This window comes from Silene latifolia, chromosome 9 (genome assembly GCF_048544455.1).
Source record: "Silene latifolia isolate original U9 population chromosome 9, ASM4854445v1, whole genome shotgun sequence".
Lineage (NCBI taxonomy): Eukaryota > Viridiplantae > Streptophyta > Magnoliopsida > Caryophyllales > Caryophyllaceae > Silene > Silene latifolia.
The window spans coordinates 70,176,824-70,248,912 of record NC_133534.1 but is presented as its reverse complement, the minus strand read 5'-3'; the positions used below and the strand labels follow the sequence as shown (position 1 = coordinate 70,248,912).

Below are 72,089 nucleotides of genomic sequence, written 5' to 3'. Positions count from 1 at the left end.
GTGTGTGTGTGTGTGTGTGTGTGTGTGTGTGTGTGTGTGTGTGTGTGTGTGTGTGTGTGTGTGTGTGTGTGTGTGTGTGTGTGTGTGTGTGTGTGTGATCTGAAACAATTTGAGCCACGATGAACAAATGTAATTGGTGTCGTTCAATGAAATAACTGACATAGTGTATAGAATAACTAGTGTCGTATAATAGAATAACTGGCGTAGTATAATAGAATAACTGGTGTTGTATAATAGAATAACTGGTGTTGTATAATAGAATAACGATTGTAATATAATAGAATAATTGACGTAATATAGTTATTTTACAATCCAGTTATTGTAATATATTGATTGAGTTATTCTATATGATGTTCTTACAAAATACAATTGTTGTAACATTAAATCTCGATTATTGTATTACTTTAACCCAGTTATTGTATTATTAAAACTTAGTTATTGTATCTTGTAGTTTCTTCTTGGGTGTTCGTTAAAATATATTCTTCTTTTTGGTGATTTGCAGGTTGAATCAAGATAGACGTGGATAATTGACGTTCAGGAAAAATTGATGTATATACTTGGTTATTTTAATGAAGACATGTAGTTTATAATTAATTCGGTTGTTTATTGAGAATAATGTTTTCGATATTTACGCTATTGTAATATAGAAACACGATTATTGTAATATATAAACTATTCTATTTGTAGTTATTGTAATGTAGAAACTCAATTATTGTAATGTAGAAACTCGATCTTGTAGTTCTTGTAATGTAGAATAAACTCTGATCTTTGTAGTTATTGTAATGTAGAAATTCAGTTATTGTAATGAATAAAACGTGTTATTGTATTGATATGAAACTCAAATGTATTCAGTTTTCTATCTTTTGTTTGTTTTCATCTTCTTTAATGGAATAACTAGTCATTTCCATTCAATCAATCATTCAGATTGGTTAACGCAATAGCAAAATCCGAAAAATGAAATGATTATATACAACAAGGTTAAGAAAATCACTTACTTTCATTATATGACTATTTGTTTACAACCCATTACACTTAAACACCTCTAACAAATGATATCTAAGCATCATCATCATTACATATAAGCATTTCAAATAATACATCTAACAGCAGTAACATCACAAATATTACATATATTTATCTCCAATACTACGTCTAAGAGTAATTTTCCATCGAGAACTCGTCTTGTCGTTGTTTTCACCCTTCTTCCACCAAATTCCATCCCGACGAGAACCATGCTTTGCATATTGATGAGGGTTGAAGTAGTAGAAAACAAAAGCTCACCGAAAAAATAAAAGCAAAAAAGGGGGTAAGTTATAAATAACTATGCAATTATAAGCAGATTATATAAGACCACAATAATAACTCTAAATTGAAATAAGTTAAAACAATACAATAATTGAGATATAATATTACTATAACCAACTTAAACAAATTATATAAGAAGAGTCATCTTACAGCAACTCTAATTTGAAATAATTAAGCTAAAACAATACAATAACTAAGTTTGAATAATACAATAACTCGGTTAAAGCAATACAATAATTATTATTAACAGAATATATTCTAACATAGCAAATAAGAAGTAATTACAAAATACAATAACTGAGTTTGAATAATATAATAACTCGGTCAAAGCAATACAATAACTGTTATTAACAGATTAACACAATAAAAAAGAAATAACTACAAAATACAATAACGAGTTTGAATAATACAATAATCGGGTCAAAGCAATACAATAACTAACACCAACAGACAAAAATTCGAATTTGAAAAGATGAAGTAGAACTAATAACTAATCTAAGATGGATGAAGATTGAGTATGAAGATTAAGTTTGTAGCCTGCAACTTGAACGAATTTGAATGAATTTGATGAAGACGAAATTTGATAATTGAACAAAATCAACGAAATTTATTACCTAATTAGACGAAATTGAAAAGATGAAGTAGAACTGAACACGAAAAACAAGAAAGGCGGATAAGATCGAAGAAACAAGCACGAAAATCTGGAATTGAAATCGCAGTAGACAAATTGATGAAGATTGATTTCATAATTTTTATCGATTCTTTTTTTTTTTTTTTTGTTACAGGGTGGAGGGAGGAGAGAGAATGATTTTTTCTAATAATAGGGGAGATTGAGGGAAAAGTGGGTATTTATGGGTTAAGTAAGATCTAATCTCAGCCATCCATCTTAGATTAGATTAGTGGTTCGATTCGGAGGGGTAACTCACCAAAAAAACCAAACTCATATGATCCTATTTCTATATATATATATATATATATATATATATATATATATATATATATATATATATATATATATATATATATATATATATATATATATAAGATGTTTGAAACTTGATTTTTTTAGTTGTTTAGTACTCCGTAGTTATCAGTGTTAAGAAGTATATGTAGGTAATGTCTGAGAAAAAAAAGTAAGGAGTATAATTCTTTTCTTATCAAAATAGTATAAAATTTTAATTAGGTATGAGTTAACACTCAATTAGGGCGTATTGTTATTTATTTTTTGGAACTATTCATGAAAGAAGATAATCTTTAAAATAATTTTTAATACATAACATAAAATATAGTCACGAGTCTTATTTGATTTGTGGTAATGAGTATAGAGTACATTTGGAATATCAATCGTTTTTTTATTTTTAAACTTATGTAATTAAAGATTTTTACAAAATGAAATAAATATCAATCTACATAGTATAAAAGCTAGGTTTTTTCGTGACTTCTCATTGGTTGCTGAATTTAGGGATATATATTGCATGTGGACCCCGCCATGATTTATATGACAATTAATTAGTCTCTCTCCTCAAATCAATCCTCCGCATTCTCTTTTAGTTATTTAATTTCTCCCATTCCCCTTTTCAGAATTTCACTATGCATATATTAAAATGTTTTAATTTATATCAAATCATAAACTAAAACATAGTACATGCATAAAAAAGGTAAATCTGGCATATTTTTACGTGCTAAACAACAAGATAAAAAATTAAATAGATCTATAAAATTACTAAATGAACATAACTAAAAATATATAAAAATTTTAAAAATCATTAAATCAATGAGATTTAGTACAAAAAACAGAATATGAAAATTTTGGGCTTCAATTACTATTGTGAACAAATTCAATTTCGTAATTTTATGTTTTTTTTTTTAAAAAAAGACAATTATCATCAGATCCAATTGATTAGATACAAAAAAAGAAATTAAAAATATTAGAATTTTAATTATTTATTATAAAAATAAATAAAAAAATTAAAAATAATAACGAGATTAAATCTATGAAATGCACTACAAACCCAAAAAATTGATAATTTATATCAAATATAGATATTATATGAAGTATCCAGATTTAGGTAAATCTACAATTTATGAAAATGCATCTTTATACTGTATTAGAGGTAGATACAGTATAATAGAAACAAATTTACAAAATAACCCAAAAAAAATATTTACAACCACTTCAAATTATAGAACGACAATAAAAATAAATAAATTTGAAATTACCGATATAAAGTTTATAAAAATTGAAAAAAATATATACACTTTAAAATACATGCAAGTGAATATAAAAAAAATTCAATATAAGTTTTGGAGCATGTATACAAGAATTTCTTCTAATTGTTTTCTTTAATAATTAACTTCAAACTTCAATTCTGATCCTATAGTTTTAAATAGAATTGTTAATTTGGTCTATCAAAAAGCTTTTTTATGCATTAAATGAGAAGAGATGAAAAAAGGTTGTTTAAGTTGAGTAATATGAGGGATGAAAGATTAAATGATCTGAGGATGTAGAGAGAGTTTTTATTGCAAAAACCAAAAAAATGATGTAGAGAGTTTAGGGGAAAAAAAAGAACAAGATGGGGAGATGAGGTGAGATGGAGTCATGAAGGAGTGAGGCGGCCTAAGTGTGAGCTTCTAGGTTAGGAATGTAACACCTCGTATTTTATTATGTTTGATAAAATTCTTTTAATTGCTACTTTGTATTTAATTACGCTGGTTAACGATTTATATATTATTTTCTCAGCTAATTAATTAATTTCATTATAATTCATTACGTTAAATTTAGTAATCGTTAATAAGTTCTTTTGAAAGTTAGCTCGAGTTTGTTTAGCTGACTTTTTATGGGTTCACGTAAATAGTTTTATTTATTTAATAATTTTTGCTTCTTTCCGAGTACCTTTTATCGAAGTCGAGCTAAGTGGGCTCCAGACGGATCTGAGGAGAATCGTCCAGTTAGCTATTTCGAGTTTGTTCCGCTAAATTAGCAAATATCTTTAAAATCCGTTAATTTAGTAAAAATCGCTACTAATTCTGATTCGAACTAGTTTCCGTATTAATTCCGCTAAATAGCTGAGTTTGTTTTTTTCACTCATTAAATTTATTTATTATTGATTGCATTTCATTTATGAGACACTCTCAAAATGGTTTAATTTAACTCGAGACGATTTTAGAAACTAGCGAAATTACTTAACGATGAAGAAACGTACGTATAATAAATAGCAGGCTGGCAGGCTGCTGTCTCATTTTTCACTCCCTAACGTTTCTCCTTTCTTCTCCTTCATTCTTTTTCCTTCTTTTATGTATTTTTCTTTTTTTTTGAAATTTAATCTGTTAATCGACGCCGGTGCTTCGTTTCTCATCCGTTTTCAACTATTTTTGTTCCATACCACTCCTTTCGTCGTTCTCGTCATTCCGTTGTAAGTAAAATTCAGTTTAGTTATATATTTTTACAACCCCATTTTATAGTTTCAGTTTTATTTATTGTAAGAAGGTTGTAGGGGCTGAGATATACGGTCCGTTACAAGACTTTTACGTCATGGAGGACTAGTTCGCTCGTAAAAAGGTAACGATGACAGGTTACTCAATATTACTTGTAAAATATGTGTATTTTTATTGCTGGTGAGGTTGTTGTATAGTTGAGACGGCGTATACTGATATATAGGGATCATTTTGGATGCTAATTAGCATGTTCTATAGTTGAGACGGTGTATACTGATATATAGGGATCATTTTGGATGCTAATTAGCGTGTTCTATAGTTGAGACGGTGTATACTGATATATAGGGATCATTTTGGATGCTAATTAGCATGTTCTATAGTTGAGACGGTGTATACTGATATGTGGAAATGATTGAGACGGTGTATACTGATCCGTGGGGATCATTTGGAATGCTAGTTAGCGTGTTGTATATTTAAGACGGTGTAAACTGACACTTAGAGATAGTTTGGATGCATTTACTTATCATGTAACACCCGCGAATTTCCCTTTTTGACAGTTAAAATTTATTAAACCGTTTAGTTATTTTGTTATATATTTTTAAATTATTCAATTTAATAAATTTTATGTCAAACACGATTTTTTTATAAACGTATTATATAAAAGCTCGTTTATATAAAAATACGTACGATTAAATTATATCTTTAAGGCATGATTTATATAATAATAAATGTATACATATTTTTGGTCAGATAATAATAGTGATAGTAATAATATTAGTTTCCGTCTCAAGTTAAAATAAACTCGAGAGGTTTTTCCATCTAGCTATAGACCGTCACATTTCACCTTGTACCTGCTTTAATCCGGATCAACCAGAAATCGACAACATGCTCACCTATCCTCTTATACTCTACCTTTATATAATCATTACTATTAGTATATACTCCCTCCGGCTTGCTGTTTTCTTCCCCTTTCATTATAATACTCCTCACATATATTAGAGAAACGGGAAGAAAATTAAAATCCAGAGGGAGTATTATTATTATTATATATATTATTATTGTTATTATTAATTATACATTTTTGTTGTGGGTGTCATACATTGCCCCCACCCGTCCCCCTTCTTTCCTCTTCTTCTTTTCTCTTTCCCTGCACAGACAACAACAACAATAAAACAAGCAGAGACCGTACACCATTTTCGACCTTTCAAATCAAGATCTCTCCCTTATTTCTCAACCAAACCCCATTATTTTTGTACCATTAGCTTCCTCGTTCTTTCCTTATTCTTTTAAGGTAAGAAATTTTCTGTTTTGACTTAATTTTCGAATGTGTCGTCTTATGACAACTCGGCTCCTTGACTCATACAACTCGTTTTTCTTCTTTTAGTCGATGACCCGAGAGCAGCTGGTACTTATGAACGTTTTTGGCTCTGAATTCGTGAGGTTATAAGGTAACGGTGATAGGTTACTCGACAATGAGTCGATATTTCGCCCTTTCTACTCTATTTCCACTTTTATTTGTCATAAAGTTTGGTCCTTTGGTCTTACTCATGTATGTGGTTAAATTTGGGGTGTTAATGGTTAACTTTCATGGTTGTTGTGTCTCACTGCGCACCTCTCATTTTATACGGTTGAGTTCGAAAATGGAGAGCTGCTTGCCTTCGTGCTGAGTAATTGTGCTTCGTACTGCTGGATTTTCCAGAGTTTATCTATGCTGTAAATGAGGGTATTATTCATGTCTCAAGCTCGCTCATCCTCGCCCCAACCCCGTTCTTAGTTGAGTCCTAAAAACTGAATCGAAAACAGGGTGGATGTGGGTTATACCGTGACTATAGGACTGTTTTTGGACGGACCAAATATGCCTTTCGAACTGTTTCCGTGTTTGTCCTCCTCGTGTCAATATCGTCACTTGTATATGGACTGACTGTTTGGTCGAGCCGACTGTTTGGTAGTCGTGGGCGGGTGCGTGGGTGGTCTGTTTACAGGCCGTTCATGGACTGGCTCGGGCTGGTTGTGGGTGGTTGTTGTGGCGTGGAAGGATTGCCTAAAAGGCCCCCCTTGGGTCGTGGTTATTGTTTGGTTATCGTTTGTCTCTGGCGCAATTTTGGTTCATTTGAATTAATTAAATTTCCGTCTCGTGTTTTTATATAACGTAATTCGTTACATATTGTTTCTTTACATATATTTTCTCTCATGATTTATAATTGTGGAAACCCGTTATTCAACTATTTTTCCGTCTTAAATTTTGGTCCCAAAATGGGTGCTTTAGACGGGTTCTTGAGATCCCAATAATTGGGCTCACTTGCCTGAAGTTGGGCTCAGTTGAATTTAAAAGTTGGGCTAATTGAATTAATTGTTGGGTTACCATGTCTCATTGTTGGACTTGTCACATGTTTTTAGTTTGGGCCATCTTATATTTTGTGGTGGACTCATGAATGGGTCCCTATACACATCACCGATCCATTTAATCCATAGCCTATCAGCTTTGCAATAGATCCAATTAACCAGCTTTCCAACTGTTGCAATATTCCAGACATGCATCAGCTTTCTTTATCCCTAACCCTCCCTCCCTTTTAGGCAAGGTAACTTTGTCCCAAGCTACAAGGGGGACTCTGTGGTAGTCAAGGAAGCCATCCCACAGGAAGTTCCTGCAAATGGCCATAATATGATTAATGATGCATTTAGGGATAATGAACATTTGAGCCCAATAGTTTTGAAGGGTATTGAGAACAGCATTGATGAGAGTCACCCTGCCAGCATAGGAAAGTTTTTTAGCTCCAAGGCCTCTGATCCTTGCCACCATGTTTTCAGTTAAGGCAGAGCATTCCTTCTTGGTGAGCCTACCTGCTTTAATAGGCACTCCCAGGTACCTGAAAGGCATGGTGCCCTCCCTAAAACCTGTCACCTGTTTAATACCCTCTCTAATGTCCTCAGAAACCCCATTAAAGAATATTTCAGACTTGGAGTTATTCATGGCCAAACCAGATGCCTTAGAAAAGGAAGAGAAGGCTCTCATGAGAAGCCAAATAGACTGTGGTTTACTGTAACATTCTGTTTGATATCTATGAGTGTCTTGATTTTAGATTTGATAGTTGATGATATTATGGAGCTAGCAGCATTAGAGGATGGTAATTGATTATGTATGGAGTTGGTGTCGTGAGAAATATATATATGTGGTAGATACGATATAGTGATCATGTTGTGGAAGTAAACATAGTTGGTAGAGTGGGGGTTAAGAGTTCATGTTCTATGTTCGGTCGAGTTCTTGAGTCCTTAGCTAAGTTGTTGTGTCTTGGTCGAGTCAGTATGGTTGTTTTTCATGTATGGGTTGAACTTCGGGGACGAAGTTCTTTTTAAGGAGGGAAGACTGTAATACTCCGTATTTATATGTCTTGGGGTACTCTATCGAGTAGCCCTTACTCTGTCGAGTAAGGGCAAGTTGCGAAATAAAATGGTTTCTGACCTGTTGGGTACTCGATCGAGTAGCTGGGGTACTCGATCGAGTAAGGGGGTACTCGATCGAGTACCTTGGGTACTCGATCGAGTGTCCGGTTTACGGGGTGTTTTTCGCGGGTTTTGTTAATTATGCGATTAAGGTATTTAAACATAATCGTCATTGTTTTAAAACACTTTTACCAAAACCTAAAACCTGTTTAAGAGAGAAAGCAGTCAGTCATCTTCCTAATCGCATCCTTAACAATTCCCGGAGTTCGACGGTCGGTTCTTCTTGTTTTTTTGTCGTTGGATTCCTTGCGTCGAGGGTAAGCTTTTAACATAGTTTTTATAATGTTTTGTTAAGTTTGGTGAAACCCTAATTTAGGAATTGGGGTTTTGGTGTGTAGTTTGTGATGTGTAGTCTTTATGTCTTTGTATGATAGGAGGAGAATTCGTAGAGGAGCCGCTTTGATACGTTGTAGATACCGTCTGCGTGTTGTGCTTTCCAGGTAGGATTTCCTACTCAGTATTAGTCCCATAATGGGATATTGGTGATGTGCTGTAGTTAGTTGTTTGGTATGATGATTGTGATTGTGATTGTGATTGTGATTGTGATTGGTTGTCTATGCTTCTCGAGATGCGTTCTCGGCTGAGTGGGGTCACTTGCGGGAGTGACTTCACGCCCTAGTTTCGCCCTTCGTGGAACCCGCCACGGAAGGGGATGTGCACATTAATGGACAGGGTTATCGCTCGTACGATGAGCGGGGCTTAGGTGGGAACGGCAGGCTGCGGTCCCCACTCGCGGTGGCGGGGGTCCAAAGTGGACGATCGATATTGAGATGATGGGAGTTGGTGTGTGTGTGTGTGTGTGTGTGACAGTTCAGCTGTCTGTGTATCTTGTTATTGTTATCTATATTGATTGTGTGATTAGTACTGACCCCGGTGTTGTTTTGTAAACCTGCGGTGATCCATTCGGGGATGGTGAGCAGATATTGAACAGGTATAGAGATGAGTACTGGGATAGCTGGGATGGCCACGACATGACGATAGAGTCTTCCGCTGTAGTTTAGCATTTATTTACATTTCAGTTGAGAACAGATAGTTTGGAATAATGTATTGTACTTTCAGTTTGGTTTCGAGGATTGTAGTTATTCATTAAACTACTTATAATAAATGTTGTTTCTGTTTTGTCTATTTGATTATCATACCTCGGGCGACCGAGATGGTGATGTCTTCATACCTGAGTGGTCCTGGTAAGGCACTTGGAGTATGGGGGTGTTACATTTACCCTTGCAGAAAAGGAGTAAATCATCAGCAAACATGAGGTGTGTGAGCTTCAAGTTCTTGCATAGGGGGTGATATTGGAATGGCCATCCTTCAGTTGCAAACTTAATCAGTCTTGTTAAGTACTCCATGCATATGGTGAATAGAAGAGGAGAAATTGGGTCTCCCTGCCTCAGACCCCTTTGTCCTTGAAAATAGCCAAAATTATTCCCATTCAAAGACAGAGTAAAAGAAGTAGACCTCACACATTGCATAACCAGCTGTATGAAATGAGATGGAAACTTGAGTCCATGTAGCATCTGCTCAACAAAATCCCACTCAACTGTATCATAAGCTTTTTGCAAATCAATTTTGAATAGACATCTTGGAGTTACAGCTTTTCTGGAATACATATGAATGATGTCCTGACATATGAGAACATTTTCAATGATGGACCTACCTTTGATGAAGGCACCTTGGTTCTCATGAATGATGTCAGGCAAGACTGTAGCCAACCTTATTACTGAGAGCGACTTAGATATCACCTTGTAAATCATGTTACAACAGGCTATAGGTCCGAAATGGCTAACAAAGAATTGGTCCATCACACTTAGGGATTAGGGTGATATTTGTTGCATTTATCTGGGTGAGCAGACAACCAGTAGTAAAGAAATCCATAACAGCATTGCAAACCTCATCCCCAACAATGTCCCATGAATCCTTGAAGAATCCACTGGTATATCCATCAGGCCCAGGAGCCTTATCCTTAGGAATAGAGAATACTGCACTCTTAATTTCTTCTTTAGTGACTGGAGATAATAAGGAAGTACAATGCTGCTCACTGCAAAAGGAACCAGTCTGCAGAACCTCCATTCTCACATGTAATGTTGTCTAAATTGCTTTTCATTTCATACAATTTCTAAATATTTCAATCTACCATTTTATTCGTTGTTAAAAGTTGGTGCTACTTTTGAAAAACCTTACCTATTTTAAAGATTTGAAAATGAAAATTTGGTTTAATACCGTATTTACAGAAATTGACTCCTTTTTTGAAAGTCAACAATGAATCTTTCGACTTCCATTTGTCTTTTGCAAAAGAAAATTTGAGTGAATCACCGTTTTCTTTTGATTTTGACGTTGACCGGATGTTAGAACTCGTTATTGGAGACGTTTGATAACTTGTTCTACGCTTGTCGGCGAATTGATTTTGTTTTAAATGTGTCTTTGACTTGGAAAGTTAGCGTTCTTGTGTGCACGACAAGAGCAATTTCTTTCCATGAATGAGACTTATACTTTTGAAAACCCTTCGTTATTGTTTTCGAAAGTATTTTGACTTTTGATTTATACAATGATTTACCTTTCGACCTGGTTCTGTCGGAAAATTTCATTTGAAACTTTTGAAAGAATTTTAATTCTTACGATAAGTAACCTTTTTTAACGTCTTGGTTACCGATTTTAAAAAGTCTAAGTTTTATTTTAATATAAACTTTGACTTCAACTTTCAAGTTTCGAGGACGAAACTTTTTAAAAGATGGGGTGATTGTAACACCCGCGAATTTCCCTTTTTGACAGTTAAAATTTATTAAACCGTTTAATTATTTTGTTATATATTTTTGAATTATTCAATTTAATTAATTTTATGTCAAACACGATTTTTTTTATAAACGTATTATATAAAAGCTCGTTTATATAAAAATACGTACGATTAAATTATATCTTAAAGGCATGATTTATATAATAATAAATGTATACATATTTTTGGTCAGATAATAATAGCGATAGTAATAATATTAGTTTCCGTCTCAAGTTAAAATAAACTCGAGACGTTTTTCCATCTAGCTATAGACCGTCACATTTCACCTTGTACCTGCTTTAATCCGGATCAACCAGAAATCGACAACATGCTCACCTACCCTCTTACACTTACCTTTATATAATCATTATTATTAGTATATATTATTATTATTGTTATTATTATTGTTATTATTAATTATACATTTTTTTGTGGGTGTCATACATTTCCCCCACCCGTCCCCCTTCTTTCCTCTTCTTCTTTTCTCTTTCCCTGCACAACAAACAACAAATAACAACAACAATGAAACAAGCAGAGACCGTACACCATTTTCGACCTTTCAAACCAAGATCTCTCCCTTATTTCTCAACCAAACTCCATTATTTTTGTACCATTAGCTTCCTCGTTCTTTCCTTATTCTTTTAAGGTAAGAAAGTTTCTGTTTTGACTTAATTTTCGAATGTGTCGTTGATACCCGTCGTTGTGAGTACCAAAAATAATATTTATAATTTCCAACTACAACTATAGATAGCGGCAATCGGGTCGAACCACAGAGAGGCAGATGTAATTTCTAGTTGTCTAATTTCGGTCTTAAGGTAACAATTATGTGGGGGTTTGAATTGATTTGGTCTATAGCTAAAGGCAAAGAAATATAAATTAAACTAAAGAAATGTATTAAATCAAATATAAAGAAGGGTACTAGGATGGTCGGTTCACTATAGTTTCGGCGGCAGCAAATTAAGTAAGTCTAAATCAATCACGTGAGACGGGAAAATAAGAGGTCCTCTCGGTCCACTCTCACAAGCAGCATCTTTCGATCTCGCTACAGGTCCCTAATATCACTAATACTGACTTTCGTCCTGAAAAGTGACTCAAAAGGCTAAACTAGCATATCTTTCGATCTCGCTAATCTAGTCGTCTTAATTAGGTAGGCTATCTCCCTTCCCTATCTTTCGATCTTTATTGGGTCGGTCAAATCCTAAACATTCAACTAGTCGTGTGCACTCGATTCGTCAAACATAACAATTAAAACAATTAAAACGAAATAAAACTCACGAGGTCAGTCGATCGACCGGGTATGTTGGTCGATCGACCAACACGCGATTCAGGTCACGTTAGTTTTATGCCGCCTACACTATAATTCCCCTACATCCTAGCACAAATAATTTAGCTACTCATATTGGGAATGATAACAACAATAAAATTAACTAATAAACTTCCAGAATTCATGATTAAAACGGCTAAATAAACGACTAACATAAGATGATAACTCGGCTTTGGGAAACTGATCTAGCAATTCTAAATCTATAAATGAAAGCAGAACAATTGAAATAAACAGGAGAGTACCGTGTGGAATTGCGAAGGAAAAGAACAAAGCCGAACGCGAAAGTGAATACCGAAACCCTAATTCTTAATGCTAAACTAAAACTGAATGATAAACTTGATAATGTTCTCAATCTTTAATCTGTAAACCTAGCTTACGTTATATAGAATACAACGTAGTTCTTATTCCAAAACCTAATGTATCATGGGCTTCAAGTTCCTCGATCTTTTAATTCACGTCTGAAGTACGGTCTGGTCGATCGACTACAATGACCGATCGATCGACTGATCGGCGATGCACAGTAGTTCCTGGAAGTCGTGAGTTGGTCGATCGACTAAGGGGGCCAGTCGATCGACTGCTTTAGCTGATTCTTAACTTCTAACTTCTCGTGGATTTGTCTTTCGGGCCTCGAAATGCGCACCAGGTTCATTTCTCGAGTAAACACTTCACGTCAATTGCAATGCAGGATACTCGGGGACGGATTTAGCCCAATATCTACTCATTTCCGCATAAATCTGCAATATTACATAAAAATACGAAAGTAGACGAAATGGGGCAAATAGTAGCCTTAAACCACATAAATGAGCTCTGAAATGCGTGTAAAATGAGGTGTAAAACATCATATAAAAGACACGCATCAGTCGTCTTATGACAACTCGGCTCCTTGACTCATACAACTCGTTTTTCTTCTTTTAGTCGATGACCCGAGAGCAGCTCGTACTTATGGACGTTTTTGGCTCTGAATTCGTGAGGTTATAAGGTAACGGTGATAGGTTACTCGACAATGAGTCGATATTTCGCCTTTTCTACTCTATTTCCACTTTTATTTGTCATAAAGTTTGGTCCTTTGGTCTTACTCATGTATGTGGTTAAATTTGGGGTGTTAATGGTTAACTTTCATGGTGTTGTTGTATCACTGCGTACCTCTCATTTTTATACGGTTGAGTTCAATGAAGAGCTGCTTGCCTTCGTGCTGAGTAATTCGTGCTTCGTACTGCTAGATTTTCCTGAGTTTATCTATGCTGTAAATGAGGGTATTATTCATGTCTCAAGCTCGCTCATCCTCGCCCCAACCCCGTTCTTAGTTGAGTCTTAAAAACTGAATCGAAAACAGGGTGGATGTGGGTTATACCGTGACTATATGACTGTTTTTGGACGGACCAAATATGCCTTTCGAACTGTTTCCGTATTTGTCCTCCTCGTGTCAATATCGTCACTTGTATATGGACTGACTGTTTGGTCGAGCCGACTGTTTGGTAGTCGTGGGCGGGTGCGTGGGTGGTCTGTTTACAGGCCGTTCATGGACTGGCTCGGGCTGGTTGTGGTTGGTTGTTGTGGCGTGGAAGGATTGCCTAAAAGGCTCCCCTTGGGTCGTGGTTATTGTTTGGTTATCGTTTGTCTCTGGCGCAATTTTGGTTCATTTGAATTAATTAAATTTCCGTCTCGTGTTTTTATATAACGTAATTCGTTACATATTGTTTCTTTACATATATTTTCTCTCATGATTTATAATTGTGGAAACCCGTTATTCAACTATATTTCCGTCTTAAATTTTGGTCCCAAAATGGGTGCTTTAGACGGGTTCTTGAGATCCCAATAATTGGGCTCACTTGCCTTAAGTTGGGCTCAGTTGAATTTAAAAGTTGGGCTCAGTTGAATTGAATTTAAAAGTTGGGCTCAGTTGAATTGAATTTAAAAGTTGGGCTCAGTTGAATTTAAAAGTTGGGCTAATTGAATTAATTGTTGGGTTACCATGTCTCATTGTTGGACTTGTCACATGTTTTTAGTTTGGGCCATCTTATGTTTTGTGGTGGACTCATGAATGGGTCCCTTGGGTCCGTTTACATTTTATCCCGTATATGTCATATAACGTAAATTATTCATTACCATTCATTATATTTTATTTAACTGGCATGATAAATTATAAAATGAAATATTTATTTGCATAAGACAAGTATGAGATATTTATTGTTAAATAATTACTTGTGAAGGGTCATATTCTTGATAATGCCTTGTATTGTTCTATTGTGAGAGTCTTGGTCCTATCGGATACTAGGGGTGAGCTATAAGCCCTCTAGTTGCGATATGATCGTCGGGATTGATGTTCTCATCCGTACTTATGGTGATGCAGGCCATAAGTATGAATGCGACATTAATAATCTCGTCCCTGAGTCTTGGTCCTATCGGATACTAGAGGTGAGCCATAGGCCCTCTAGTTGCGATATGATCGTCGTCCTACCAGGAGGTTGGAGTCTAGGATGTAGGCTTGTGTGTGGTATCTCGGACATGCTTTAAAGGTAGCCTCTGTGTCGGATACTCCGTCTACTCTTTGAGTTGGTCTTACACTTGAGAGTCGTATTCTTGTAGAAATGCCATATTACCATCGTATGTGCTTGACATGCATTTTCGCCTGCTTGTGCTGTTCTGGCAAGTAAGGTTTTGGCCTGCTTGTGCTGTTCTGGCAAGTACGGCTTTTGGCCACTTGTTCTGTTCTGGCAAGTGAGTCTTATCATAGTCTTTCCCCCACTTTCGTGTTGTTCTGGCGATTGGGGTACTCGGTCTCCTTAGTAGTCGAGTCTTGGGTGCGTGCTGTGCTGGCGCACGTCGAATCGGGATGTACACCCGAGAATCTGCAGATTTAGACTAGGACCGTATTATTATCGTAGTCCTATCCGGGGAAATTATAGTCTAAGAGTAATAAATGTCTTGCATTATTTGGATGGTTACTTTGGTCATATCTCCTTGAAATACATGCTCGTGGCTAAGTGGTCGTGTCTGTTTCCTTGTCTTCCTTCTCCGTTCATTTATTGTTGTTTATGCCTTACTTGTTTATTCCATCGTTTCTTTTATCCTTGTTGGTTTAAACACGTATGATCCCATGTTTAGTTATTATTCGATTCACTCATGTCTTATCTAATATGATTGTTTGTTTATGTTCTTTGTTATGTTCGTTTCGACATATTGTGGCTGGGAGAACCTTGAGTTACTCCCCACTGACTGTGGCGTTCATGTTTACATGAATGACAGGTGGTGAAGATGCTTACGTGGGGAAGACGTGTGGGCTAGCGAGAACTAAACCCTTGGACCTTAGTTGCTAGTTTAGAAACACTTTATATGTTTATTCGTGGGATATCTTTTCCCCGTTTTCTAGACTTGGGTTGTAATAACCTAAATTTGTCTATTGTTGTATTTGTTTCATTTCATTAGTGGCACCCGCGTGCTATTCTTTAACTAGTATTTTTAAAAGTTTTTAAAATATCACAAATTTCCGCTTCAAGTTATTAGTTATATTTTCCGCTTTATCGCGGGGTGTCACATATCAATTTTGGTAAATGGGAGTGATATATTGTTGTCTGGACTTGCCTTTCTATATTTGTATTTTGTTGCAGGTGAGACAGTAAACATTATAGGCCCTATATATATGTACTTTAATTATGTTGAAACAGGTACGGGATGCAAGATAGATTATTCGGCCAATATAAGGTGGTATTTTCATATTCATGTGTGTTTATTCCCATTCCCGTGTTGCGTGGTTGTTTCCACCTTTGGGTTGTATGGTTAGTCCATGCTGGATATGTAAGTATATTGAGCCTCAGTGTGTTTGTCATTCTATACTAGTAATAATCAATCTCATTTGTTACGATCGTTTCAATTCGGATCCTAGCTCATGTGTGGTGGACTAGGTGGCCGGATTGAAGTTACTCTGCCGTGGTTATGTGGTGTAGCCCGGTTACGAGTCTCGGGGTTACGGGAAGTTACCGTAGCCGTTGATTCGGATACGTGTTGTATTCCGAGAGTATAGTGTCGGGTTACCGAAAGGCTGGTACTTTACTTAAGCTAGGACTGCTTAAATCGGCTATGTGTTGTAGTCCGATGATTTTCGGGGTATGTGTTGTATCCCGAAAGCGTGATGCTAATTAGCTGTCCTGCCGGGAGATCGTGGTTTACTTTTTAAGGTTGATTTAGCATTTGTACATTGACAGTAGTCAAGTACGTCATTTTTGTCATGGGTTGTCCTCGTGCTTCTTTTACTACGAAGTTGTTTTTGGTCGTAGTAAAGTGGGACACGTTTTGGTTGTTTCAGTTCCGTTATTACATGATTTATTTTTCTTATTTATCTTTTCTATGTTGTATATGTTTTGTATTGTACTTATGTTATTACATTGTAATATGGCTGGAGGACACCTGAGTTACTCCCCACTGACTGTGGCATTCATTTTTATGAATGACAGGTCAGTGGTATATGCTAGGGGTTACAGGACGAGTGGCTAGTGAGCGTTGCCGAGGCAACGATATACCCTTTTGATTATCGTTCGTTATTGCATTTTTGAAAATTTGGAGGGCTCTGAGATCCTTTGTATATTTCTGTTTGTATTATGTATTATTTTGTAAATTTAGTAATTAGGCCATGCATTGAAGTTTTAATAACTTACGTATTTTCCGCTGCTAATTATATGTGTATGTTTTTGTATAACCGTGGGGGTTCACAGTTGGTATCAGAGCATAACGCTCCCGACGCACATTCCTGTAACCCCAATGAAATTGACTTAGAATAGGTGAGAGTGGGTAGAAATAAGGACCAAATTTGATAGTCTTTGTGTGTTTGCTACTTGTTAAGTGCTAATCTGTTTGTTGGTTTTGGTGAAAGGTTTATATACAACTTGGAATCGACTACCAGATTGTCGACGTGTGAAGAAAACGAGAGAAAGTGGTTGTTGTACTGTATAACGATTTGCTAGACTAAAAGAAGGGGCGCTTCTATTTCCTTGTATTTTCTACCCGTTCTTGGTACTGCTCGCTTTATTCGTTTAATTTTTATATCTTTATCATTCCAATCCTTTTCTTTGCTATGGATCGTACTCTTATTCCTTCTTGTCTAAAACATTTGAACTCTATGTTTAAGAATTCTTCTTTTGACTTCTATTTCGTGGTTTGTTCACATTTCTTCTACATCTTTTAAGTACCCTGCCTTACTTTACCTTTAGGTGGTTTGATTACTTCGGTTTTGGGGTGAGCCTGAAAAGTTTTGTGAGAAGTATTTTGGGAATACTCGAACTTAGATCTTTTCATAGGTTGTGTACTCGGTAGTTGGATTTGATCTTGGATGGATATAATCTTGTTTAGGATGAAACCATGTTAAATTTAGAGGAATAAATTTCATTATATTTGGCTTGGGGATTTGCTAGAATGAAAGGTATTATTCTTTGTTACTTTTCTAAAACACTCTTTGTTCATGGTTGGGAATCATCTTTCTGACTTATCCTTCGTGTCTTATTCTTTCCTCTGCCCTAACTTATAGAAACTTGCCTTGGACTTTTGAAATATTTCAATTGTTGGGTAAGCTTAGAGAATTCAGGTGAATGGTGTTTTGAAGATCTTGGAACTTAGATGCGCGATAAAGTTTGAGTGTATTTACCGCAAGGAACCGATTTTGCAAGGATGAGCTTGTGTTTAGGACTAAACTTTGATACTTGTTGTTGGTAGCCTTTCTGGTTTCAGGTTTGTGATTTGATAACCGGTGAACCATCTTGAGGAAATTTAAGTTCACTGAGATTATTAGTACGGATAATCTTTTAATATTTTTTTTGGTTTTAGATCCAGTGTATTGGCTAGTTAGGTAAGTAAGCATGTACCCTTTGAGAAAATATTAGTGGAATTATCCAGTGACATATTCCTTCATGATTAGTTCTCTTTCTTGTCCATATATCGTCTGCTTCTAGTGTCTTAAGACTAACCTAGTTTCGAGAACTTCCATTCAATAGTCATATGTAAACCTTTTATAATATTTCAAGTTATTCTTTCCATCATGCTCTGTTTCGTGCTTATGCTCATATATCGGTTCATCGATTGTTCCTGTCTTTGGGGGTTATCTTGGTTTAGATTTAATCTTTAAACTTGTAGGTTGATTTAGTCTTCCCTCATTCCGAACCTTTATCCGTTCCTAGTAATTTCCCGAACCTTTATCCGTTCCTAGTAATTTCTTGACCTGAGTTGTACTACCCTTGAGAATTCTTTATTGCCGCCTGGTTTATAGATACCTTACCTTTTCTTGATGGACTGTTATTAGAGGACCCTTGAGATGTGTCACTCTTTTTTTGGATTGAGCATGTTTTTGTTTGACTTGACCTTGAGAGATAGGGTTGAATTGGGATTCAACTATAAACTTGCGTGATCGAATGTCTAGGTAAGGTAAGGTTGTGAAACCAATGATTGTGAACTACTTTGGGAACCGTGGCAAGAGTGAGAGTAGTTTATTTGGGATGAGAGTTGTTGGATGTTTGCCATATAATGCTTAGTGAGAAGGAGAGAGTAGGACACTCTATTTGGGGAATGTTGATTGAGTTCATGTATGGTGTGTAAGCTAGCTTAGACAACTTAGGCAATGATCTTTTGGGATATTAGTAACCTTAAGGATCCGCTTTTATGGTTTGGCTAGTGAGTAGAATTTGATTTCGAGAGTTTTGAGGAAAATCCTTGAGAATAGGTGAAAAAGGGTTTATAAACTACAGACCATGCTAGGTTAGAAGTCGGGAAAGATTGTGTGGGCAATGATGTCTGAAATATTGTACTCTAATGCTTAATAGTGAGTTGAGTGGAAGAGGCTATGTTAGAAGTCGAGCGGGTATGATTAGTGTTATGATATTATGGAATGGTAGTAGAAGTGTATATTTTGGACAATATCAAAACTTACGAGATTAGACCTTTGATTGAGTGTTGAGGTTTATCGAGGATATGATATTGTTTCGATTGCGAATTTAGTGAGATTCTATTGGAGGTATATGGAGATGAACTGGACTAAAATATTTGGAGATTCCATATATGGAATGTGTTACAGTAGAGAAACTAAAAATTTCAATGGTGATTATTTGATGACTGATGTTTGAGTTTGAGTGCTCATAGTAATTTTGATATTGGAATGGGATTTGGTAGATGGTAGCGCGGTTTTGACCGTTTGCATAAACTGTGGATTAGTGAGTAACAGAAAACAGAAAACAGAGTGAATATCATTAAATTTGTGAGTACCATTTGTTTCTAGTTTATGGATTTTGGTATTGGATATCCTATATCATCTCTCGTGTGTGACACTTACCAGCTCCACTAATTTCTTTCATCCATGTTACATTGTTTTGATGCACTTTTCCCTGTGCCCCAAAATCATTGAGTTATCAGTAAGTTGTTGATTTCTGTTTTCTTTCATTTGGGTTATTCTTATACTAAAGTGAAACTTTGGATATTAGGCGATGATTGTCGGGGATTAAAGTCCTCATTTTCTTCATTAATTCTTCGCACTCCTCCGTTTCGAATTAGAAATTTCGCTTCCGTAGTTCTTTTGCAGTCCGTTAAACATCTTGTTTATAATTTTTTTTCAATATGTTTACCCATCGATTTATTCATTGTTTCTTTATTTTTCCTTTTCCCGGCGATTCAGTTTATACTGCTTTTCGTTAATCAACATTAGAATTTTGAGAAGTCGTTTCCTTTAAATTAAAATTTTTGCTTTATCTTTGGATTTTATTACACATCTTTCTCTGTCTTTGCAAACGTGTTTTACCAAATGTAAAGTTTCATATATAAAAATTTTGAGTTTTGTAACACTTGTCAACGCATTAATTTTGAGTTTTATTTCGGCTTGTCTTGGAATTAGACCGACAGAGTTGTTGTTTGTGACGGGCACTCGATCGATCAATCGAGCGAGAATAATGTTATAAATATTTCTTGAAAACTTGTTAAGTGATTGTTTTGATTTTAACTTTTATTTTTGTATCCTTTTTGTCAACCAACATCTTTGAAGACTAATTAACTTTTCTTTGAGTTTTGGTTTTCTACATTCAAGTTTCGAGGACGAAACTTTTTGAAGGTGATGTGATTGTAACACCTCGTATTTTATTATGTTTGATAAAATTCTTTTAATTGCTACTTTGTATTTAATTACGCTGGTTAACGATTTATATATTATTTTCTCAGCTAATTAATTAATTTCATTATAATTCATTACGTTAAATTTAGTAATCGTTAATAAGTTCTTTTGAAAGTTAGCTCGAGTTTGTTTAGCTGACTTTTTATGGGTTCACGTAAATAGTTTTATTTATTTAATAATTTTTGCTTCTTTCCGAGTACCTTTTATCGAAGTCGAGCTAAGTGGGCTCCAGACAGATCTGAGGAGAATCGTCCAGTTAGCTATTTCGAGTTTGTTCCGCTAAATTAGCAAATATCTTTAAAATCCGCTAATTTAGTAAAAATCGCTACTAATTCTGATTCGAACTGGTTTCGTATTAATTCCGCTAACTAGCTGAGTTTTTTTTTTCACTCATTAAATTTATTTATTATTGATTGCATTTCATTTATGGGACTCTCTCAAATTGGTTTAATTTAACTCGAGACGATTTTAGAAACTAGCGAAATTACTTAACGATGAAGAAACGTACGTATAATAAATAGCAGGCTGGCAGGCTGCTGTCTCATTTTTCACTCCCCAACGTCTCTCCTTTCTTCTCCTTCATTCTGTTTCCTTCTATTATTTATTTTTCTTTCTTTTTTTGAAATTTGATCTGTTAATCGACGCCGGTGCTTCGTTTCTCATCCGTTTTCAACTATTTTTGTTCCATACCACTCCTCTCGCCGTTCTCGTCATTCCGTTGTAAGTAAAATTCAGTTTAGTTATAGATTTTTACAACCCCATTTTATAGTTTCAGTTTTATTTATTGTAAGAATGTTGTAGGGGCTGAGATATACGGTCCGTTACAAGACTTTTACGTCATGGAGGACTAGTTCGCTCGCAAAAAGGTAACGATGACAGGTTACTCAATATTACTTGTAAAATATGTGTATTTTTATTGTTGGTGAGTTTGTTGTATAGTTGAGACGGCGTATACTGATATATAGGGATCATTTTGGATGCTAATTAGCATGTTCTATAGTTGAAACGGTGTATACTGATATATAGGATCATTTTGGAAGCGTGTTTTATAGTTGAGACGGTGTATACTGATATATAGGGATCATTTTGGATTCTAATTAGCATGTTCTATAGTTGAGACGGTGTATACTGATATGTGGAAATGATTGAGACGGTGTATACTGATCCGTGGGGATCATTTGGAATGCTAGTTAGTGTGTTGTATATTTAAGACGGTGTAAACTGACACTTAGAGATAGTTTGGATGCATTTACTTATCAATTTTGGTAAATGGGAGTGATATATTGTTGTCTGGACTTGCCTTTCTATATTTGTATTTTGTTGCAGGTGAGACAGTAAACATTATAGGCCCTATATATATGTACTTTAATTATGTTGAAACAGGTACGGGATGCAAGATAGATTGTTCGGCCAATATAAGGTGGTATTTTCATATTCATGTGTGTTTATTCCCATTCCCGTGTTGCGTGGTTGTTTCCACCTTTGGGTTGTATGGTTAGTCCATGCTGGATATATAAGTATTGAGCCTCAGTGTGTTTGTCATTCTATACTAGTAATAATCAATCTCATTTGTTACGATCGTTTCAATTCGGATCCTAGCTCATGTGTCGTGGACTAGGTGGCCGGATTGAAGTTACTCTGCCGTGGTTATGTGGTGTAGCCCGGTTACGAGTCTCGGGGTTACGGGAAGTTACCGTAGCCGTTGATTCGGATACGTGTTGTATTCCGAGAGTATAGTGTCGGGTTACCGAAAGGCTGGTACTGTACTTAAGCTAGGTGATAGGCTATCGCACACCTATGCAAAGATAATATTTATACCCTAGCAAAACAAATGAATGTAGTACGTAGGGGTCGAACCACAGAGAGACGGGAGTTGTTATATGGAGTGAATTTTACCTCGGTAGGTTAACGGTTGATTGATTGGTTTGGTTTGATGTGATGATAAAACAATAATAAAGAAAATGTCTAGGGAGGTCGGGTCACACATGCTAATTATGTAAATGCTCATGTCAAGTTAGGAAGTTGATTTTACGATAAATGTTTAGGCTTAAAGACACCCACCTTATGATATTAGTGTCAACCATAGACCGGGTCCTAGAGAAACTCTCGTCCATGACTAGGTCGTCCTACTACACATGCTTAGTCTAATTCAATTCCGTGCCTCTCGACTTTTAGAATGAATGAACAAACTTAATCAATGAATAAGGCCTTTAAACATAGATTAAACATTATGGTGCAAACATGTGATAGAAACAATTATACAATATTAACTTATTCTTATTTTGACATTTACATATTACTTAATCATGCATGGTTTCCCTTACTCCTTAGACAAATATAACTACTCAAACATGTTGAAAGTATAAACTAAACTAATACTACATGAAATGATAAATAACATAATGAAAATAGAATAAGAATTACCTTGAATGGAAATGGAAATGGAAATAGAAGAACAATGAAACTAGAACAAACTTGAAATGTAACTTGGAATTAAACTTGAAATGTAATTGTAATGTAATTGCTAAAAGGAAATGTAAACAAACTAAACTAAACTAAGCTAACCTAAACTAACTACTAAGATTTAGAGAGAATTTAGATGGAACAATATGTGTAAGAGGTGTCCAAGAAGTGTCGACCAAAGCTTCTATTTATAGGAGTGAAGGGAGTAACGGAAATAAGCTACAGGGGGCTAACCCCGATTGGGGCCACCCAACCCCGATCGGGGTCGTGGTATTTCTCAAATTTCTCTTAATTCCGTCTTAACTTTGCACTTAATGTTGATGCGGAATCCGATGCTTATGTCTTAATGCGTCCGTCTAAGGTATCTTAAGCATCCTTTGGCATCCAATGCAAACTCTTATCATGGGCTTTCATTTGGATTTCATTTCTTTACATATCCACCAACTAATATTGGTTTCCTCTTGCTCGAGTTTTCCAATTTCTTCCCAAAATGCCCCTATGCTTCCCGAAACTCCTTTGCATGATCAAGACTTGCTCTCATTAGCCTCGTGAACTCTTGTACATGCTACTTTGACGGGAAAAAGCTACTAAAAGCTTAATTTCCTACAAAACACAATAGAAAACAAGCAAGCACAACTAGAACACGGAATTAGCTCACAAACACTAACATTAGTGCAAATGACATGTAAAATAGAGGTAAAATAGGGAGTTAAAATGTATATAAAATGGACCTATCAAACTCCCCCAAGCTAAACCCTTGCTTGTCCTCAAGCAAGATCATCCCAACATTGCAAATCCCAAGTAGCTAACAAGCAATTGATTCAAATCCCGAAACAACATGGGCATAAGGATAAGCAAAATCATGGATGAGATTTACATGGCGGCGTAGCGTAAAAAACTTCAAGTAAACGTTTCAGCTCTTGCATGATCTTTTGACTTTCGGACTCTCACGATCCACTCATAACTCAATTTTGTGTAAAGGACATTTTTTTGTGAATAATCACTCAAGCTATCCTCGACTCATGAGAATGTGCCCGCAATCTAATATGGTAAACAATCAAATCATAAGCAAAGCCATCAAATGCAAGCAAATAATGAAGCCAAAGGGTTAGAAGAAGGCTTTATTGTGATATGGGACATAAGGGGGACAAATGATTATGGATATGTGGAGCTAATGTTAAGCTAGCAACAAAACCATGTGAAAATGTTCATTCCAACCCAAAATAGCCCAATTAGAAGACAAATGACTTATTACATTACAAACCTTAAGAATTTCTCCAAAATATATAATTAACCATATGAGAAATCTTAACTTCTTCTTCTTCTACCACTTATTATTAACATCAACTTCATCAAACAAATCTTTTCTTTTTCTTTTTTTCTTCATTTTTTCTCATTTTTTTCTTTTTTTCTTTTTTTTCTTTTTTTCGTCATTTTTTCCTTGCTCCAATTCTACCTTCACAATTACGGAAAAACAACAATCCAACAACCAATTCACAAGGATATAATCTTTAGAGAACATCCCAATTTGAGCATCCCAACACCAAAACATAGCTACTAGCTTAACAAGGGTAGGGAATTTATATTGTAGCTAGGGAAACAAGAACATGTGAAATGGGGCTAGAAAATTGGCAAATTTATCAATGTGAATTTGGCTTCAAAAATGCATAGCAAAATGAAAGTAATGCTTAAAGAGATGAATTAAAGACCATACTTGTGCGTTTTGATGTAACACACACCATAAGGAGACCTACCACTCACTTAAGTGAGACCAAATAAAGATAAAATGGCCTTTAAGGAGGTTCTACCTTACCAATTTTGTAGCTTGCCAAAAGTCAAGATCAAGCCTACTTGATTTAATTTCCATCTTCCACCTACTATGTCAAGACATCCCCATGCATGCTATATCCCTTCAAAAGTAGCGAATCAAGAGCTATCAAGCCAAAAATGGGACAAACAAGAGGGCATAAGTAGGACAAGCAAAAAATTAGAGCAAAAACAACACAAATTTTTTTCAAAAATTCTCAATAAATCTACACTAACTAAATGAAAACCAAAACAATTTTTCAATTTATTTGAAAGCAATAAAATAACTAGACACACTAAATCCCTCCCCCAAGCTAGAACATCACATTGTCCTCAATGTGAAAATGGGGTTAACCGCAAAAAAACACAAAGGAAGACAAGTAAAGCCAACAAAAGGAAATGGAAATGACACATGCGGAAAATAAAGAAAAATAAATGCATACTAAATTTTAAAAACTTCCCCCAAGCTAGCGTAAGAAGGGCCTTGCGAACAAAGGACTTTTGTTGCTTAAAAAGCTCGTCAAAGCCCTTAGAAGTCTATCATATATCTGCACATGAGCAACATGGAAGCATATATACGCAATTGACAAGATATTAGCATGAATGATCAAAGGTAAGAAATAGGATATCTTATCAATGGGCGCGTGAGAGACTTCAAATAATACCACCAAATCACTCCACTCGTCAGCAAGAAATGGAGTATCATTTTTAAGACCACAAAATAAATCGTTAGAGCACAAATTATAATCATAAATGGTCTCAAATGGGTGGTAAGTAGAATGAAAGAAGAGAGGATCATCAAAAATGGGAGGTTTATCCCACTTAATTTCTAAGTCGAAAGTGCTTAGACCTCTATCTTCCTCAAATGGATCAACAATATCTTCTACAAATAAATTGTCAATGGGGTCAAAAGACTCAGGAGAAACCTCATTAGAATTACAAAGAATCTCGACAAATTCATTTACAGAAGGTGACTCATCTACTATGGGGTTAATGTCATCAACATGAGTCTCTACATTTTCTATTTGAATGACACTAGGGGATATTTTAAAAGATAAAATCGGACCATCATCATCATCCAATAAATCAAAATCATTAGATTGAAAAGACTCACATTGGGGAGGTGAAAAAGCAAAATGAGAGAAGATAGGCTCACGTCGTCTCGGTTTCTCTTGAGAATTTTTTCCCAAACGAGCATGTAAAACTTTAAGCTCCTCTTCGATGCACCAATAATGGAATTGGCGTGCTAATTCCCGACATTCGGAAGCCATGAAATTTAAGAAATTCCAAAGTTCCGGCCCAATCATGTTGTAGAGATTCCCATTACTCAATTTTAGAGCCAATCCACGGGTCTCGGAATCCATGCCGCCAAGCACGAAATGACCTTAGTAATCCCCATCAAGGACATGTCCAAAGGAGATGAGACTATCGCAAAAGTAGTAGAATCGGTCAAGATAGTCAGGAAAAGGCTCATCTTGGAGTTGTGGGATGAATTCGTAACTCATTATGAAAGGCCAATAGCTTTATCACCTACAAGAATAGGCACTAAAACTACAAGAAAACGGTGAGATGAATCCTAGGAACAAGTGTTCCTCGAGACCAAATAAAAAGATAAAATTCAGCAACTAATTAGCAAACAAAACCGTCTCCCCGGCAACGGCGCCAAAATTTGATAGGCTATCGCACACCTATGCAAAGATAATATTTATACCCTAGCAAAACAAATGAATGTAGTACGTAGGGGTCGAACCACAGAGAGACGGGAGTTGTTAATTAGTTGTTATGGAGTGAATTTTACCTCGGTAGGTTAACGGTTGATTGATTGGTTTGGTTTGATGTGATGATAAAACAATAATAAAGAAAATGTCTAGGGAGGTCGGGTCACACATGCTAATTATGTAAATGCTCATGTCAAGTTAGGAAGTTGATTTTACGATAAATGTTTAGGCTTAAAGACACCCACCTTACGATATTAGTGCCAACCATAGACCGGGTCCTAGAGAAACTCTCGTCCATGACTAGGTCGTCCTACTACACATGCTTAGTCTAATTCAATTACGTGCCTCTCGACTTTTAGAATGAATGAATAAGGCCTTTAAACATAGATTAAACATTATGGTGCAAACATGTGATAGAAACACTTATACAATATTAACTTATTCTTATTTTGACATTTACATATTACTTAATCATGCATGGTTTCCCTTACTCCTTAGACAAATATAACTACTCAAACATGTTGAAAGTATAAACTAAACTAATACTACATGAAATGATAAATAACATAATGAAAATAGAATAAGAATTACCTTGAATGGAAATGGAAATGGAAATAGAAGAACAATGAAACTAGAACAAACTTGAAATGTAACTTGGAATTAAACTTGAAATGTAATTGTAATGTAATTGCTAAAAGGAAATGTAAACAAACTAAACTAAACTAAGCTAACCTAAACTAACTACTAAGATTTAGAGAGAATTTAGATGGAAAAATATGTGTAAGAGGTGTCCAAGAAGTGTCGACCAAAGCTTCTATTTATAGGAGTGAAGGAGTAACGGAAATAAGCTACATGGGGCTAACCCCGATCGGGGCCACCCAACCCCGATCGGGGTCGTGGTATTTCTCAATTTTCTCTTAATTCCGTCTTAACTTTGCACTTAATGTTGATGCGGAATCCGATGCTTATGTCTTAATCCGTCCGTCTAAAGTATCTTAAGCATCCTTTGGCATCCAATGCAAACTCTTATCATGGGCTTTCATTTGGATTTCATTTCTTTACATATCCACCAACTAAGATTGGTTTTCTCTTGCTCGGGTTTTCCAATTTCTTCCCAAAATGCCCCTATGCTTCCCGAAACTCCTTTGCATGATCAAGACTTGCTCTCATTAGCCTCGTGAACTCTTGTACTTGCTACTTTGACGGGAAAAAGCTACTAAAAGCTTAATTTCCTACAAAACACAATAGAAAACTAGCAAGCACAACTAGAACACGGAATTAGCTCACAAACACTAACATTAGTGCAAATGACATGTAAAATAGAGGTAAAATAGGGGGTTAAAATGTATATAAAATGGACCTATCACTAGGACTGCTTAAATCGGCTATGTGTTGTAGTCCGATGATTTTCGGGGTATGTGTTGTATCCCGAAAGCGTGATGCTAATTAGCTGTCCTACCGGGAGATCGTGGTTTACTTTTTATGGTTGATTTAGCATTTGTACATTGACAGTAGTCAAGTACGTCATTTTTGTCATGAGTTGTCCTCGTGCTTCCTTTACTACGATGTCGTTTTTGGTCGTAGTAAAGTGCGACACGTTTTGGTTGTTTCAGTTCCGTTATTACATGATTTATTTTTCTTATTTATCTTTTCTATGTTGTATATGTTTTGTATTGTACTTATGTTATTACATTGTAATATGGCTGGAGGACACTTGAGTTACTCCCCACTGACTGTGGCATTCATTTTTATGAATGACAGGTCAGTGGTATATGCTAGGGGTTACAGGACGAGTGGCTAGCGAGCGTTGCCGAGGCAACGATATACCCTTTTGATTATCGTTCGTTATTGCATTTTTGAAAATTTGGAGAGCTCTGAGATCCTTTGTATATTTCTGTTTGTATTATGTATTATTTTGTAAATTTAGTAATTAGGTCTAGTTTTCAAATGTTTTCAGTGAACTCCGCGGCCATGCATTGAAGTTTTAATAACTTACGTATTTTCCGCTGCTAATTATATGTGTATGTTTTTGTATAACCGCGGGGGTTTACAAGGAATCTCCTAGATAAGTAATATTTTTTGTCCATATTTTAATTAGGGCTTATTTGGTTTGCTTGTGTTTTATATCTTCTGCATTTTTTGTTTTACTGTAGTGGACAATATGTTGTGTATACCTGTCAAACGGGTCGGGTCTCGAGTCGGGCCTTACAAGTCGGGTTATAGGTGTCTTGGGTCGGATTAGGGTCAGAATACGGGTCAGATAAAAGTTTATGACGTCTTTTATTTTACCATTTTCCAGCCGAAAAACATTTTTTAAAATTAAATTATATTTAATATTAATAATATTATTATATTCATTATTTTAATAATTATTTTATTATTAATTGATATAAAATTGACGGTTAAATAAATTTTTTGATTAAAAATATAAAAATAATATACTATATTTTATATTTTATATTTATTATTTCGAATATAAAATAAAAATATTAATATTTTAATAATATTCTTCATTTATTTTTGAACCATCGGGTCGAACGGGTTGGGTCGATTTTCGACCTTAGAATAACAGGTCATTTCGGATTCAGGGTCATTTTGGGTCGCGGGTCAAGATTTACGGGTGTTTGACCCTAAAAAAATCGAGTCATATTTTTACAGGTCTAATATTGTCGTTTATTTTCATGTTCGTCCATGTTAAAATATATTCACCAAAATCGCATTTGTGGCTCCGGAGCTCACTGCCAATGACATTCCTCCCCTTCTTTGCATTTTCTGTGTTTACGGTATATATGTACATTATTTTCTTCATTTCATTAATTCTTCTAATATTTCTGATTTTAGTTTGAAAATAAAGTTCTTCTATATGTAAATGCAAGAGTTTCAAAACTATTTAAATTTTTCAAATGATAAATTTATTAGTACCTTATTTATTCAAGTTTTTAAATATTAAATCCTGTAAAATTCTATCCGCACGGGCATAATTATTATTATTATTATTATAAACATCATTTTGTGTTATTTTATTATTACATGAAATATACCCGTGCATAGTGTGACGATCCGCACACTTGAACTCTTAGATTTATTTTATGCTTATGTAATTTCATTTCTCTTGTACATTTGTAGTAAGTATTTTCTTAGTAGTTTTAGAATAGGTTTCCATAAATAAGTATATCGCTATTCTGAACTAAACTTGTAAATTCAATGTCTCCTGCTACCAGGATGTAATAATCAAATTTCCCTCTTTAGGGAGTACTAGTGAATGAAAATCTACTTCCTACCTTGTGCCTTCGTATTTGCTTGTTGTTGCTTTGTTGTGAACGACTCTTTGCCTTCACTTTACTAACAAGCCGTGTTTGTGGGATCGACACTAGGATCCCGACTCACACCCCGAGACCCGAGTATCGTGCTAGTGGGCGATCCCTCACTAGTACGAAGATCCTTGTCGCTTGCATCTTGCCTTGAGACGGGCAAGGGTGCGCGCCACGGTCCGGCAAAAGTAGCGGACCGTGACATTTGGTATCAGAGCCCGGTCTTCGGACGGGTTTCTGCACGCCGCATTTGTTCATCGATATCGAGAAAATGGGCGGAACAATCGAGGACCAAGTGGATGCCTTAGAGGACGCAATCGACGTCAAGCTTCCCAAACTCGAGGACATCGTTATGCGGATGGCTGCGAGCCTCGAGGAGTTGCAAAAGACGGATTGTGACCTTGAGACGAAGGTGGACGGGATGGACACCCGCATCCAAGCGATCAGTGATGCGATCCCCGACGATCGGGAGGAAGAGATCAATCATCTGCATCGAAAGGTCGAGATGTTAGAGAACACTTGCGCCACGCTCGTGAAAGCGGTGGCCAATGACGGGAAATCTGTGGGGAGCCATAAGGTGAAGGCACCTCCACCTCGTGCCTACGATGGGGCGAGGGACTCGAAAGCGGTGGATAACTTTATCTTCGATATGGAGCAATACTTCCGAGTAAGTGGGCTCGACGAAGACGCGGAAGTTGTCACGGCAAGCATGTATCTAGTCGACGATGCCAAGATGTGGTGGAGGGCTAGGTACAAGGAAATCGACGCGGGCACGATTACGGTGACATCGTGGGCCGACTTCAAGAGGATCTTGAAGGATCACTTCTACCCCGAGAACACGGAGTTTGTTGCTCGGAAGAAGTTGAAGGAAATCAAGCACACCAAAACAATCCGGGAATATGTGAGGGAATTCTCAACGTGCATGCTCGAGATTACCGAAATGTCCGAGACGGACCGGACATTCGAATTCATTGATGGGTTGAAGAGGTGGGCACAACAGAGGTCATGAGGCGAGAATCCCAAAACTCGTCTTCGGCCATATCAGTGCGGAGCGCCCGCTCGACTTTCACGGGGAGCGAGAGGCACCAAGAGTGGTGGCACCAACGGGGAATACGGTGCGTCACGAGTGGGTACAATGGACAAAGGCCACAAAACAGCGCCATTTCGGTTGGGAACAGTCGGTTCCGCTCGCAAGGAAGTCAAGCCCAATCGGCGAGCACTACAAACTCGCCCTCAAGCTCGTCTTCGAAGGTGGGAAACTCTCTTTGCTTCCACAACGAAGAGACCGTTCGCGTGTTTTGTGTGCAAGGGTCCTCACAAGATGGCCGATTGTCCGAACCAAGCGGAGTTCAATGCCATGTTCAAGAAGATGCCGAAAGGGGCTCAAGAACGTCTTGATGGGGCGTTGGCCGACTATCACCAAGAGTGTAACGAAGACTCGAGTGATGGTGAAGACCAACCACGGATGGGCTCACTCCAACGGATCAGCGCGATGGGGAAATACGAAGAGTCCTCCGCCAAGAAATCCAACGGGCTTATGTACGTGGACTTGATGGTGAATGGGAAGAAAGCACGAGCCTTGATCGACTCGGGCGCCTCCCATAACTTTGTTATGAAAGAGGAAGCGGATCGGTTGGGGCTAGTTCTCATGGATGCTAACAAATGCTGAAGCGGTCAATGGGAAAATGAGACGCGTCCAAGGAGTGGCTAAGAAGGTCGCGGTCCAAGTGGGTGAGTGGGCGGGGAGCTCGACTTCACCACCGTTCCCGGATGACTTCAAGTTAGTACTCGGGATGCGCTTCTTTCGAAAAGCATTGGTAGTATTGAAACCGAGCGACGGATCGATGCTACTAATGGGGTCTATCGTAGTGCAGACGGTAGACAACGACGAAGACAAGGGGCAGCATCGAATTTCGGCGATGAGGGTGATACCGACGCCGAAACAAGGGATGCGATCTTGGAGAACGCCTAAAGGTTCGGTGGAGCCGAGGGCAAACAAGACCCAGGCTAACTACGATGCTAAGTGGCCTGGAAGACGAAAGAAGAGTCTACCCCCTCACCGAGGAGTAGACAATGAGGGCCGGGATGCCCAAAGAAGTAGGCCTCGTACCATCAGGGGGCCGCGTCGATGTCTTGAATCGACGTCCTGGTTTGCGGGTCGGTCGACCCAAGAGAGAAGGCCTCGTACCATCGGGGGCCGCGCCGAAATGCGATTCGGCGTCCCGGAGATCTCACATTCCCTTGAATGCAGTCTTTGAAGTGACGAGAGACAAGGTGAAGGTCCGTTGGGGCCGCATTGAAGGAATCCCGAGAGAGGTCTTTTCAAGCAACGGCAAAGTGGACTTTCCCGAGAGACAAGGAGCACGTGGTGGACTTGGAGAACATGATGTTCGGCGGCTTCTATGTCAAAAGGAACTCCGGCCTATCCTTGAGGGGACGAAGAGGCCGGTCATTGTTTGGGACGAAGCGCACATTCAAGCCGAGTTGTACAAGCCAATCCCCAACACCGCATGGACAATCGAGCTCACCGAGGATGTCTTACCGAAGCACCATTCAAGATTTTTTGTGTTGCGAGGGCGGCAAAGATTAGGTGGGGGAGAGTGTGACGATCCGCACACTTGAACCCTTAGATTTATTTATGCTTATGTAATTTCATTTCCTTGTACATTTGTAGTAAGTATTTTCTTAGTAGTTTTAGAATAGGTTTCCATAAATAGGTATATCGCTATTCAACTAAACTCAGAATTCAATGTCTCCTAACTACCGGGATGTAATAATCAAATTTCCCTCTTTAGGGAGTACTAGTAAATGAAAATCTACTTCCTATCTTGTGCCTTCGTATTTGCTTGTTGTTGCTTTGTTGTGAACGACTCTTTGCCTTCACTTTACTAACAAGCCGTGTTTGTGGGATCGACACTAGGATCCCGACTCACACCCCGAGACCCGAGTATCGTGCTAGTGGGCGATCCCTCACTGGTACGAAGATCCTTGTCGCTTGCATCTTGCGCCTCGAGACGCAGGCGAGGTGTGCGCCACGGCCCCAAAAGTAAAAAGGACCGTGACACATAGGCCTAAAACTAGTAAACATGTAAAAGACAAACCATAACGATTGACGGAATAGTACGTAAGAGATCACCCATAACATAAATAAAACCACTAAGCCACCACGTGTCCACAAAAAACGTAGCATTGCTCAGTCATTTGTCCAATTCATTCATATATTTGTAGAATTGTCCTCCGTATAGTTCCTTTTGGTGTGTAGGGGGTTCAGCCCACAATATCTGTCAATGATGTCGTCGGAGAATAGCCGGTGTAGCTCCGAGTACCCTTCTACCAGAAGTCTCGCTACCAGTCAATTTTCACAACTTGACTATTCATCCTTTCCTATCTCCCTTAATCTCGTCTCCGCCGCTCGTCGCCACCTTCGTTTCCTTCGTGATGTCTCCGCTTCCGATTGGCTTCATCATCCCCTTACTCTTGTCGAGGCCATTCGCAGGTATCTCCTCTTTTTGCCTCTCATTACTCCATCTTTTTGAAGATTTCTTAGTCTAGTAGTTGATACTCAATATCGTACTGATCTTTCCATTTGATTTTTTAAAAATTCTTTTATAAGATGTAAGTGCAAGATATATTTTAATTAAACTATGAAATCTAATTGAACGCATGAAGTAGCTAAGTCAAGCTTACAACCATTGTAAGTTACAACAAAGGGGTGGAAAGCACCTCACCCCGGCCCCTTCAAAAAAAAAAATGTGCTTGTTTGAATGAATTTATACCTCCGTTGAAAAGTATTCTGGTTTACAACGGCTGTAAACAAGAATTTATAATAATTTATTAGTGAATTTTGTATTAAGATGTGCATGATTAATCTTTATGCAATTTTCAAATTATTATGTGGCTATTATGCTAATGGATTAGCAAACACACTTGAAGATGTCTTAGCCAAACGTTATTAAAAATTTTATGTAAATGATTTACTCAAGTTTAGTATTAAACGATAAGTGATACTCGTAGATGACACCAATATCATACATATACTTTAGATTGCAAAATACACTATTTTACACTCATTTTTTAACGCATCTAATTGGCTCATATTTAAATTTTAAGCTAGTTCGGGCTAGCCTTAAAACTAGCCACTTGTCTTGCCTGTGACTGTCAAGTTTATGATATTTTACACTCCCTTTTCCTTTTCAACATTATTTAAAAATTTTGAATGGGTGTGAGTCGTTATTGAGCTTGTGACCGTGGCAAGAAGAATTTGTGTGAAACTAGTAATTGGAATGAAAAGTCATAAGGATGAGTTTTGTTTTGGAAGCTATAGAAATACTATTATTATTATTATTATTATTATTATTATTATTATTATTATTATTATTATTATTATGTTGAGGAGAATACAAAAAAGAGTGAGTGGTAGAATTTGATAATCAAAAGATTGTGGATATTATTAGTGGGACGGACTTAGTTGTATCAGGTACGACTCATAAGTTGTCGGACTCTTTTGGAATGCAATGGGCAGCACGTTCCATGATTAATACTAGTCCTTTAAAAGCTGTCTCACTATTTTTTGCATTCTTCCACTTTGTCCACTATGCCACTATTCAATTTTGAATGATTGATTGTGTTCAACATTTTGTTTACCGAAAGCTACATTTGTGTATGTATATTTCAAGATTGTACTTTCTTCGTCATGTCACGATGATTTGTTTACTTTATTTTTGTCATTAAGAGTACCGAAAAAAGAGGTGACAATTTGTAGCTGTTATTATTGGATGACAAATGAATTAAAATACATTTGGATGATTGAATTACCCATTAATTTTTTTCAAAACTTAAAAGTTAAACAAAATATATAACACTCTAAATTTGAATAGGTAAATAAATGACCGAAACTGGTACTTTTATATCAGTTAGTCTTACTGAAAACGGGTCAGAGCAAGTGACAGGTAATGCCACTTACAAAACGGATAAGGGGGACAAGGTGGGGGCACCCCCATGTGCTTCCTTCTCTCCTCTATTTGGGTCATTTGTGGAAGAAAATGGTATCCGTCGCTCCAAAGTGACGGATACGTGCCGTCACAAATGAGATTTTGTGCTTTTATATATGGCCCTAGTGGTTCTTTGCTAGTTAGTTGAGCATAAAATCTCGTGTGTACATACTCCTATTTATCAAAATAAATAGTGATTAAAAGTAACTACATTGTACTTGAAAACTAACTTACAAATAATTTAGTTATTCATGAGTTTAAAAATTTAATTTATGTAGTAATTTTTTTTTAAGTATGACAGTTACTTTCAATAGTCTCATACAAAAACACAATCTTACCATAAATTTGTATTTTTTTTCATGAGCTCAAATATTGAAGAAGATAAGTGTTTTAGGTGAAATAGGAGCAACGAGGGCTGCTAATAATTAAGCATTTGTTTAAATAGGGGATTCAGTAGTTACTACTCCGTATATCAGTAATGGCCTTAGGCCTCAAACCTACAACTTCACGTGGATTGTCGAGTATTATTCGATGGGCATGGCATGTTCCATACAATGTGCAACCCTATCAACCAACTACCTTCTCTCTTGATAAAATTTTTCAGTTTATATAACCGTTTGGGCCAAAATCTGCATATTGACCTAATAGGGAACAAGCCCATCTGAACTCGTTTAGAGAATTGGGCCGAGGAAGCTTAGAAGTTACAGAAGGCCCATGAATAGAAGAAGCCCGCGTGTTATGGAGTCCTCAGGGAGAATTCAGGGAGATTTTATGGAGATCAGTGAGAATAGAACACAAGGACGTATTTATGGAAAGAAGCATGGCAGAACTAATATTGCTTACAATAAACGGACTAGGACACAACTAGGGTTCCTACCTATAAATAGCCAAGGAGACAGGGAAGAAGATTAATTCAAGAACTATCATACAAACATAACATATTGTGCTAGCTAGTTTATCGTGCCATCATCATTGTACTCGTCCTCCAACCAAAAGCTAGTGCAATCATTGGAAGGGTACCGTCCCTTCCCGCGGTCGTTTCCCACATTGGGTTTTCCGCGTGACCAAACCTCTCTTGTGTTAACCTTTATTACGTCTTTAATTCCTTTATTAAGCATTAACGTAAATAACTCAATCACCATACAATGAGTAAGACCACATTGACCTTACTTAACCTAATTCGGTAGAAAATTACCAAAACAATAACATTGTAAGATAAAATTATGAAAATGGGTCAAAAGTCCGTACTTTGTGATGACTGACTGGTGAGCGATGACACTGCCGAAATACTCCCTCCGTCCCGATCATTTGTTGTCCTTTTCCATTTTGGGGTGTCTCAGTTATTTTTTCTCCTTTCTATTTTAAGAATAAATTTGATAAGTAATTTGATCATTTGCACTCAATTTATTCCACTTGTCAATTAACAATTGGCTCCCTCCCCTTTCCTTGGTCTTTGTGCCAAAACCAAAGGACAACAAATGACCGGGACGGAGGGAGTATCAATTTGTGCAATCAAAACTTTATACATCTCTATGCAAAATTACAACAATGCCTTCATCGTGACATCTAACTTATGCACTTATGCTATAGTTTTTGATAGCTAGAGACTATCCTCCTTTAGGGGCGCTTTTCTCTTGTTACGAGAGTATCATACTATTGTTATAATTTGCGGTAGGTATGAAGAGCTATGGCTGCCATTGTTATCGGATCTGACGACGGATGGGCATAAAGAAGACTCGCCTATGGTCCTCCCTCCATTTGACATTGAATGGGTTTGGTACTGCCACACTCTTAGTCCGGTAACCTCTTTTTTCGCTTCCAAGTTGAATTTATGGGACATGTTTTCTCGTACTAAATTTTTCCCTAAGACAAAAATGCAAAACTCGGTCATATAACAGGTACATTATAGGAAATACTGTGAAAAAAGGTTCTCTAAGGTGATCGGCAAGGCTTTAATATTTGACGAGGAAAATGAGGATTATGCAGTTAATATATGCAGGGACATATGGAGAAAAAGGTACCCAAATGAGGCATTTGAAAATGATGTAGGTGATTCTGAAATATCTACGACCATAGAGAAAAAAGACGGTGATGACTTACAGGAGTTTTTGATGGGAGAAACTATGAAGTTTAAAGAATTGTATGAGAAGTTCTTTGTTGCGCCATATATGGGAGAAATGGTGTATTTAATTGCGGCAAAGAGGAGGTACATGAAAATGATGCAATTGCTATTGCAACAAAGCAGTGAGGACTTTGATGGTGGTGGGTGTTCTGTTTTTGTTCCAACAGTGGACATCTTAATCATGTGGATTACTCACCAGGTTAGTTGCACAGATCTTAGCAATTCAATACTTGTCTTAAGATACACGGAGTAACTTATATTTTGAAGTCGCATTTGCTCGTACTAATTAGTATAATTACCCTGAAATGGAGGAAATGGCTAAGACGAAGTAGTTGAGGTCACTCAGTCGCTCTATTTAGCTGATTACTAGTTTTCTTGTCCGTGCAACCGGATATTAAAATAATGTGATAAATTTCACAATAAATTAGAATATAGACATATAGTACATCGTTCATGTCTAAGATTTTATGTATGCCGCTTAACCAACAAGTAACTCCCGTTAACAAAATATTGACATAAGAATAAAAGAGTGTTTGATTAATAAAATACTTTATTTTTTAGGAAAATAAAACCAATATAAAGTTTATATATATATATGATACTTGAACTTATAGTTTTTAGAATTTGTTCATTAATACTTGTTTGTTTTTCAATTGGTCAAGGAAAACAATTGAAGAGTCACGGACGAGGGCACCTAAGAGGGGGAGGGGGTGAATTAGGTGTCTATTTAAAAATTTAAGCTTAATGAAAACTTCTTTTAAAACTCTTAAACACTTTAAATAATGCTTAGATGAAAGGAGAAGTCGATACTTAGAACTATAGAGTTAGAAGTATTCAACAACGATTCAGCAAGCATAAGTTACAGTGTACTCAACAGTTGATTCTGTAGATAAAAACGTGAGTAGAGTGTGCAACGGAAATAAAACGAAATAGACACGACTAACGATGTTTTTAAAAACTGGTTCGGTCACTACTCCGTCTCAGAAGTAAACTCATACAAACTAAGACCACCCCGAATAATAAAACAACTCCCCAACCTACTCTGGTTGCTAATGCTTAAAAGCTACTCCGCTTCCAAGACTTTTGATTTGGGCTATTCCGCCGAAAGACTCCTTGCTTAAAGCTACTCCGCAATAAGACTTTTGCTTTGGGCTACTCCGCCGAAAGACTTCATGCTCAAAAGCTACTCCGCTTCGAAGACTTCATGCTTAAGGATAACTCTATCCTAAGACTTTTGGTTCTACCCGTTTGTTACAAGACCACTTATCTCAATGTTGTTCACTCAATTGAACGGAGGAGATAAAGTTTAAGTACAAAACACGGGATCCTTGAACACGACTAAAACGACTAGGACCAACAACAAACTCAAGTAAAAGACTTAAAAGATAAATAAACAAACTTGCAAAAGATTCAAAGATTTTGAAATGATACGGTTTTGCAAAGTTAATTTACTCGATTGAAAGCTTAAGTCTTTTTCAGTTTAAAACTCGTTTGTTGCACACTTGTAAAAATGAATTAAGCAAGTTATTTATAATGTTCAAGTAGTATACTTTACATTAAAATATCTTACACTCATAAGCACAAGTGATTAAAATATTGTAAGTAGTTTGCTTGGGCAACATGCACAAGTCATCCGAATTCCTCTACAAGAAACCGAGTATTCTTGGTGCCTAAGATAGCAAGAAATCAGATTGTGCACACACACAAAAATAGGCTGGGTTTTTCAACAAGAAACAAGCATAAATGGTTGTGTTTATGGGAACCATAAACATTTCCATAAATGTAAAAGCAAACAACCCATTTATAGTAAGTGTCTTATTGTGCAAGCAAACTCCTTAGCAAGTCATTGAAAGCTCAATTTTCTTTAAAAGACTTCAAAATATTTCCAGAAAACATTTGTGAACATTGAAAGCTTTTTAATAAAAATTCAAATATTTTCGAAATATTTCTTTCAAAGACGAGCCTTAATTAACTGTTGACTCAACTGTTGTTTTTGCACCTAAACGTAAATTCGTGTTAAACGATCACCTTACAACACATGACATTAGCACTAATGACAATCTTCATCTTTGATCTTCATGATGACATTCTTGATAACCTTGAATTGACAATTGGAGCTTCATGCTACATGGTTAAACTTAAGAGGCACACAATTAAATAACAAATGAGATTAATTTGTCTTAAGGCATCATCAACACTAACTTAATCAAATTGGGTTTCTTCAACAATAATATCTAGTCTGCATAATCAACTCAATTATGCAACAAATCTCCTTCTTTCGAATAACAACCATAATTTAATCATTACTGGATCAAATTGTAATTATGTATAAATATTTAGAGGTAGTTAGAATGTTATATCTTTCGGTCAAACTATAGAAGTACGTTTGAATGTTAACCAAATTCCGACGCAATCCTACATGGCTAGAGCTGCTTATGACCCCCCTCCCCTCTTCTCTATAGCAATAGTCTTGGCCCCCATCTTCTCATTTGAAACAAAATCTTTCACGCAGACCCCTATTTTTCTTCCCTATTCACACACATGAGCTAAAACAATTTCATCCCTTGAAAGATCGATCCTTATCTCCGAAACTTATCTCAAATTTATTCAACCAAGTCAAAAACTAAACCCCTACTTCTAGAAAAATCCACAATCCAATGGAAACTAACCTTTGCTCTCGACAATGTTGTTTTTTTAAGAAAATAAAACCAATATAAAGTTTATATATATGATACTTGGGACTGAGAGTTTTAGATGTTGTTCATTAATACCTGTTTGTTTTTCAATTGGTCAAGGAAAACAAAAATATCTACTTTGCATAATCAACTCAATGATGCAACAAATCTCCTTCTTTAGAATAACCACCATAATTTTCTGGAAATATTTTGAAGTCTTTTAAAGAAAATTGAACATTTTATTTGATATAGGGGGTGTCATAAGCAGCCCCAGCCATGTAGTAGTATTGCACTGGAACTTGGTTCACATTCAAAGGTACGTCTATAGTTTGACCGGGAGATACAACATTTAACTACCTGTAAATGTTTTATTTGATAACGACAGATTGAACATTTTTTTTAGCATTTTGAGAGTTTTTACACTATTTAAATAACAAATGTGCTATTTTAAGTGTTGATCAACGACATATTGAAATAGTAGATTGTGGTGTAATTTCCTGTTTTACATTATGATATTTAATTAGTATATTATAAGAAAATAAAAATTGAGTTTTTTTTATCTTTCAGGAAATTAAAGATGAAACTTTATCTTTATCATATTTATAATTAATATTCTTCACTTAAAATATATAAATTTAAGCAAGTTCAAATAAGTTAGCTAAAAGTTATTAATCACAAATTGTACGAAGCAGTATAATCATTTTTTTTATTAATATGAAATAAATGTCATAAACTTCTTGAGAATATTAATGCGGTAGAGAACTATAAAAGAGTTGTCAAGTACGTGACTCCCTTTTAGGTTTAAATTTTTTCATTTATTTTTATATTTTTGCTTAAAGGTGATTAAAGCATCGTATTATGCATGACGAATGTCTCACCCTTCCCCAATTCGTATCTCTCCCTAAATTATAGTGATGATATGCTCAATTTACACATTGATAACTTATACCTATTATAACACCATTTTTCAAAACTTATACCTAAGATAATTTTTTTTTTAAACTTATACCAAAAATCTTATTTTCGTTCAGACTTAATACCAAATCTCAAAAAATGATATAAATTGACTGTTTTACCCTTGTTAAATAACCCACCCACCCTATCTTCACCGCCCCATTAACCCTTACCATCCCACCTCCCCCACACATCTACCTTTATAAAGCCCAGTAGCATTACCATTACCATCACCACAACCACCTTCTTCTCAATCGGCGTAATAAATGGCACCGCCGCCGTCCTATGTCAGCCATTATAGAAAATAAATGAATAACTGATATTATCCCATACCCGACTTCTTAACACCGTCGCCACTACCACCATTCCTCCATCTTTTGCCACCGCCGCTGCCACCGTTCCTCTATCCTCTGCCGTTGCTGCAACAATTTCTCCATCCTCCGCTGCCGCAATTGCCGGAGAACTCGAATTCGATTGATTGAAATGACATGATTATTGTAACTGAGATTGCGCAATCGAAGTTGGAGTTGGAGTCAACGTCAATTTTAATAGCGATGAGGATAGTGATGTGGATTGCGGTGGGTAAAATTAGAGTTTCGTTGATATTCACGCAATTAGAGTTAGTGATTTATGTGGACTTGCTTGAAAATGTGCTTCATTTTTTTATGTTTGTTTTGGGTGGGGATTTTCTTCATCCATGTTCCACTCTCTTTAGAATTTCTTGAAAATGCCTATATTGTTTGTTACTTATCTATGAAAACAATAAAGGAGAAAGCTGACAAATACATTTGTGGGTGTGTTCGTTGGTTGTGTTTCTGTTGTTGAGGTTAGGTACACGACAATTATCGAGCTGACAAATACATTTGTGGGTTTGTTTGACGAATTTTTGATAAAGCCTTTTACGGGTCACCGACATGATCATCATGATATGCCGGTGGTGGTATCGGTGGGGAAGGAGGGTGTTACATGGTGATAGTTATGGTAGAGGTGGGGGTTACCGTGTTAGGTGAAGAAGAAAGAATGGATAGATGAATTTTAAGGGTAAAATGGTCAATTTTTGTCTTTTTTTGAGATTTGGTATTAACTTTGAAAGAAAATAAGCTTTTTGGTACAAGTTTTGAAAAAAAATTATGTTAGGTATAAGTTTTGAAAAATAGTGTTATACAAGGTATATAAGTTATCAATTTACCCTATATATATATATATATATATATATATATATATATATATATATATATATATATATATATATATATATATATATATAACATCAACAATAATTAGTTTGCTCCATATAATTGAATAGTACCGTTTTTTATGCATGTAAATTTGTCAGAAGAAAAGTTTGAGAGAGACGGTCTTCACTATGTTAGGGAAAGACTAGTCTTACCTTTTTATGTGTTTTTCATGACTTTTTTTTTACTGTTGATCGTTGTTTGAATTGAATCTTAACCTTAAACATATTTATATAATAAGTGTATCTAATTTATCTTCAATCCTCATTCAAATCTATTTTATTACTCGTGGTACCATTTTTACTTTAAATTGTAAAACAATCGCACAATAAAGTTTTTCAAAACATTTACCCGTTTGTCATAATATGATATTTCGATTCGCAAATTAGCAGAAACTTTCTTTATCTTTTAATACTCCTTGAAAAATAGACATCAAACTTTGTACTTATCAATAATTTGTGAATATTTTATTTAAATTTTGAATTAATATACTTTTATATAATGACAAATGAATGTAAATAATATAATAATAAATTATCAATAGAAGTTGAAGTGTATTGTGAGGGAAATAACTTTAAAATTAGTAGGAGAAATACATATGACATTTGAAAAATAAACTTCATATTATGTATAATTAATTATGACATTAGTAATAACAAAAGACGTAGGGGCATATTTCAGCGTTCATTTTACTTTTTACATGAGTAAATTCCATGTAGTACATATTATGCATGCACATTTGTCACAACCCAGTTCGGCCTAGGCCCTTTTAGCCTCATAATACCTCATTATTTAATCGGAAGTTGTTATTAAATTTGATATTATAAATATATCAAAGTTTTTTTTCCTTCTAATTTAATAAAAAGTGAACAAATACTAATGAATAATTTTTTAATATTAATAAATTGTAAATAATTAATTTATTTCATATTTCTAATAATAAAATTGTAAAATAATTAATTAATTCTCATTTCTAATAGGTAAATCATATTCCTAATTATAATAGAAAAAATTTAAATGATTATTATCTTCTAATTCTAATTCTAATGCTAATATTATAATTAGAAAAAAAAGCCTCATTTAGTTATATACTAGATTTAATGCCCGTGCGATGCACGGGCCTATTGTAGTGTTCTATCGTGTAAAATATATAGTATTTATAAATTGTACAAAGTCTATAATCTAAAATTCTTAATATAAATTATTTTAGTAACTCTTTTCTTAGATAAATTGATACACTCTCCTATTCATCTAACTACATTTTTTCATTATTGTATTCCATATATTCTGAAAATTTTAACAATTTGAACGAATAACAATGGATTAATTAAAGGTGCAAAAATTTGTATAGTTTCTTCAATATTAACACATTAACCGCGCTACCTTAAATTTCGAATTTAGGCACATTGTAGTCCTAAAAAAAGTTGATTTTTAACGGGTTTCTTCAACTTGTTAGATTAGGGTTCATACATGTTAAATTAGAATAATAATAAGTACGTATAACATTATTTGTATTTATGTGAGCTTGATTGAGAGGTGATCAATTAAACTATGGGCAATAAAATCTTTTATTATACTCTCTAAGTCCAAATTATTTGTTTATCTATTTTATTTTAGGGTGGTCTTTCATTCATTTGTTTGTCTTTCTATATTGAAAATATGTTTAATGGTTAATTGAATCATTCAAAAACATATGTAAACAAATGATCGGGACGAAGGTTCTATAATTATAGAACATTTATACTATTTCCTTTGATTTTAAAATATAGTAGCCTAGATGACTAAAAGATGGGATTATTCCCATCAATTATTCCTATCTTAAAAGGAAGCGAGTAGTAATTTTTAAATAATCGTATCACTGTAAAGCTACAAAAAACGAAGTAAGAGGAGCAAGTAAATGTATGTTCATGCATCACTAACGTGGAAGTCAAAATCAAATTGATTTACTCATAATACATTAGTCTATGATAATTTACATCGTGTCGTTGCCTTACTCTTAAATATTCTCACATGCTTTGTTCCTGAAAAACTCATCGTCGAGAAAAAAAAGATCGATCATACTTCTTCCTACATACGAAATATGTCACACTAAGCTTCAAAAATATTAACATGAAATCATAAAATCAAAATCAAAATTCTTAATGTAGTTGCAAGTTGAATATCATCTCTTTTATATGCAATGCTAAACAAATGTCTGAAGTCATAAAAACTCCTTTCATTGGTATTATTAATAATTAATAATATGGAGTAGATAATACTAATATTGTTATTTGATAGACATGTACAACGTCAAATTCAATAGTAATAGAAACACAAACACTTATCAGTATTATACTTAATATAAAATAAGGAAAATGAAGGAAAGGGCAATAAAATAATACTCCCTATTACAATAGCTTATGTAGCAAACAATATTCGTTTATTGTTACTTTTGTAGTACGACGTAATCCATTTGACAATTAGTCACACTATTTATTTGGCAACAAGTCTCTCTTGTAACGGGCATATCCGTCAGAAACTTGCGACGGGTTAAGTAATACCTATGTGGGTAGATAAGACAAAATCTCTCTAGGCACTCTGTTTTTGTCTTATCTACCCACATGAGTAGTACTTGACCTGCTACGGATATGTCCGTCACAAATAAGAATTTGTCTTTATTTGGTCTCCAGCCTTTAAAATGTAAGGCTCACCAAATTTATCTACTCTTTTTAAGTCTCCACATCATGAACATTAACACAAGCTTCCATGAAAGCAAAACGTCCATTTTTTCACATATTAAACACAAATATAATTCACTAACGATCGCCACAAATGACCCCCTCCCCTTTTCTTGGTCTTTGTGTCAAAACCAAACGTATACAAATGTCCGGAACGAAGGGAGTAACATATAATAGAAAAGTTTATCACATATTAAACACAAATATACAATTTCTAATTTCATTAAATAAAATAATATGGGTAAAAAATTGATCTTTATTCTATATATTATGGAGTCTTTATATGCCTCTACAAAGTTAGTTGAATGAAGCCTAATAAAACTCTACTTTATATTATTGTTTAGTTAGATTTTGCAGCATAAAATACTAACTTTATAGATTCAAATCAAAGGTTTCTTCTCATCTTTCGTCATGACCATGCTCGGGTACTACCATATTCGGGTTTGGTTGAACGATGTTTGCCCGGTTGATATGACTTAGCTCCTATCAATTCGGGTTCATTTGATAAAATCGAACAAAAGTACAAAATAACAGCAGTACAAAATTGATCGCTAAATACAACAAATGGCTTTACCTACAGGAGGGAGCCCTAGGATAGGCTACACTCGTGCTTGCAATTGTTCAAAGCACTACATGTAACCTAACAAATGCGTAAATCGACCAAAAAATACGTACTCATACCATCTCATTAAGGTTCCTTCCCGCCTTTGGTAGTGACATTTAAATATTATGTAGACGCTTTATTATTTGCCATGACCACAAATTTGTATTTGTTGTGTCAAGCCTTACAACGGTAATATGCATGTATCCGTCTGATTGCCTAATCCAATGCTTCCACTTCCCGATGAAGATTATTGACCTAGAAATAAGCAAATTGAAAAATATTAATTACTATGAATTAATGGAATGGGTGATAAAACGTAAACAATGAGCAAACAGGGGTAAAAAGTAATGCCAACAATGCAATTAAAATAATCTAGAAACATATGAACAATCTAGAAACGTGTATACATGCATATTACTTGCTCCTTGCATAAAACGTGTATTTATATGTATGTTAGGTGTTTGAGGTCCAACAGAAGAACTCTTATATTTATGGCTTGTTTGGTTGACTATTAAAATCATGGGATTTTAAACTTCCTAGGAAGTGTAAAACCATGATGTTGTTTGGTTGCCAAAATCATGGGAAGTAGAACTTCCCACATGAATCTACTTCCTCCATTATGTGGGAAGTCACTCACCAAGCCCCCCCTTGGTCATTGGAACTTCCCACATGAATTAACTTCCCACATGCAAACCAAACACTTTTTGGGAATTCACATGAATTGGAAATTCATGTGAACTTGAAGTTCCCGGGAACTTTAGTTCCCTTATGTCAACCAAACAAGTCCTTAGTGTATGAGACAAACACAAATATGTTCCACCGTTACATATCTTTGAAGTCTTATCTTATATTCTCTGCCTATTGCAAAACTCATCTGATTAATTTTAAATATTTTTTAGTCTTTAAACAAAGTTGGAGTCTCTATATTCGCCCGAAAAAAACTTCCTTTAATAATATAGACTAGATTTAATGCCCGTGCGATGCACGGGCCTATTATTTGGAGCTTTTGTAACAAAGAAAATTAAAGGACTCGAACAAAGCATACCTGGAAAAATTTCCTTGTAAAGAAATACGTTTCACTTCGTTCTTGCATCCGCGGCTTCAGGTCACCGATTATGTTTGTAAATTAATTTATGTTACATCTAAAGCATTGATCTTTAATGCTATAATGTACATTATAACATTTTCAAAAGAGTATGTAAAATACTTCTACCTATGCGTAAGTTTGTTTAAAATGTACATTCTTTGCCTGAATATTTCTTATGCTTTTAGAGCTTCCTCTCTTTGGAGTCGCCTATCTTAATTTATCAACTTATCCCATAAAGAGACATATACGGAGTACACAACAATATGAACACAACTTTTATGAAACGAAAAATAAAAAAAAATCAACAATTAAATCTAAATGAACTTTTATGCCATTGTGATGAACCAAATGCTTGTGTTTCGTTTTCAAATATCATAAATAATGTATCAATATTTATACCCCAAGAGGCATAGGAAACCCATGTACGTAAATATGTAATGCCCATCTAACAGACAATTATTAAACGCATGGGTATTGAACACGTGAAATTAAAAAAAAAAAAATCACCCCACATGAAAAAGGATGGAGGGAACAATATTTCCGCATCTACAAACTACCAGACATTACATAATTTCCTTTATCGTAAATTCGCCTGTCGTATAATACGTTATTAGATCAGACCGTAAGTATAACTATAAATCCACTATTGATTATATAATTGTGATACCGTGAAACTGTAAAATACAAAACTTACTCTTGCTCTATCCAAACCCGGACCAGCAGGCCACAACAATACAACATACATGGCTATATGGATAGTAAAGGATGTTCCCCTCCACAAAAACGTAAAAATAAAATTGAAGGGGAAATACTTTATAAAACCAAATCAGAAAATACTTCAAGAAAGAAACACAATTTATTTATAATTGATATTGGTCAAAGCGACATCTAAACCACCTAGGCAAATACGCGAATGGTTTATGTAAATAGTGCATATGCATAATAAGTGTTTTTTGTGGTTGCTTATCTATCTTTAAGTTGTCCACGTAATCTCAAGAATCCCTCCAATACTAAAAAAAACAAAGAATTAGGACGTAAAAAGTAATGCATAGACAAATTTAACAATATACTATGATTCTATGAAGTAACATCTTGGAAGTAGTAGATCAAATATAAGAGGAAGAAAGAAGAACTTATTTGAGTTTGTACGTGTAGTTACCGACTTACCATTAATACAATTATAAAAAATAGTAATGTTATTATTGACATACATATACGTACTTCCAAAGTTGCAAAGTGCTGTTTTTGTCTTCCTCAAATCTTCCGACGTTAAAAAAAAATCAATTGAAATAGGATGAAGTAGAGAGTGAAGGGGATAAGCTAACGGAAGAGCACGGGCAGGAGTGTTAGAGCTGCCCAACTGCCCTACATCAATTGAAACGCCATGTTTGTTGCTTTCTACCTGGAAAGCCCCCGTTACTTCCTTTCTCCTGACCTTATTATTGATGTTGCAATTACCCAAATCCTTTCTTCCTCATTGTTAAATGCTACCTTCAATATTTCCTGAAAAAACACAAAAATTACCGTATATAATTAAATTTCATAATATAAAAATGTATTAAGTGTAACAAAATTAACTCATGCATCACGACAAAAAATTAAGTTCATGTTCAATTAATAGGTGGGGATGGGGATGTTAAAAGGTTAATGGCATATATTCATCATTTGGTTTATATACTAATATATTCTAATCGATTTGGCTTGCATAAAAGATACCAATAATAGAATTCTATTAGCTTTACAATTTCATCTATACGGGTTGTTTATGATCATGATGTGATAAAATTTGTTCTTCTCCAATTATTAATTATTAATTTAGCTCTTGATCAATCAATATCTCTAAACTAAAAAATAGTTTAGGTAGTTTCGAAAACTTGGGGTCTCTGTAATCGCTCGAAAAAAGCTTCCTTTAATAATATAGATAGATAGATTGATATTGATTGATTAGATACAAGTATAAACCCATGTCTGGTCGATATATTTTTGTTTGTTCAAAATTCTTCTCTCTAGACTTGTTCTTTAGATTGTTCTGGCAAGGCACTTGTGCTGAACAACTTTTGAATATCCTGACAAATTGTGGCTATTTTTTTCCCAGATTTTGGCATAAGTTCGCAACATGGAACGTTAAAGTTTAAACTCAGTTAAAACCAAGTCTGTTAGCTTGTGTACGATTTCTGCCTTCTCTGGTTATTAAGACTAATCAAAACTTTTTACATGGGAAGTACACATCTTGATAGACATAGTTACGAGTACATAAGATAGTAAAACCTTTTTGTTGCAGAAAAAAATTTCTTTGAAAGCTAGCATAAGCCGATTAGCAGTTTGATGCATGATGGATTTTTCTGACTGCTTGTAATAATTTAAACAATGTCTCATACATAGAAAATGCATAATTTACATGAAAGTAGAGCTACCCAACGGTGTATGCAGCTGACACCAAGCACATGGAAGGTGAGCTGCTGATGAAGGTGGTGGGCCCATGGCATCGCTCGATAAAAGAAGAAGATATACAGGAAACAAAGAAGCTTTGGGAGGCAACATTTGATCAGCCATATGAGAAAGCAGGGGGAATAGTAGCCGTTGGTTTGCCAGATGTTTTTGCTGTAAAAACCCCGGTTTACTGGGTGGCTTCAGATTCAGATGCAAATACTAAATACAAATCATTGCATCCTCGATTTTTATTAGAGGTTAGTTGAACCCCGTTCTCTGAAAGCTCAGTTCTTGACTAATGTGTTTCATCTGTTGACTATTATCACTAATTATTCACATTAGTTTAGTAGTCAGTAGCAGTCACGGGATACGTGGAATCATTTTCGATAATGAGTGCGGTTTTTTATATTGCAGATTGCTAAATAGAAGATTTTGGAGTTTGTTCTATTATTTAAGTAATGTAGCGCATTAGTACTTGTTGTGCGGAAGCGATACGGAGTAGATGCAAAAATAAAAGACACAAAGATTTAACGTGGTTCACTATCAATGCGATAGCTACATCCACTAGGGCGAGAGAGAATAATTCACTATGTCGAGAGAAGTACAGATTACAAAAGATGAGCACAGAGTTTTTCTAGATCTGCTTCTTAAAACTCTCAATATGTTTGCCTCACAAATCTCTCCTTAAAAGAATAACTAGATTAGAGTAGTGTTTATATATTAAACTACCCTAACAAAGATTATTCTAATTAAGAAAAAATAATTAATTAATACAAAACAATATTCCTAATAAACTAAGGAAACCAAAAGAATAAGTCAACTTTTGAATAGAAAAGTCAACGCTAGAGCTTGTTGTGCAACAATCAATAATCTCACGAAATTCACCAGAATTCCCCGCGACCCGCTGTGTGTCGCACGTATGTCAGCCCCCTTTTTTTTTCTTAGTCTAATTTATCTCACCGTAATCAAACTCCGACATACTCCGTAAGTGACATACGAGTCACATACTAACAATTCTCCACCTGGACTCGGACAGTCACATTTAGCAAACGACTTCCAAACCACTCGACCACTATACAAGTCACTCCCAAGTAAACTTGTATCTGCCATGTTCCAGCAAATGAGCGCTCACACTAGAACACAATAGACTCCACCTTAAGTCTATAACCATCCAATATACCCTGAACTGGGTCTGCCATCCAATTAATTAGCCCTGGACCGGGCCGCTCAAGGCTCCACCTCGAGCTCAGCACCCCGAAGGGTCTAGACATAAGTGTCTATATTCAACAAGTCCAAGCAATGTTTGAACTTGCTGAATGGAACCGGCTTAGTGAAGCAATCTGCAGGATTGTCAGCTGTTCCACTTTCTTCACTTTAATTCTTTTCTCGTTCCTCAGAAAATGATACCTGACATCTATGTGCTTGGTTTTATCATGATGCACCTGATCCTTCGCCAAACAAATAGCACTTAAGCTATCACAATACAACGAAGCGATCTCCTAATGTAGACCAAGCTTACTTACAAGACCCTTTAACCATATAGCCTCCTTAGCCGCTGCTGTTAAAGCCATATACTCCGCCTCCGTGGTTGACAAAGTCACAGAAGATTGTAAAGTTGACTTCCAACTAACAACAGAACCACCAAGTGTAAAAACATATCCGGTTACGGACCTCCTGCTATCTACATCTGCAACATAATCGGAATCCGAATATCCAACAACTAAACACTCCTCATCATTCCCATAAACGAGACCAACATCCGCCGTTCCTCTCATGTAGCGGAAAATTCTTTAAACCTGCTAACAACACTAACAACATGTGCAATATCAAGCCTAGTGCAAACCATGACATACATTAAACTGCCAACTGCACTAGCATAGGGAACCGTTGACATATAAGACTTCTCAGCTTCAGTTTGAGCTTCAGAGGTGCAGAAGATATAGTTAACTTACCGACAGCATAAGGAGTATTTAAAGGTCTAGCATTACCCATACTAAAAAGGCCAAGTATCTTCTCAATGTAGCTTTTCTGAGATAAGAAAAGCTTCCTTTTAGAACGATCCCTGTAAATCTCCATCCCTAATATCTTCTTCGCGGACCCAAGATCCTTCATATCGAACGAACTCTGAACTGAGTAGCTTCTTCAAATTATCAACATCAACCTTTTATTAGCAGCAACAAGCATATCATCAACATATAAGAGTAAATAAATCAAAGACCCATCTTCTAGCTTGTTATGATAAACACAACAATCATATAGGTTTCTCTCATACCCATGCTCTACCATAAAAGTGTCAAACCTCTTGTACCATTGCCTTGGAGATTGCTTAAGCCCATACACGGACTTCTTTAAATGACAGGCAAAGTGCTCTTTCCCTGGAATTTCGAACCCCTCTAGTTGCTTCATTAGAATATCTTCCTCCAACTCACCGTGGAGAAAAGCGGTCTTGACATCAAGTTGCTCAAGCTCATAATCATAATGTGCCACTATAGCTAGTAACACACGAATAGAAGTGTGTCTCACAACAGGAGAAAAAATCTCCACATAATCAACTCCCTCTATCTGACTAAACCCTTTAGCAACAAGTCTAGCCTTGTATCTAACCGACTCAGCCTCTGAAGTTCCTTCCTTTCTCTTGAACACCCATTTACACCCTATCAATTTTCTCCCTTCTGGTGGTGGCACAAGTTCCCAAGTATTATTCTTGTGAAGAGACTCCATCTCTTCACCCATAAAGCAGAAGCCATTGCAGACCGACTCACTACTAACAATTGCTTCTTTATAAGATGATGGTTCTTCGACTCAATTTCATCAATTACCCGTAATGCATAACCAACCATCTCCTCAACATAGCAATTATTGCCACGAACTTTGCGGCCCTCAAGCTCCTCAATAAACCTACTAGTTTTCTTGCTTACACGTTTAGGCAAGTCAATAGGATCAGTTGGTTGATTAGAAGATTCACCTAGCTCACTTTCCTCATTAACTGGAGTAGGAGTAGTCACAGGACTAACGAGTCACAGGACTAACTGGTTCGGCATCCTCCTCGATCACAACCCGTGGTAACATAGATAAAGTGGCAGGAGCCACCTCAAACTCCACCTCTTCCTTGGCACTATTATTCTTTTCAACACCCTTGGACACCCCTTTAGCAATAAACATGGAATTTTCATCAAAGGTAACATCCCTGCTAATAATAACACGACCCTCTGACGGAGACCAAATCTTGAACCCCTTAACTCCATCTCCATATCCTAGAAAGCACCCCTTCCTTGCCCTTGGATCTAACTTACTATCTTTTACATGATAATAAGCTACACATCCAAAAACTCTAAGTGTAGAATAATCCGGTACATTGCCGCTCCATAACTCATAAGGAATCTTGCAGTTTATTCCCATATGAGGACCACGATTGATCAAGTAACAAGCTGTAAGAACAACTTCACTCCAGTACCTTCTAGCAAGACTTGCATTAAAGAGCATGCATCGAACTCTCTCTAACGATTAATCCGGTTCATTCGTTCTCGCTACACCGTTCTGTCACGTGGTGTACCCCGATGGCATGATGCCTTCCTATACCTTCATTCTTACAGAACTCATTGAATTCTCCTAAACAGAATTCCAAACCATTGTCCGTTCGTAGCTTCTTGATCTTCTTACCTTTCTGATTTTCCACCAAAGTCTTCCATTGCACAAAGACTTTGAAAGCCTCACTCTTCTGCTTAAGCAACCTAAGCCATGTGTACCTGGAATAGTCATCAATAAATGTAACAAAATAATAATAACCTCCCATACCTTCAACTCAAGCAGGCCCCAGCAATCTGAATGGATATAATCAAGGATTTCTTTTGTTGTATGAACACCCTTGCTAAATTTAGATATGTGTTTCTTACCAAACACACAATGTTCACAAAACTCAAGGTTTCTCGCCTTGACACCATTAAGAAGATCCCTCTTGGACAACAGCTGCATCCCTCTCTCACCCATATGACCAAGCCTCTTATGCCAAAGGTTAGTCATCTCTCCGTGATTTATGGATGCACAAACCGCAGAACTAGTCAGTGTTTCACCTTGAAATACATACAAGGTATTTTGTTTGACACCTTTCAGAATCAAACGAGAACCCTTTGTGACAGACAAAATCTTTCCTTTACCCTGGAACGCATATCCTAAATCACTTAATGAACCAAGTGACATAAGATTCTTCCCCGAACATGCCTCACATTAGTCAAAGTACACTTCTTACCCTCAGCAGTCTTCACCTTGATCGACCCAATACCCACTACCTCACAAGTAGCATTGTTGCCAACAACAACGTGACCCCCATTAAAGGACTCATAAGTACTAAACCAATGCTTGTGTGGACACATATGATAAGAACACCCAGAATCTAGAATTCAACGATCTATAGGACGAACAGAATCAACCGCAAGAGCATAGTCCGCCTCAGAATCGTACTCCACATTCTTACTTTGAACTACAGCCGCATTAGACTTAGCTTTCAACTTAGGACAACTAGGTCTTTTATGCCCTGGTTCTTTACATAGGTAACGATAATGAATTACTAGCGATATTGGTGTCCTGGAGCCTTAGCCTTAGCCTTTTTCTTCCGACCTCCACCCTTTTTAGTGTTATTAACAACTAAACCTGCCCCTGATCCGTCTCCTAAGTCAATTGTTGCTTTTTGTCGCAACTCCCTAGTGGAAAGTGCTGACTTCACTTCCTCTACGGTCAATGTCTCTTTACCAAGAACAAAAGAATCTACAAAATTCTCATACGATGCAGGTAAAGAAACCAACAGAATTAAAGCAGCATCTTCATCCTCAATCTTAACATCTATATTACGCAGATCTAGTAATATAGTATTATATTTGTCTAAATGATCACGAAGTGACATACCTATCTGCATCTTGAAAGAGAACAGACGTTTCAACAACAACTTATTGGTTAGCGACTTTTTCATGTACAAACTCTCCAATTTCAGCCATAACCCCATTGCAGTCGACTCATCGGCTACCTCATTTAGGACATCGTCTGACAAACTCAACAAGATTGATGAATGAGCCCTCTCCTCCATTGTTAACAAAGCAGGATCTTCCGTCTCAATCACCCTAGATTCAGCACCCGCAGCCGAAGCTTCAGTCTTCGTCACCTTCGTAGAGAAACCCGGCGTGAAGGGTTTCCAGATGCACCGCTCCTTTAGCAAAGCCCTTATCTTCAACTGCCATAGTGCAAAACTATTCCTCCCATCAAACTTCTCAATCCTTATATTCTCACTCTACATCTTCTCCTCCCTGGATCCAAAAAACTCAAAGCTCTGGTGCCAATTGTTGTGCGGAAGCGATACGGAGTAGATGCAAAAATAAAAGACACAAAGATTTAACGTGGTTCACTATCAATGCGATAGCTACATCCACCCAGGCGAGGGAGAATAATTCACTATGTCGAGAGAATTACAGATTACAAAAGATGAGCACAGAGTTTTTCTAGATCTGCCTCTTAAAACTCTCAATATGTTTGCCTCACAAATCTGTCCTTAAAAGAATAACTAGGTTAGAGTAGTGTTTATATATTAAACTACCCTAACAAAGATTATTCTAATTAAGAAAAAATAATTAATTAATACAAAACAATATTCCTAATAAACTAAGGAAACCAAAAGAATAAGATGACGTCAACTTTTCAATAGAAAAGTCAACGCTAGAGCTTGTTGTGCAACAATCAATAATCTCACGAAATTCACCAGAATTCCCCGCGACCCGCTGTGTGTCGCACGTATGTCAGCCCCCCTTTTTTTTTCTTAGTCTAATTTATCTCTCCGTAATCAAACTCCGACATATTCCGTAAGTGACATACGAGTCACATACTAACAGTACTAATAGCTTTGATGTAATTTTAAATCGAAGCAAATGCAAGGAGTCTCCACTGGTTCTAACGGTGGACAATTATGGCGGACTTTTTAAACGAGTTTCTTATATCATTTTCAAAGTGAGGAGTTCAGATTGGACTGTTGCAAATTGGCAAACTGTAAGTAACCATTTTAATTTCGGAGTAAGATGTTCTCATGATAACTTTATGACGAGACCATTTTGTAGGAGACATACACAGTGAAGGAATTATGATTCCTCCATGATTAGAGAGATGAAGAAGATGAATGTTGTTGTATTTGTGTATGAATGTAACAGAATGTGTAGAGAGATAAAATGAAAGGATTGAATTGAAGAGAAGTAATCAATTGTATTATGATTTCAGTGAATATTACAAAGCAATCATATCTGTTTATATAGGAGTAGACAGTTCGGGTAAACCGACTTATTAACAAACTTCTAACTGCTTGTAACAACCTAACTATAGTTGTTATTTAACTAACTGACTATGGTTAACTCCAACATCCCCCCTCAAGTTGGAAGTTGGAGGATGGCTGAGACATTCCCAACTTGCTTTGTTGCTTCAAATACTGAGGACCATTCAATGATTTTGTGAAAAGATCTGCAGGTTGATGTGTTGTAGGAATATAAGACAGACTGATCAATCCTTCCATCAGCTTTTCTCTGACAAAGTGACAGTCGAGATCTATGTGCTTCGTTCTCTCATAAAAGACTGGGTTTTTAGCTATGTGGATAGCAGCCTGGCTGTCACTTTTGACAGGTATTGGGACAATGTTAGGTACACCAATCTCAGCTAGCAAGCGACTTAACCAAGCAAGTTCAGCAGTGATCCTTCTCAGGGATCTATATTCTCTGCCTCAGCTGAGGACAGTGAGACGGTCTGCTGCTTTTTAGATTTCCAGGAGATAAGGCTTCCTAGAAAGATGACAAAGCCACTGACTGATCTTCTGGTGTTTGGACAAGCTGCCCAGTCAGCGTCACAAAACCCTTCCAGAGTAAAAGTGGCATCATTATTTAATAAAACTCCGAAGGCAGGGTCTTTTGAGATGTATCTAAGGACGTGTAAGGCTGCATCCCAGTGTTGTGTCCGTGGGAATGCCATGTATTGATTGAGAAGCTGCACTGAAAACGCAATATCAGGTCTGGTGTTGGTTAAAAAATTCAATTTTCCCACCAGGTCTGGTGTTGGTTAAAAAATTCAATTTTCCCACCAGTTTCCTGTATGCAGCAGGATTATCCATCAAGTTTGTTGTTTCTGAATTAAGCTTTGTGGTATTGTCAAGAGGACATGTAACAGGCTTGATTCCTTCTTGTCCAAATTCGGTAATTAGCTCCTTAGCAAACTTCCTTTGTGTAATGACAATCCCATTCTCCACAGAAATGAACTCCAACCCTAAGAAGTAATTCAGATTTCCTAAATCTTTTATCTTGAATGTTGAATGCAAAAACTGTTTGATGGCTTGTATTTCTGTTGTGTTGTCCCTAATAAGTAAAATGTCGTCTACATAAACAGCCAGATATACCACTTTACCATTTGTCTTCTTAGTGAATAAGGAGTAGTCATTCAAGGATTGTCTATATCCTCTTGCTTTCAGTGCTGCACACAACTTAGCATTCCATTGTCGTGATGCTTGCTTTAATCCATAAAGGGATTTGTGTAGTTTGCAAACCATATTGTCTCCTTGTACATCCATTCCAGGTGGTATTCTCATATATACTTCTTCGTCAAGCTCTCCATGTAGGAAAGCATTATTAACATCCAGTTCGGTCATTTGCCAACCCTGTTTGACAGCAACAGCAACTAGACTCCTTATAGTTGTCATCTTCACAACAGGTGAGAAGGTCTCAGTGTAGTCAATCCCTTCTCTTTGCCTTTCACCACCAAACGAGCTTTATATCTTTCAATGCTCCCGTCTGATCTGTGCTTGATCTTAAAAACCCATTTACAAGAAATGGACTTCTTTCCAGGAGGTAAGGGAACCACATCCCATGTATTATTCAGATCAAGTCTTTGTGAACTCGGCTGATAGTCTTGCCACTCAGAAACTTGGAAGCCTCCTCATAACTGGAGGGCTCTTTTAATGGACCAGTGAAACTTATGCTAGAAATAGGATTAGTGGCAACAGAAACACATGCAAAAGCTTGACTTTCACACAAAGATGTGAGGGTATGACAGCAAACCTCAGGTAGAACAGCATTACAACGTTTAGCAGTTAATGGACTGTTGGGTTTGTGCCTTGATTCTGTTATTGGGCTAGGTCTGTCTTGGGCCTTTATTAGGTCATTCTGTATTAGGTTTAGAGAGTATTATATAAACTCTCTAATCCTCTACCTAGCAGTTATGCTTATCATACCGTCTGAATCAGAATCAAAAACTCCTCACATATCAATAAAACTCTCTCCCTTCTGCCCTGTGGACGTAGCTAACACACCGTTAGTGAACCACGTAAATCTGTGCGTTTGTCTCTTTATTGTTTTTATCAGTTCTTTCTTGCTTCTGCTATAACATGGACAATCATAATGTTGCAAATATGAAGGTGGTCTAGATGTTCTTACTGACTGTCTTGTAGGTGCTATGTTAGAGGGAATAGTGTGATTAGACACATTAGGCTGTGCTCTATTTGGAATAATGTCAGATTCATTAGTGACATGAGATCTTGTAGAAACATCAACAGTTGGCATATTATCAACATTATCACTAATAGCAATTGGAATAAAATGATGAACTTTATTATCAACATAAGGAAAAATTTCTTCATGAAAAACCACATCTCTTGATATCATAACAGCTTTTGTTTCCAAATTCAGAAGTTTATAAGCCTTTTTCCCAAATGGGTAGCCTAAAAATACACAAGCAGTGGCCCTAGGAGACAGCTTGTCTCTCCCAGGTTTAGGAGTGGATGCATAAACCAAACAACCATAAGCTTTCATGTGCATCAAGTCAGGTGCTTTACCAAACAATAATTGATATGGAGACAAATTATTAAGTATTTTAGATGGTATTCTGTTAATAATGTAGGTAGCTGTAAGTACACATTAACCCCAATATTTATCTGGCAATTTAGACTGAAATTTTAATGCTCTAGTAGTTTCCAAAAGATGCTTGTGTTTTCTTTCTACTATGCCATTTTGTTGAGGTGTGTGAAAGCAAGATGTCTGATGAACAATACCATTATCAGCAAGAAAAGCAGCAGTTAAATCACTAGTACCTAGCTCAAATGCATTATCTGACCGAATAATTTTGACCTTTCTATCAAACTGCCTAGTTACCATTTGCAAGAAAGTCTTAATGGAAAAGCATTACTTTTAGAGGATAAAAGATGAGTCCAGGTACACCTGGTGAAGTCATCAACTATGGTCAAAAAGTATTTATAACCATTGTAAGTTGGAACATGGTAAGGACCCCACAAATCAATGTGGATGAGTTCAAAAGGGTGAAAAGAGATGCTAGAACTCATAGGAAAAGAAAGCCTATCTTTGTCTAGCTTTGCACACAAATATAACAAGAATGCAAATCATTGTCTTTATTAGAATCAGAAGTACAAATGCCCATGGTTTTCAATTTATACAATGGTAAATGCCCTAACCTTTTATGCCAAATATGACTAGAAACAACTGTACTAGCAGAATTAGAAATGCATTTATCATCTATTACATCACTTGTTGTAGAATGTAGACTACAACTTTTATTAGATATAGTACTCATGTCTGTCTGCGTATCAGATTCTTGTTGCAGGAGATATAGATTATTAAAATTTTTACCAAGGACCAATGTCTTCTTGGAATAGTCCTGCATATAACAAATTGTAGGAGTAAAACTCACTACTGTCCCTAATTGTTTGGCAAGTTTACTGATAGACAAAAGATTAAACCTGAAAGAGGGTACATATAGCACATTTTGCAAACAAAAAGTAGCAGATAAATGCACAGTGCCTATGATTCCTATTTTGACAACATGACCATTTGGTAGAGAAACAGTATATGGCTTATCAATGTCATGAAACTCAGAAAATAAAGCCTTATTTGCACAAAAATGATCACTGGCACCTGTATCTAAAATCCAAGAATTGAAATAAGCATTAAATTTGGTTGTGAGTATTAACCATATCCAATCAAATCAAAAAGATCTCACCAATATTCCCAGCCAAGACAAGTATCAATTACTCTGTCAATCTGCTCCTCCAATCAAGGCAAAATAATATTGTTCACACTACAAATAGAGGAAGTGTATATTTGTACAATATCATATTTATAGAATATATTGTAGCTATCCCTATTCTTGTATCACTATAAATATGTAATCCTTCTGTCAATAATAATCATCAACACTATTACCTGTATATCATCTTATATGGTATCCAAGAGCTCTCAACGATCCACACCAAACAATCTCCGACCAAAACGCTTCATCTTTAAGCACTCCACCCCATCCGTGTTTCCACCCTCCTTCACCATGACTAACACCAATCACGAAACCCTCATCCCTAACCCACATGAGACGACCAAACCCCTCACCGCCCTCAACCTTAACCACGTTATCAAACTGACCTCGCTCAATTACATATCATGGCACTTCCAGTTGACCAATATTCTCTTTGGTCTTAGCCTCCTTGGTTTTTTGGATGGCACCGAGTCACCACCACCCCAAACAGTGGTTGACAATGACAAAAAAGAACAACCAAATCCGGCTTACTTGACTTGGCTGAAGCAAGACGGGTTAATCCTTGGTGCACTTATGGGCACCATCACCTCCGCCCTACAACCACTCATAGTAAGGGCTAAAACGGCAAAAGAGGCATGGGATATCCTTGCCCACACCTATGCCAACCCCTCTAGAGCGCATATTATGCAACTCAAAGAGAAATTCGAGTCCATTGTGAAAACAACGGATCAAAACATCTCCGAATACATGAACTCGATAAAAGTCTGTGTAGACCAATTAGCCCTTATGGGAAAAATTATTGATCCTGAGGATGTCATAGCCCAAGTATTAAAAGGCCTTGATTATGAATTATACAAACCCGTCATTCACGCCATTACAGCCCGTGACACCCCAATTACGTTTGAAGCTTTACATGAAAAATTGCTTCAACATGACCTAATTGCCAAACACCAAACAACCAACAACCAATTCCCACCATCTGCCAATCCTGCCTTCCGCCAGAATAACCACAACCACCACCGTGGTTATTATCGCAATCAACCCAACCCCAATTATCAACAACCAAACTACCAAAATCAACCCACAACCAATCCAAATCCTCGACCCTTCAAAGGGCGATGCCAGTGGTGCCGCCAAACTGGTCATGTCATCGCTAATTGCCCACTATTCCGGAAGTTGTTTCCGACAATCGTATTCCCTGACCCACCCTCCAACCGTCAGAATTCGAACCCTCCACAGGCTCACTCGGCAACCTATGGTACACCATCTCCAAACCCCAACTTCCTACTGGATAGTGGTGCCACCAATCATATCACTCATGACCTTGACACCTTGGCTTTTCACTCCCCTTACACTGGCCTGGACGATCTCATAATTGGCGACGGCTCGACTCTCCCCATTGCCAACATAGGTTCATTCACTCTTCAATCTCTTAAATTCAATAATGTATTGCATGTTCCGACAATCTCTCGTAATATTCTTTCAATTTCCCAACTGTGTAAAGACAACAATGCTTTTATCATTTTCTCACCTGATTCGTTTTTTCTAAAGGCAATACCGACGGGGAGAATTCTGCTCCAGGGCCGCGTTAACCAGGGGATTTACGAGTGGTGTCCTCAACCAATCGCTCATGCCGCTGTCAAAGGAACCGCTCCGTTATCATGGCATCATAAGTTAGGTCACCCGTCTTATGATGTAATCAAAATTATCAATAAAAGTTTATCTTTACCAATATTGGAGCAAAAAGCTTCCTTTTTCTATTTCCTCTTTACAGTCAAACGCACCTCTAGATTTATTATTCTCAGACCTATGGACTAGTCCGGTCCTATCCCGAGACCATTACAAATACTACGTTGTATTTGTAGACCATTTTAGCAAATACGTTTGGTTATATCCACTAAAACGCAAATCCGACACCACCCAAATATTTATTCAATTCAAGGCACTCGTTGAAATTTTTTTCCAAAAACCAATTCGACGTTTTTTCTCCGATAATGGAGGTGAATATACTAAGTTAAATAAAACGCTTCTTGACAATGGCATCTCTCACTCTACTTCACCTCCTCACACTCCGGAACATAATGGATATGCTGAAAGGCGACACCGTCACATTGTAGAAACGGGTCTAGCCCTACTAAATCATGCCAACCTTCCAACCACATATTGGCCATTTGCCTTTAGTACGGCTACTTATCTTATAAATCGTCTTCCTACCAAAACTTTAAATGGTAACTCACCGTATTTTATATTACATAATAAACAACCCGATTATACAAAACTTCATAATTTCGGATGTTTGTGCTATCCTTGGTTAAGACCGTATACAAAACACAAATTAGAAGACCGTTCCATTCCGTGTATTTTTGTTGGCTACTCAACCACTCAAAGCGCATATCATTGTCTTGACCCAAAAACACATCGTATCTATACTTCAAGACATGTAAAGTTTGTTGATGACGAGTACCCACTTCGTCAAAACCCAACGCCATCACCGACTTCCTCGACATACACTGACCAGACGACTGGTGCACCATATCTATACCTATCCTACACCCCACTGCCACTATTGAACCATCACCCGTGACCTCATCAGCCACCTCGCCCTAAACCACCAATCACCATTGTATACTCCCGTCAACACCCCACCCAAAACCAACAACCCCCCACCTCCCTAACTACCTCTCAGCCCTCGGAACCACCTCCTTCTGACCCAACTCCCTCTCCCTCTTCCGCCGCCACTCCTATACTACATCAGCCACCTCAGCCGTCTACTTCCAACCCGCCTCAACCCAACTCCGCTGCTCCACCACCCACTAAAACAGTTACAACACGACTCGATAACAACATTCGAAAACCCAACCCCAAATATGCTAAAATTGCGTGCCTTAACCCGTCGCGTGACAACCTAACCAACACCGTCAAACAGGCCCTCATACTACCTCAATGGCGCAATGCAATGCAAGACGAATATGACGCTCTTGCGCGAAATCATACATGGTCTCTCGTTCCTCATTCGCAATCTCAAAATGTCATTGGTTGCAAATGGGTATTTCGAAATAAATACAACCCGGATGGAACCCTCAAACAACACAAGGCTCGTCTTGTGGCCAAAGGTTTTCACCAACGCCCGGGCATTGATTATACTGAAACCTTTAGTCCAGTTATTAAACCCACCACTCTTCGTCTAATTCTATCACTTGCCGTCACAAAATCATGGCCTCTGCGTCAATTAGATGTTAACAATGCCTTCCTACAAGGCCACTTAACTGATAATGTCTTTATGACTCAACCACCAGGCTTTGTTGATCAAACAAAACCCAATTATGTTTGTAAACTCAATAAAGCGATATATGGACTAAAACAAGCCCCTCGAGCTTGGTACACTGAGTTAAAAACCCATCTAATTACTCAAAATTTCAAACAATCTATCTCTGATTCATCTTTATTTATTTTACAAACCAAGACTACATGCATTTACATGTTGATTTATGTTGATGACATTATCATCACCGGACCTAATCCATCACACCTACAGGAATTTATTACAACATTATCTAAGCGATTTTCCTTAAAAGATCTTGGACCGCTATCATACTTTCTCGGCATAGAAGTTACTCCGAATGAACAAGGACTACATTTAAACCAATCTAAATACATTCATGATCTACTCACCAAATATGACATGATAAATGCCAAACCAAATACTACCCCTATGGCTGCCTCTACACCACTCAAGCGTGAGGATAATCAACCCATTCATAATCATTCGGATTATCGTGCCATAGTTGGAAGCTTACAATATCTATCTCTCACTAGGCCCGATATTGCCTTTGCTATAAACCGTCTAGCCCAATTTCTTCATCATCCTACTGCAACTCATTGGACCGCCTTAAAACGCCTCCTTCGCTACTTGCAAGGAACTCAAACCTTTGGCATACAACTGCATCATCAATCACCCCTATGTCTTCACGCCTTCTGTGACGCTGATCATGCAGGTGACAAAGACAACTATATCTCGACAACCGGCTATATCATTTACCTAGGCCGCAACCCTATATCCTGGTCATCCAAAAAACAACGGGGCCTAGCACTATCCACCACCGAAGCCGAATTTCGTGCAATTGCCTCCGTTACCACTGAAACAATTTGGCTCCGCAATCTCCTTAACGAACTCTCCATCACTGTCACAAAACCACCAGCCATTTACTGCGACAACATTTCGGCCACGCTCTACGCCAAGAATCCGGTCTTTCATTCTCGAATGAAACACATGGCTCTCTCCTTCCACTTCGTCAAAGAACAACTTCAACTTGGTCAGATCCGCATTCAACATGTTGCTAGTAAGGATCAATTAGCTGACATTCTCACCAAGCCGCTGCAGAAGACTTCCTACCATGATCTACGAACCAAGATTGGCCTTTCCCATCGGACGTCCATCTTGCGGGGGCGTATTAACCATATCCAATCAAATCAAAAAGATCTCACCAATATTCCCATCCAAGACAAGTATCAATTACTCTGTCAATCTGCTCCTCCAATCAAGGCAAAATAATGTTGTTCACACTGCAAATAGAGGAAGTGTATATTTGTACAATATCATATTTATAGAATATATTGTAGCTATCCCTATTCTTGTATCACTATAAATATGTAATCCTTCTGTCAATAATAATCATCAACACTATTACCTGTATATCATCTTATAGTGAGAGTACCTGCAAAGTTTGCAGAAGCAATAGCAATCTCATCATCAACATTAGAAGTAGAAGCTCCACCAGAATTTCCATGCTGCAATCCATCAGAATTACTATTGAACATTCCATTACCACCAGATCCACTAGCTTGATTACCCTGGTTAGATGTTTGATCAAAGAAAGCATTCCCTGCAAATCGTCTATTCCTGTTCTGTAGATGGCGACAGATTTCCACAGTGTGTCCACCCTTCTTACAATATTTGCAGAACATCACCGGTTTGTCATCAAAAGACTGAGATTGATTTTGTCCTTTGCCATTTACTTGATTCTGATGGTAATTGCCCTGATTCTGATAGTAATTACCCTGACTTCTCTGATTGTTACCCTGATAAGTTTGTCTGAAGTTAGCATTCTGTGACTTGTTGAAATACTGTGAATTGCCTTGAAAACCTCTATTGAATGAATTGCCTTTATAATTCATATTCTTGGACAGCATTGCTGCAGCATCAGCCTGAATCTGAGATGAATTATGTAACTCTCTTTGCCTTTCTTCTTGAAGCAAGATGTTATAAACCATTGCTATCTTAGGAAGGGGGTTCTGCATCAGAATTGTGCCTCGTATGGTAGTGTATGAGTCGTTTAAACCCATCAAGAATTGCACAACTCTTTTATCTTCCTCGAATTTACTCGTTGCTTTTTTCTGTTTGCTCCACAATTGCAGTTGCACAAGCATCGAGGATTCATCCCCATACCTTCTATTTCATCCCACACAGACTTGATTTTGGTGAAATATGCTGCAATGGTGTCACTTCCTTGAGCAAAGTCATTAAGCTTCTTTTGAACTCCATAAAGTTGAGCTCCATTGGTTTGCCCAAAACGATCTTCTAACTCTTTCCATGCTATTTCTCTTAATCGTCAAAAGAATCGAATCACCGATTTCTCGGAGAGCGAGTTGAGAATCCAAGAAAATACAATGTCATTGCAACGTTGCCAATACTTAGCAGTTGCAGACGTTGCTGATGGCTTTGGAATGGTACCGTCAATGAACCCAGTTTTGTTCTTTGCCGACAACGCTATAAGCATGGATCTTCGCCAATTCCCGTAACCTGAACCTTCAAACACATTTCCTACCAGCTTGACACCAGGAATGTCTGATGGATGAATGTAATGTGGGTCATCAACATTGATGGTAGTGTTGACTGATTCGTTTACAAGCATGATGATTGATATGAATATTTGAAGAACAAAATCTTGATTTATAAAGAAAAGAAAGAAGAAAAGAACAGTGAAGAAACAGCGGAAGAACTAACTAACTAAAAAAAAAACGAGCAGAAACAAGATTCAAAATAACCTTGCTCTGATACCATGAAGGAATTATGATTCCTCCATGATTAGAGAGATGAAGAAGATGAATGTTGTTGTATTTGTGTATGAATGTAACAGAATGTGTAGAGAGATTGAATTGAAGAGAAGTAATCAATTGTATTATGATTTCAGTGAATATTACAAAGCAATCATATCTGTTTATATAGGAGTAGACAGTTCGGGTAAACCGACTTATTAACAAACTTCTAACTGCTTGTAACAACCTAACTATAGTTGTTATTTAACTAACTGACTATGGTTAACTCCAACTGTAGTTAAGTCCTTGCAAATTGTAACCAGTCTTAATTTGCAAAGAATGTATATATGCGGACGTTCTTCAGACTCGGATGATATTTGATCTTGAAAATTCTTGATCAGGTTTCTGTGTACGTGAAGTTGTGGTCACAGATAGACGCAACAATAGGAGACAAGACGAGAGCGTTCTTGCGCTTGCAAATGTACAGATGTCACAAACAACTTAAGCTTGACGAACCCATTTCCAAGTTTTTGTCAGATACTTGGCAAAGGTGGTGCCATTTCTACTCTGAGTTTGGCACCAAAGGTGTAAAGGTTGAGCTTCGTCACCCAAGTAATAGTCTCTGCTTCAAGGGTACTGGTTTGCTAGACAGTGTGCCATTAATGTGGAACGACATGCTGCGTGCACCTTCTCTTGCGTATGTAAGTGAAGTTGACCAGAAAATCAGGGTCTTTACCTCAATTACTCCACCTGTCCAAGCACCATACCTGTTGAAATGTGTCCCTGATCGAGTCACTGATGATTCTGGTGCCATGATCTCCGATGTAATGCTAAGGATGAATCAGTATCGACCGCAGGATGGCCGATGGCTATCTCGAACTGTTTTGGACCATGCCAGAAGAGAGTGTTTCGTCGTTCGTATTAGGTGAGGCCTACTGTTTTCCCAACTGCATCTTTGTTTTTTTGAAGTCTACATTTAGTAATCTAGTCTGCATATTACCAACGAGGTCTATGCCTAGTAGTAAAGACTGAGGTCCGCCCCTTTAGTTTGTAGTGGCAAGTTCCTTCTCTCAGAATATATTTTTGATGGGTGAGTGTTTAGCTTTTCATGATCTGTAGCCAATTCAATAGGCGCTTCATTTAGAAATCAATAAGTGTTGGGCAAGATCGGCCAACATTAAGATCTGGTAGGCATTAAAGGGTTTCGGGTGAGTTTTCATTAAAATTAAGAACTCTATAAGCTATCTTGGAGATGTGGAAAATCCTTACCCTGTCTTATCATAGGTCTGTCATACTCAAGTTTTTCTCTTTAAACGAAGTAGTTAATTTTATCAAACAGAACTTATTATTGTAAGTGAATGTGCAAACTTGTACAGGGTTGGTGGAGGGATTTGGAGAAGAGGAGGTGAATGCCCTCAGATGGTGAAGTGGGAAGAGCGGATCATTGAAGTTCGCGAAGGTCCATGGTCATATGTAGCCGGCTCTACTATTGGCAAAGCCCCTGGTTTGTTACTGTTTCACATTGTTTCATGTTGTGTACTGTATATGTATATGTTCAACTCTTGACCAACAACAACAACAACATCAGAGCCTTAATCCCAAAATGATATGGGGTCGGCTGACATGAATCATCCTTTAGAACCGTCCATGGGTGAACGCACACCTCAAAATGCGAAAAGAATAGAAAACGGAAAAATGAAAAACAAAAGGGAGAGCGAAACATAATACTTTAAATCGGTATATGTATATGTTCCAACTCTTCACCATTGCAAAAAAAAAACTGCAGACAAAGTGGTGGGAACAGCAAAACCAAAAAATGTACCAAATGACGATACGAGGACTTCTTGGTGCTTTTCAACTGGAGATGAACTCACAATTGAATGTGATTCTTCCGCTTCTGTGGCCTCTCTATGCTTCACAATGAAGACACATGACTCGAAATCTTCGGTAAGACGAAAACAACTTGAGACTTTATACTCCATTGACCATTATCTTTAATGAAATTGTTCTATTTTCAAAATTCACGTCACGAAGTACTAATGAATGTAACAATGATACCTGAACAAGTAGATGTCTCATGTCAGATAGCCGGCTGGTAAACCGTCGAGGATGGTACCTACGTTTGGCAAAATCAACACGGCCTGAATAAATTGACAAATAGATCTGGACTTTGGTGAATCCATTGTTGACTCAATCTGGAATTACCTCAAAACTACCTGGCCCGATAGGCCCATAGTGATCTAATCCAAAGTTGTCAGAATTAACTATTTGAAATTTCATGTATGTTTACATATCAAATGATAAAAACCTGAATACACACGATACAAAATGACTTGAGACTTTCTCGCAAACAAAAAAAATGACTTGAGACCCAAATGATCTGATCCCGACTCCTGAGCATACATTACACTCGAATGACGTAGTGTGAACAGTGAGCTAATCTATTGTTTGTTCGCATAAATATTACTGTAGCTTTTACGACTCCTTTTGCACAAAAGCAGAAAATAGTTTTGAAGTAAATCATGATGCTTGAGCATATAAATCCTTCCTAATAGGTGAAATTACTCAAGGGGAGGAGGATGCAGTATGAGGTGAGTAAAATTGAGAAAAGATTTGACGAGCTAGACGAAGAGAATGAGTTTATCACCATTGTTAGGTTCTCTGATGAGAACCCGAATGGAAAGGCGACTGCTCTTCTCAACTGGAGGCTATTAGCAGTGGAACTATTGCCTGAAGAAGATGCCGTCTTTGTTCTTCTACTGAGCCTCGCAATACTAAGAAGTGTATCAGAATTGAGGAATGAAGATATAGGAGGGCTGTTGATTAGGAGAAGATTAAAGGAGGCAACGCTTGGGATGAGAGATTGGGGCTCGGTTATACTCGATACTGGTTCGAGCCCTATGTCAGTTTCGGCTCACCTTCAACCTTGGTATTGGAATGCCAAGGAGGTATTGGAACAGGATCAAAGTTCTGAGCATACATTTAACCAAACAAGTTTGATTTTCTCGTTGGCCGAAGGGGGTGATAAATTGTATAAGAAGGGAATTCTTTCCTGAAAAGTTCTTCACACGTGACAATTCGTTAACCTTTTACATGTAAATTGTTGGTTCATAGAAGTATGTTTTTCTTGAAGATAAACGTGGACTAAAAACTAGGCGCGGTTACGAGTTAGGACATACACCTGTGAGGGGCGTTGATGTTGAGTTTATCAAAACTATTCATTGATTACCACTTAGCGCATAGTTAATATGGTAAATCGGTATTGCACGCTCAGTCTAGCAAAGCCAGTCCAGAAGGGTTTAGGGGGTTGTGCATGTGAATTGTATAATCCCTGAAGAAGGGAGTGCATTCTTATTGGATATATATAGGTATAAGGGATACTAACTTAGCTAATTACATCAGGCTAACTAAGTCAACTAATAATCTAGAGTATTAAAGACATGCGTACAATATAAACAACTAGCTAGTATCCCGCGCTTCGCGCTGTCTGTTTTAAAATTTAATTATTATAATTGAAGAAAAATAACATAATTTATATATGACCTTTAATATTTTTATTTATAAATAAAAATAAATTAATTTTTCTCAAATTATTTTTTTTAGGTTTATTTTCAATACTTTAAAATAAAATACATACCATTTTAATTAAAACTAATAAGTGATAATTAATTATGCTGATCAACTTTTTATAAATTATTTTCTGACTGATCAAATATCATATTAATTAAAATAAAATTTATTTGAATAATGCAACAATCAACATTAAGTTCTCAAACTATATCATTTTACATTTTAGGATTTTTATCAAAATAAATTTTTAATAAATTTAGAATCAAATCACCGTAATTATTTAATGTAATTTTATAATAAAATTAAGCTATAATTAATATTTTGCTGAGATTTATGCAGCATTTATTATGTTTATATTTAATGTTCAGTTGTAATTAATATTTGTATTTAAAGCTGGGTTGACACTGAAACTTCTATCATGTGGATGTTAAGAGGTTTCTCTACCTTCTCCTCTTCTTCTGGACTTTGCTTAAACAAGGAGAAAACTGATATTTACTTCAATGGGGTTTTTGACCAGATCATCAGTAACATCAGGCAGATCTCAGGGTTTAGGAGAGGGGCATTGTCATTCAAATACTTGGGAGTACCCATTTCTTCAAAAAGACTGACTAAAAATGAGCGTGCTAAACTCACAGACAAAATTGTGGCAAGGATCAGAGCTTGGGGAACTAGACGTCTTTCATATGCTGGCTGTCTGGTTTTGGTGAATGCTGTCTTAACTTCATTACACTCTTACTGGGCTACTATATTCCTTATCCCCAGTGGTGTCATGAATAGAATTGATTCTCTGTGCAGAAATTTTCTTTGGGAGGGCAAAGATTCTTACTCAAGAGCACCTAATGTGAGTTGGAATACCTGTTGTAATCCTAAGGAAGAGGGAGGACTTGGTATAAAGAACTAGAAATTGTGGAATAGAGCTTTATTAGGGAAGTACACTTGGTGGCTAGCTACAAAAAAGGATCACCTATGGGTTCGCTGGGTTAATCATGTGTATATGAAAGATACTAGCTGGCAAGACTATGTTGCTCCATCTGACTGCAGCTGGTCTTGGAAGAAGGTAATCCAGGTTAAAGACAAGTTTAAAGCAGCATATTCTGGTAACCTCTGGCTACACAACACTAAACCATATACTGTTGCAGAGGGTTATCTTTGGTTAAAGCCACCTGCCCCAAAAGTTCCTTGGAGACATGTTTGTTGGAATCCCCTGAATGTACCCAAAACATCTTTCATTTACTGGGCATCTAAACACCAGAGGCTTCTGACAAGAGATAGAATTATCAGGATGGGATTTGGACAGGATGATAGGTGCTTCCTCTGTGATGATGCGCCTGAAGACCATGTACCTGTTCTTTCATTGTGCATTCAGTCAGAGATGTATCAGAGCTTTGCAAATAAGATTGAGAACTACTTTTCCACCTCAGTTGTTTGAACAATAGCATAAATCTGGAAGAGGGAGGAGTAAACTACAGCGTAATTTTGTGAGTGCTTGTGTTGTGAGCCTCACTTATGAGATTTGGCACGCAAGGAATATTGCTAGAGTACATGACCAGGTACTACGTCCTGAGTTTATCATATCACAAATTGTGTTCAATGTCAAGCAACGATGGAGTAGAAGGAATAGGAGTATGTTGAAACGGAGTGATCAAGTTTGGATGGATAACTTAGACATTTAATCTCTTGAATTTGTTTGTCACGTAGTGTGGTAGCCTATACTATCGTATACGAGAATGATGTAATTATTTGGACGCTATTTTTTGATTAATATACTTACCCTTCACCAAAAAAAAAAAAGCTGGGTTGACACGTGGCGCATCCACGACGCTTCAACCCAGTTTTTTCTTTATATATATATATATATATATATATATATATATAGAGGCAAGATCAGGTGAGTCCACCTATATTTTTGAGTCTCATGAGTCCACTTATGTATCACACGTTGTACACAATAATATCACGAATTGAATAACAATATAGTAGTGTTTTTTTTCAGATCTATGGCGGAGAGAATTATATCGATTGGCTGCTACTTCAAAATATGCAAAAGTTTAATACTTGAGGAACAGGAAGAGCAACAACGACATAAACGAAAAACCCCATTCTTAAGGTAATTTACTGCAATCTACAAAGGGCGAAACATAATAATACCCCTACCAAACAAAGATGTTGAGGATAAAGGCACACCATAAGTTGTGCGGAATTTGATAAAAATCTGAACCGCGTACAAGATATCAGCTACTGATCCAGCTGGATATAATATGCATAATTGGTTAACGGTTAATTGCTTTGCATTGTTTTCTTTTTTTATTACAACTTATTATATATGGTCGCAGTTTCATCCATTGGACTTACAAACATGTATTGTAGACGCGCTTGCTGAAGAGATCTGGGTTGTTGGTTGAAGTTCATAGTTTTGGTTGGAGCGAAGAAACAGATGAAAGTCAACGAATAAGCAAATATGTTAGCCTTTTAGGTTAGTAATGTATTACTGTATGACTTATCCAAATCACAAAAGCATGGTTGTCTGATGGGACTGGATTACAACAAATTCAAGGTTATTTTTGTATTTTTTTTTTATATTTATGCATATTATATAAATACATTAGTTAGTATATACTATGACAATCCTCTTGTCTTCTTATCTCTCTCTATTCTCTAATGGGGTTGAGCTTTGTAACAGAGGAGACACAAATAATGGCGGATTACAATGGTGGACAATATGACTTACAATGAAGATGGTAAAAGGCGGGGTGAAACGCAAAGTTAGTTTCAGTGGTGTGATATTGTATAGTATAACTAGTGATATTGTTTAGTAGAACCAGTGATATTGTTTATTGTAAGGTGTGATATTGTTTTTTATAACTTGTGATACTCTGTTGGGTTCCTTATGTTGATGATAACATGCCCATTTGATTTGTGTCATCTTAGTTTACCTTTTCAGGATATATGATTATATCAAGCATGGATTAAGAAGTGTTGAAGTTGTTAATCATCCCTTTGTATTAAGTCGTTGTGTCATCTAATGTACAAGCAAGAAAGTAGAGTATCTTAGAGTAATAGAAACAGTCCAGACGACTGTTGCTTTCACAAGTAAACAGCTGCTTGGATTATTGCCACAACTCGTAAAACTTGAAGTCCCATTTTATCTTTCAAAAGCCTTTCACGTGACTCTTATTTTTCAAAGATAAAAATCAGATTTTTATCAAGGAAATGGTCTTCAATAAAGAGTGGTTTGAATTATTATTTTCAAAATGTTTCCTCTTTATGCAAATTCAACCCTTTGGTTCTTTAAGAAAACAAAGAATGCTTTTTGCCATTTTGGTGTTAACTTGTCATCATGTGACTTGTCTTTTCTCTCTTTGTTTTCTGAATTTGCATGAGCTTTTAAGGATATCTTTCAAACCATCTTTCCCTATTCTTGCCTTTGCAAAAGAGCCCTCTTTGGTGCAAGCTTTGGGTGGTTGCAAATACCCTTCACATGTGAGGTCTTTGACCCTTCAAAACCCTAGCAACCTCCTCACCCATTTCCTCTATAAAAGGCGAGCCCCTCCTTCATAAATCCTTAAGACTTTTATGAATTAATTTTTCCAACTTTGCAAATTGTTTTTAAAGCGTAAAAATCGTGTTTATTTGCAAAACCATTAAAAGTCTTCAAGTTGTTACAGTCGTGGCTACTGTTACTTTTATACTAAACTCTCTTGCTTAAGAATTGTTGATCTTGTAAAAGTTGTCCATCTCTATTCTTTGCTAAGAATATGTTAGTGGAAACTTGATCCTATAACATTCTAAGTGTGTTAGTAGAGTTTAGGACGGAGTAGTCTTTAACTCTTGGCAACCGGAGTAGGTTGCGA

The 72,089-nt window shown here is 36.6% G+C and overlaps 2 protein-coding genes across 3 annotated transcripts; both read left to right on the top strand.

Moving 5' to 3' along the window:
* Positions 1–32,869: 32,869 nt before the first annotated feature.
* Positions 32,870–67,899, top strand: LOC141599904 (glycine-rich domain-containing protein 1). Of its 2 annotated transcripts, XM_074420031.1 has the most exons (8): positions 32,870–33,263; positions 36,434–36,557; positions 36,657–37,079; positions 48,561–48,839; positions 65,070–65,593; positions 66,045–66,172; positions 66,455–66,615; positions 67,224–67,899. In XM_074420031.1, the coding sequence occupies exons 1-8, from the start codon at positions 33,055–33,057 to the stop codon at positions 67,722–67,724; spliced, it is 2,349 nt and encodes a 782-aa protein (XP_074276132.1). In that variant the 5' UTR covers positions 32,870–33,054; the 3' UTR covers positions 67,725–67,899. The 2 variants fall into 2 exon arrangements, with proteins under 2 accessions (XP_074276132.1, XP_074276133.1); XM_074420032.1 differs by lacking the exon at positions 48,561–48,839.
* A 757-nt stretch (positions 67,900–68,656) lies between these two features.
* Positions 68,657–69,667, top strand: LOC141601180 (uncharacterized). Its single transcript, XM_074421448.1, has 2 exons — positions 68,657–69,125; positions 69,240–69,667. Exons 1-2 carry the CDS (start codon positions 68,657–68,659, stop codon positions 69,665–69,667), a joined length of 897 nt encoding a protein of 298 aa, XP_074277549.1.
* Positions 69,668–72,089: the final 2,422 nt, after the last annotated feature.

Bases quoted from the DNA above. Each gene is read 5' to 3' on its own strand.
- LOC141599904 (XM_074420031.1), top strand. From the start codon at position 33,055: ATGATGTCGTCGGAGAATAGCCGGTGTAGCTCCGAGTACCCTTCTACC. The intron at 33,264-36,433 runs GTATCTCCTCTT...AATTTGCGGTAG, and splicing joins CTTGTCGAGGCCATTCGCAG to GTATGAAGAGCTATGGCTGC. The intron at 37,080-48,560 runs GTTAGTTGCACA...ACATGAAAGTAG, and splicing joins TCATGTGGATTACTCACCAG to AGCTACCCAACGGTGTATGC.
- LOC141601180 (XM_074421448.1), top strand. From the start codon at position 68,657: ATGTGGATGTTAAGAGGTTTCTCTACCTTCTCCTCTTCTTCTGGACTT. The intron at 69,126-69,239 runs GTATAAAGAACT...TGTATATGAAAG, and splicing joins TAAGGAAGAGGGAGGACTTG to ATACTAGCTGGCAAGACTAT.